Source organism: Uloborus diversus, chromosome 6 (assembly GCF_026930045.1).
Source record: "Uloborus diversus isolate 005 chromosome 6, Udiv.v.3.1, whole genome shotgun sequence".
NCBI classification, from domain to species: domain Eukaryota; kingdom Metazoa; phylum Arthropoda; class Arachnida; order Araneae; family Uloboridae; genus Uloborus; species Uloborus diversus.
This window is the reverse complement of record NC_072736.1, coordinates 88,392,618-88,450,162: the sequence shown is the minus strand read 5'-3', so window position 1 is coordinate 88,450,162 and position 57,545 is coordinate 88,392,618. Positions and strand designations below refer to the sequence as shown.

The window sequence follows — 57,545 nt, the reverse complement described above, 5'->3', positions numbered from 1 at the left end:
GTCTACATATTTTTTAAAAAAATTATTGATTCCATCAAATAAGAATTAATGGACGAATCGCGATATTACGTTCCCTTGAATTCGAAACCAGTGAGTAAAAATGCTTTTATTTAAAATATGCTGCCCCCACCCACTCTCTCATAATCCGCTACTGATCTGTGAGTATAAGAATCATTTTGATTTGCAGATTTTTTTCCTGCTAAGTTTTCGGAAGAAACACGTTAAATTGTTTGAAGCTTTTGTCAATAAATAGTTTAAACTAAATTTTATTTCATACCCATCTATTAAAAAAAAAAGATAATGAATGCTGTTTAATGGATAGTTGATTTACGTTTTTTTCCGGTAAAGGTAAGCGGTAACCACTTTGATAGTTTGGACTTTTAATAGGGTGATTTCATCTTAAGGTGGATTTAAATCAAAATTCATAACTCTTGTGTGTGTGCTTTAAGTAGCTATCATATTATCAATAGAAAATGAAGCATTTCGCGTATGACAAGAAAATATATGCAACGTTAATTCCCCCAGCAAGACTCACAAACCTTTTTTTTAGGTTTTTATTTTTTCAAGAAAAATTTGTTTTACAGCTGTTTGAAAATAAAACGGAAAATTGTTCAAATCAAAACATATTATCAAAAGCTCTTTCTCACAAAGTTTCATTGAAGCTAAGTCGCCTCTAAGTTCAAAATTAATATTTGCCTTGAAGTTTTTTTTTTGTACTGTTCAAAATTGAACGAAAAATTGTTCAAAAATAAAATGTGAAAATGAGGTGTCCTCTTCCAATCAAAAAAAAAATGTTCAAATTGGACCGTTTACTCAAAAGTAATGGGAGTGGGTGGACAGACCGACAGACATTTTCACCTATCTCAATATCCTTCTTTGAAATTTTTAATTTTTGATATTAATTTATCTATTTTATTTATTTTTGACTTTTTTTTTATTTTTCGCAATGTATATTTTAAGTTGCAGAAAGTCTTTCATCATATTTTCTTCTTTCTCTGACTTTTACTGGGAAAGTAAGCTAAAAATGAAAATATGCAAATGTGCGCAGATTTAAATTGGATATTCAATTCAAATTTTTTTTAATTTGATTTTAGTTTTAATTTTTTAATACTTTTTCTATGAAAATTATAAGTTTTTTGAACCTTAAACTGAAGATCATATTGCTTTTAAGAAATGAAATCAATCCCTTTAAATTCTGCTTCAAATAATTCTTAATATTAAAAAAAATTTTAAATTGATATTATTACAAATATGTTTTTATTGTTTTATTATTAATTATTTTTTATTAGTTTAAAATCATAAATTAATTTCAATAACTAAACTATTAATTTATCCCAAAAATTAATGTAAGAAAATAATTAAAATAAATTAGAAAATCACTTGCAAAATGCGTGATAAAAATATATCAAAATATATATAAATCAAAATGCGTGGTAATACCAATTTTATTTAAAAAATTCAACTTTTTTGGTATTTATTCGTTTATGAAAAGAATGTTATACCTATGTCATTAAAAAAAAGTATATCCGTTATGCCATTAAAAATTATTTAGTCAAAACGTTATGTCGTAACAGGTTACAGAATATTGTTTTTCATAGTCTATTTTCAGCAAAAAAAGAAAAACGAAACTTAATTTCGCTCTTCGCGATGCGGAAAACGAAGAAACAAAACTTGGCGACAAAAAAAAATCCTCAAGATTGAGCTACGTTTTGTAAAGTATTTAAAAGAATTCGTTGGTCACAGAAAAAAATCAATCCTGATAGCTCAGAAAATGAAGAATTTTTAATCACTTATTTCGTTTGTAACTTTCGAAAAGATTAAAATAAACGGACTCCATGGTCAAGAGTGTCTGCTCGGGTGGGGTAGGGGCGTTTTCTCTAGGGGGGGGGGGGGGTTGCAGGCCTTCATTGCCTCCACGAGCGGCGGCGGGGTGTAGTCCTTCCAGCTATATACAGTTCAGTGGGCGGGACGCAAGTGGTTGGGGGGATGGGGTAGAGGGCAAACGGGTCCAACACGGTTGAACGGAAATATATTTTTAAAGCAGAAATAAGGGGTTATTAGTCTTTTAATTCACCTTTTTGGAAAATTTTCAAGGATTGGATGTCCTTTATTCGTTGTCAATTTCTCTTATATTAATTGTTCTTTAAATAATACTTAATTTAAGAATTTCTCGCATCAAAGATATTCAAGTAAATTAATTTAGATTTTAGAATACGGTTTTCATTTTTACTGCATAGATATTATATTTTACTGAATGCATCACGGTATAACCAGGGCCGACGCCGGGGGGGGGGTGCTACACCCTCCCAGTTTTTCAGACGTGGGGCCGCCAGTTTCATTTTAGCGATGCAAAAAACAAAGAAAAAGGGAAACTCTTCATTGTTTAAAAAACATAATACTAATTATAACTGAACAATTAAAATAATAGTGACAAAAAACATTTTTTTCTGAAAATTTGAATAGAAAATGTCATCTAAAAACACAATTTAGGAACATCCATGAAACTCTCTTTTATTAAGATTATGTAAGGGCCGCGGAAATGTACGCTTCGAACATTTTTTAACGCAAAAAACAAGTATTCAGTGCACTGTTCACTATGCCGCAGCCGCAGAGTGGGTATGTCTGGCTATAACCAGAAGCTATTGGCCCGACTCAAATTAAAGTATATTGCATAGAGTAAAATTAGCATAATGAGAGGGAGGACCGGCAACAAAACTAACGTGGTTCACGCTTTGTCTCTCGGGGCCCTGGTTATACAAAACCAAGGTTTTTCAATTCTCATTGAAAAAAAGATAAATAAATAGGATAGCTTCATTGGGCCGCCGAAACATTCCCATATGTAATTTTTTTGATGAAAATATGTCCTGAAAATCGTTGTTAATTGGAGAAAAATGCATGGGTCACCGAAATACATTCAAATAGAAAAAAAAAAACAGTTAATGCAGAGAGAGATTAAAAGTATTGCAATGAATACTCACACTAGAAGTTCTAAATGCTCTAATGTAAAAATCGTAAGCAAATCAAAGCATGATCAAAAGATACTGGATGCATATTTAAAATAAAATGAAGTGGAATAAAGACCTAAGGTATCACAGAAAATTACCACATCCGTTCAAAATGTTAAAAATTCTTTTTTTGGAGCCGCAGACTCATGTATTTCAGGGAAACAAAAGTATTAGGCTGGAAGCTGGAAATTTTACTATGGATAATTCAAGCAAAAAATCGTTTTCGGCAAAGGAAAATTGAAAGAAAGTCTTGATACAATATTTTTATCAATAATTAAAATTTAAAATGAAGATAGGGATATAGCCAAACTGAGGAAAGAGTGGGGAACTCCAAACCCTTCTTTTTACGTTTCCAAAGCCAAAAAAAAAGCCCCAAAGCTCAAAGGATGTGAGTTTTTAAAACTTAGGTTTTTACAAAATTCCGGGAAAGCGTTCTCAAACCCCATTCCTTGCTCTAACGGCATTAAAGATCGCCTACACATGAGTATTTAGGACTGCAATATCGAAAAACCTTGAGAGTGCTCCCAACGTAACCCCCCATAAAAGCCCTCTCAATTACTCATTCATCATTATTCAAGATGGAATAAATTTCGTCTTTTGGACTTTAAATTTAAAAAAACTTCCAGAGGTCTTCCGAACCTGTTCTCCTCCTAATATTTTCCTCAAAAATTTCATTGTTAAGGCTTTAATTCAGAAAATTTTTCGGGGGAGATCTCTTAAATCCCCTATTTCTCTAACAGTATTGAAAATTGCCCATGATTGCGTTAACTGAATTTCTATTTTGAAAATTTGCCAGGGTAGGACACCGAATCTCTCCACCCATTAACATTACCAAAAATCTTCTAAAACTGCGTTTTCTACAGATCGAAAATTTTTCGAGAGAATGCTTCCTCCCCCCTCTCTCTCTCTCTAGCCAACACCATCGATAAACGTCTTAAATCCCGCTTTTAGTGCTTCAATTATTTCTGTGCGCGAGCCCCTTCAAAACTCCCCCCCCCCCCCCGCTTTCAACGAAGGTTGGCTTAAATTACGTTTTCGGAGCTTTAATTTCAAGAAACTGGCGGTGCACATTTAAACAAAAAAAGCCTACAACAGCGTTCTTATGGCTTCAATTTCAAAAAATTTCGGGGGGATGACCGCCGAATCTCTCTTTCCCTTCATACAGTTCGTCTAAAACTGCATTTTTCAAATTATAATTTTCAAATTTTTCCCGGGGGAGAGCCCCCGGACCTCCCCCCCCTTTACTTGTTACAATCAGAAGTAATTCACAATTGTGAGTTTGGAATTTAAAATTTTGGAAAAATATCGGGGGATAACCCCGAGTCTCTCCATAGATCGTTTAAAACTGCGTTTTTCAAATAACAATCTTGAAAAATTCTCGGTGGAGAACCCCCGAACCCCTTCTCTCTCCTGAACATAATCAATCATTACATACAGTTCTGTATTGGGAACTTAAATTTGGAAAAATTACCGGGAGAGGCTTTCCTGGATCTCCTCTCTCCTTCCTCCCCAACTTAAAATACAGTCTAAAACTGCGTTTTTATATCTTCAATTTTGAAAAAATTTCAGGAGGTAGCCTTCCGACACCCACTATTTCTGATTCAATATTATCCTTTAATATGACTATCCCTGCTAAACCAGAAACGGAATCTTCTCTCTCTCTCTGCATATTGGAACATGCGTTTAAAACAATTAAGGGGCCGTCAAATGCATACACACCCTCAGATTTTTGACCTAGCGACGGACGTCCCTGGGTATAACTTTCTAAGTACAACGATTTATCGGCGTTCTTTTTGCCTGGTTTTGTTATGAATAAAAAAATCAGAAGATATTTTAACTCGCTGAAATGATTTTTTTCAATCTTGACCAAAGAGATAAATTCATTTTTACTTTCTTCTATATCTAATATATAGAAGAAAGTATTGGATTCGTGCAAATTTTCGAATTTCGAATTTTGACGGATTCGAACGTTTTGAGGTGTGCTGAGTCCATTTCGACTATTTTTGGAAAATGTCTGTGTGTGTGTGTGTGTGTGTGTGTGTGTGTGTGTGTGTGTGTGTGTGTGTGTGTGTGTGTGTATGTGTGTGTGTATGTGTGTCACGTCTGTGTGTGACCAGTTTTTTGTGACCGCTCTACAGCAAAATCTACCGCACGGAATCGAACGAAATTTGGTACATATGTGCCCCTATGTGAACTTGTGCCCATTGGTTTTTGGCGCGAATTCCTCCAAGGGGGGTGGAGGAATTGGACGTTTTTTGAGTTACGCGTGATTGCTATTCCTCAGGAAGTAACTGGCGGAATCAAACAAAATTTGGTCCATATGTTGCCATTAACAGGAACAGGTGCTGATTCAATTTCGGTGTCAATAACTCAAACGGGGGTTGAGCTATAGAACGTTTTTGGTCGTCAATTGTGACTGCTGTATCTCAAGAAATAATGAACGGAATGAAAGAAAAATTTATCGGCAAGTAGCCCTTAGTGGGTATAAAAGCTGATTTTATTTTGGTGTCAACAGCTAAAAAGGGGGTAGCGCAATCGCCCGTTCTTTTTTTACATTGTGAGTGCCCTATCTCAAGAAGTAGTGCTACGTTCTGGTTGAAATTTGGAATATATGTGAATCCATATGTAAACAGGCTTTGGTTCAATTTTGGCGCCAATCGCGCCAAGAGGTGCTGATTTATTTTTATTATCATTATTTTTTAGCGAATAAAAATAGCTTTATTAATGCAACAATAAGAAAGATAAATCGTAATAGATTGTCGTCTGCGTATTTCTCGGGATTTTAATTGTATGGAAATGATAGGAAATATTATCTCAATGATTTAAAATTTTTAACTGTTGCCATCTTATGTTTTTTAATAAATAAAATATTTGTAATTAATTCAAGCAAGGCTTTTAAAATAACTTTCAATTTTCGCTCTTTGCTTTGCTTTTACAATAATTCAAACATTGGGATGGTCGTCCAGTTTTTGCATGTGTAATTTTGTTTTTGTTAGGAATATTGCTTCTTCGTCAAGCATGGGGAGGGATCAGAAAAAGGAAAAATACAGAAGAAAGTTTCGTGATGGCCACAACATACTAGTTTATATCATTTCGATTTTTAATCACTGAAAAGTCAAATTTATTTATTCATATAATTCGATTTTTACTTTCTTCTATATCTAATACTATATAGAAGAAAGTATTGGATTCGTGCAAATTTTCGAATTTCGAATTTTGACGGATTCGAACGTTTTGAGGTGTGCTGAGTCCATTTCGACTATTTTTGGAAAATGTCTGTGTGTGTGTGTGTGTGTGTGTGTGTGTGTGTGTGTATGTGTGTCACGTCTGTGGGTGACCAGTTTCTTGTGGCCACTCTACAGCAAAAACTACCAAATGAAATTGAACGAAATTTGGTACACATATGTGCCCCTATGTGAACTTGTGCCCATTGGTTTTTGGCGCGAATTCCTCCAAGGGGGTGGAGCAATGGGACGTTTTTTGAGTTACGTGTGCTTGCTATTCCTCAGGAAGTAACTGGCGGAATCAAACAAAATTTGGTCCATATGTTGCCCCTAACAGGAGCAGGTGCTGATTCAATTTTGGTGTCAATAGCTCAAACGGGGGTTGAGTTATAGAACGTTTTTTGTCGTCAATTGTGACTGCTGTATCTCAAGAAATAACGAACGGAATCAAACAAAATTTTTTTGACAAGTAGCCCTTAGTGGGTATAAGAGCTGACTTTATTTTGGTGTCAACAGCTAAAAAGGGCGTAGCGCAATCTCCCGTTCTTTTTTTCCATTGTGAGTGCCCTATCTCAAGAAGTAATGCTACGTTCTGGTTGAAATTTGGAATATATGTGAATCCATACGTAAACAGGCTTTGGTTCAATTTTTACTCCAATCGCTCCAAGAGGTGTTGATTTTTTTTTTTTTTTTTTTTTTTTTTTTTTGCGAATAAAAATAGTTTTATTAATGCAACAATAAGAAAGATAAATCGTAATAGATTGTCGTCTGCGTATTTCTCGTGATTTTAATTGTATGAAAATGATCGGAAATATTATCTCAATGATTTAAAATTTTTAACTGTTGCCATCTTATGTTTGTTAATAAATAAAATATTTGTAATTAATTCAAGTAAGGCTTTTAAAGTAACTTTCAATATTCGCTCTTTGTTTTGTTTTTACAATAATTCAGACATTGGGATGGTCGTCAAGTTTTTGCATGTGTAATTTTGTTTTTGTTAGGAATATTGCTTCCTCGTCAAGCATGGGGAGGGATCAGAAAAAGGAAAAATATAGAAGAAAGTTTCGTGATGGTCACAACATACTAGTTTTAAAATAGCTTCACGTCGGCGACGTGGCGTGATGACAAGGCGTTTGTCTTATACGCCTTGAACCCTGGCAGCCAGCTGATGGATTTGCGTGTTGCAGAAAATCGTCAGCGTCCGTGTTGTATGATTGTGCGCCGTGTAAAAGATCACTTGAATATTCGTTTGGCTTTGAATGCAAAATAACAGGTCTACCATTGGGTTATAGTCCTAAAAATAGTCGTTATGATAGCCTCTTAAATGAAAAATAGTCGCCAAACAAGGAAAATAGTCTCCCATTCTTTCAAGTAGAAATTGCCTACTTTTTTACGGGTTTCAAAAAAGGGGGTTTCATCTTGCGGTTTTTTATGTATGTTTTCGTATTACTGTACTTATCTGTATATATCACACTATTCCTTTTCATGAAAGGGTAATTAAATAAAAGTTGAATTTGGTACATATTACTAACATTGCAAGCAATATTTTTACACACATCCAGGGGGGGGGTTACCCCCCCCCCACTCTCATGGATTTTGAAATATATACATTGTACAAATGCAACAGTTTTCATTGCAGGTATTTAATTGTTTTTAACAGACTTCAAAAAAGGAGGTTATGATTTCGTCTTGCGCTTTTTTATATGTATATCTTCGTATTACTCCAAGAATACTGGACCGATTTGAAAAATTCTTATTTTGTTTGGAAGTGTATACTTTCCAGACGGTCACATGTTTATTTTGTCTGGATCTGATGAAGGGTCCCGTAAAAATCTAAGAAACTTTAAATTTCTTACGTTGTGGCTTTACGACGTAGACCAGCTTTTGTCAGCTGCGCAATGCGTCACTCTCAGGTCAATTGGTTTTGGCGTGAACGGCGCAATTTTTCGAAGGAGGAATCTTGTCTTGAACAATATTTAATTCTCTCGCATTGGAATGCTTGATTTTCGCGGAGCCGCCTATTAATTTTAATTATAGTCTTACTAATGTATTTATTACTCATGTAGCAAATCAGTAAATTAAAAATGTATTTTGCTACGAAAACAGTTGAATTAATTTAATCAAAAAAATTTTTTGCTAATATATAACTTCATTTAGTCATTCAAGTTTTTTTTTTCTTTTAAATATTTCAGTTTTGAAATATATTTAGTGTTCAAGTCAAGGGAATTGAAGGCAAAAAAACTCCGATGATTTAATTTATACTCCTTATACCATTTCCCGTCGTTTGGTCGCACGTGGTCTGTAATCACGGCGTCCGCTAAGAAGACTGCCATTGACCCCACAACATAGACAGCAACGTTTAGTATGGTGCCGGACTAGAGCGACGTGGATGACAATGTGGCGAAATGTGTTCTCAGATGAATCCCGCTTCTGCTTATCAATTGATAGTCGCCGTACACGTGTGCGGCGTCGACGTGGAGGCAGATCGAATCGGGCAGTAAATGTGGAACGTCCCACCGCACGACAACGTGGCATAATGGTATGGGGCGCAATTGCGTACAATTCCATATCACCTCTAGTTCATATTCAGGGCACTATGACGACCCAACGATACTTGGATAATATGTTGCGACCGGTGGCAATCCTTTACCTTCAAGGGCTACCTAATGCAATTTTTCAGCAGGATAACGCCCCCGACTACACAGTGCTCGCAGCTGCCAACATGCTCTCCAAGGCACACAGATACTTCTCTGGCCACCATACTCTCCTGACCTGTCACCAATCGAACATGTGCGGGATGTGATTGGACGCCGTTTTCAGACTCTGTCCCTGACTCGTTCTGAATACGAACTGTGGCAAATGGTTGAAAGGGAATGGAGAGCCATCCCTCTGGACATCATTCGCACCCTTATTGACTCTATGCCTATAGACGTGTTTCTTCGTGTATCGCTGCCCGCGGTGGTCCTAGATCCTACTGAGCCAACGCCATTCTCGCTCTGCATTCTGCCTATCATTTTGAAATTAAGATCATTTATTATTCCTTGCTGTCTCTGTCTTTTTTCCAAATTTCATCACTTTCTGACCACTCCTTCTTGGTGTTGCATTTTCAATGTCGAGCAGTGTAAAAACGCTCAAGGTTTAGCGTCTGGCACTCAACGGATTCGAAATCAGCAAGTCAAATTCTTATAGAAAAAAACGAAATTTTACACACACACACACACACTATATATATATATATATATATATATATATATATATATATATATATATATATATATATATATATATATATATATATGTAATATGAAAAATCCTTTGCTAGGCCTTTTCCATATTAAGTTCTGTTCACTTATATGTCAGCGCGTATGAGTCACAGACATTATTTATTACACACTTAAATGCTTCTCATACCATATATGGCTATGTTGCAGGCTCAGATGCGTTTTCCCTTAAAGTACCTGCCAGACACTATTTTTCCCTCCAGACTTAAGCCAGCCTCTGTCTGCGGTGCAAAGCCCAATAATATTTCGTTATTGCAATCTGCTCCTCCTATATAGATCACGTGAGATCACATGATCGAGGGATAATTATCTGTAATCTCTTAATGATATTCCCTATATAAAAATCGTGGCACAACTAAACAAGTTGGTTAGTTCAGAGAAGTTCCCGCTGTTATAGTCTATGTAAAAATAAAGATGTGATTTGTGAATGTAGCTCTGTCCTCTTCCTACGTGGTGGATTATCACGGCACAACACTGCAACAAGATTCGTAATAAGAACCGAGCCGCGGTTCTTGCAAGCCGGTAGGATGATAAATGAGGGCAGAGCTGTAGCATTTTAAAATTTTTACAGCATTGAGTGATTTGCGTAAGATAATACCATGCTTCATCCGCAAGAGGATTTTTTGCTTCAAGACATCGAAACAGTATCTTTCGGAGTTAACCGCTAACAACAGTGAAACCACTTCAGAATATCCTAAGAAAGAAAAAGAAAGTTTTAAGTGCCAGATGGAGACCAGAGATCATTTCAGTGGAACTCCAGCGAAGATTTTTCCGAGTGTTGGTGCTCAGCGCATATGTTGAATGTGAGAGTGTGACCCATCCAGTGTGCGAAAACATCATTAGGATCCACTTGCTGGTGATAAATTGTGCCACCATATGGTTTACTGTGATGATCAGATGAAAGGGGCCTCGCTCGTTGAAAGTTCGATTTGCAAGGATCTCTTGTGTGTTTTTTTTTTTCCCTTTCGTTCAACTGAAATCTTGAGATCAGGCTGGTGATTGAGTTACATTTGTTTTTAGATTTCGGAATATGATACTTTTACTTTCTTGAAATACGTATTTTCGTTCATATTGTGATTTCTAGGGAAAGGTTTTCATGATCTCTTTGCATTAATTATGGTTAATATGTATAATATTTATCGGCCAAGCTCTTTAAAAGGCTCATGCCGTTATGGTAGTATTTTGTTTGGTTGCCAAAAATGTTTCATGTAATGAAAATGTGTTTTCTGTTCTGATTTAAAGTAAGACAGTCTCTTTTGTGGTACTATTTTTATATGTCTTTAATTTGTAGCATTTGTTAAAATTTTACTAAATAATTTGAATATGAATGTGGAAAGTAGAAGAAATGCTTTAAAGTTTGATGAAATTAGAGATAATAATATTGCGTAGTGGCAAAACTAGTCAAAACCTTGAAATAGAAAATGACCCAGGAATAGTCCCTTCTAATAAAATTATTCAAAAATGGAAAACAAAGAATCAAATCGAAAAGATGCTGAAACTCAAGCTGAGGTACCGCCTGAATTAAACGTAAATAACACAGATGCGGAATGCCAAACTGTTACTGAGAGAATACAAGAACTAAATTTAGCCGGGATTTCTGCTTCTGAAAATGAAGCAAAACAAACGAATACGGGTAGCAATCCAGAAACCTTATTGTTTGAGCCAGAGTTGGGAATAAATTTTTCAGCTTGGTTAGCTCATTTTAACCAACAAACGAACCTAAATAAATTAAACGATAGCTGGAAGTTAAAAAAATTTCAGAAATTTATTCGCGGATCCGCCTTAAAAATCTATGTTAATCAATGTTTGTGTTGCACTTCTTTTCGCGAGATAATAGTCATTTTTGAGGAACATTATTTCACCCCGATGAGTAGTTTCACAGATTTCCAGAACTTAAGATTCTCGGGAAACGCCAAAGAATTATTCTCTTATTTCACTGAAAAAGTAGAACTGGGGAGGAAAATAAATCTCAGTAACAAACATATTCTAGAAGGACTCTCAGTTGGGTTGCCGCAACAAATTAAATCTTTTCTGCTAATTAAAGACCCGCAAACTCCCACAGAATGGCTTCAAGTGGTCACTAAGATAATTAACGAGGTACCACATGAAATGTCAAAAAATGAATTTAAGATCAAGACACAACAACCAAGTTCTTATAGGGGACCTACCCAATTTTATCAAAACTGGATATTGCGAAACCAAATGCAAAACAATTTTCGGCAAAACCCTAATTACGCTTACCAAAGTAGAAATAATTTTCCACGAAATAATTTTAGTCAACCACAGGACAAACGTCGTGTTTTAAACCAAAACGAGGAAAAGAACGCCCGTAAAAAACAAACAACACATTATACACTGGAGCTACCGCCTAATCCTTGTAAATTCTGCGCACAACAAGGAATTATTAATGCATATCATTGGGGACAAACCTGCATAAATAAACCAAATACCTCGACGGTTGAACCATTACTAGAGTCCCCGAATAAGGATAAACAATTTAGGGAAGGAGAGGAAAATTCAAATGAAGCATGACAATTACTAGTTCCCGGGTATATAGAAGGCGAAATAATCTACAAAAGTGAAAAGAAATTATATAATGAAAATAAATTATATAATGAAGTGTACACTAAAAATAAAAGAAACTCGAATTTATTACAAAAGATTTGTTTAAATTTAGATACAGGATCAACCTTAAACATTATTCCTAGTGTGATTGCAAAAACATTAAATGTCTTGATTGAAGAAAAAACAATCGTGAATGTTAAGCAAACCCAGGGAGTTCTGACACTTAACCGAACATGTACGCTCCACCTTAAAGTTGGTAATATCGCTAGACCGGTGGAATTTTTTATTCTAGACACCGATTTACCATATGCCATATTAGGTTTAAAGAGTTGCATTCGATTTCATTTAGTCATTGACTGTATGAGACGGGTCGTTATGCAGGATCGGAAAAAACTGATCACTTTTTCTGAGTCCGCGCTAAATGATTTGTCTTTGCACATTTTGCCTGAAATCAAGGTTAAGGACGGTGAAAATAATGATCCTGGAAATGAAAATACTAAATTAAAGAAAAGTAAGCGTAGGAAAAAAGTTAACAAAACTAAAAAGAAAAAATGTTTTAAGGAAAATCGAACTGAAAACGGCATAAAAAAGGCAATTAATAGCACCAGTAATCAAGAAGGAGAAAAAAAGAAAATTTGGAGAAGCGAAATAAATGATCCTCTTCATTTTTCTAAGGTTTCCGTGTTGGATTGCGGGGGTGGAGGCCTACGCTCACGTCAGTCAATCAACGGGGAATCGGAAAACGGAGAATATGCGGATCTGAAGGAAATGCTTCAAAATTATGACGATATATTTTCAATAAATAAGTATGATGTTGGAACTATTAGAATTGAACCACAACGGGTAAGGTTAACATCCGACTTACCGGTGACATTAAGGGCATATAAAACGTTCCCTAAACAACAGGAAGAAATTGACAATCAAATTCGAGAACTGTTAAAAGCAAAAATAATAAAAGAGAGCTCAAGTCCTTATAGTGCGCCTGTTACCCTAGTTTTTAAAAAAGACGAAAATAAAAAAAGTCGATTATGCATAGACTACAGGAAATTGAACCAAAATACAAAATCAGATGCAGAACCATTGCCGTTAATAGAAACACTCATAGATAAATTAGGAAAAAACACAAACAGTTCATATATCTAAACTGAGGAAATATAATGTACCGAGCAACTTCAAGCTATCTCACGAGTGAAATAATATTATTGTTCATCTTTGAGCTAAAATAAGAAAGAATGTTGAGTACATATGTTGAATTATGTAGAGAACTTACAAAAAGTATTGAGTGTTACATAATTTTACCTCAAACTACAATGTCATTTTAATTGTACTGTGTTTTTATAACTGTAGTGTTATTGTATATGTAATGTGTATAATGTTATAACATTTCAGAAGATTGAAAAAAAAAAAAAAAAGGAAAGAGGTTGCAGATAATTTCCCGTCTTCATTTTTTTTTTCTTCTGCAATCCTGTCGTATTCTTTGGGGGAGGGGGGATGTAATATGAAAAATCCTTTGCTAGGCCTTTTCCATATTAAGTTCTGTTCACTTATATGTCAGCGCGTATGAGTCACAGACATTATTTATTACACACTTAAATGCTTCTCATACCATATATGGCTATGTTTCAGGCTCAGATGCGTTTTCCCTTAAAGTACCTGCCAGACACTATTTTTCCCTCCAGACTTAAGCCAGCCTCTGTCTGCGGTGCAAAGCCCAATAATATTTCGTTATTGCAATCTGCTCCTCCTATATAGATCACGTGAGATCACATGATCGAGGGATAATTATCTGTAATCTCTTAATGATATTCCCTATATAAAAATCGTGGCACAACTAAACAAGTTGGTTAGTTCAGAGAAGTTCCCGCTGTTATAGTCTATGTAAAAATAAAGATGTGATTTGTGAATGTAGCTCTGTCCTCTTCCTACGTGGTGGATTATCACGGCACAACACTGCAACAAGATTCGTAATAAGAACCGAGCGGCGGTTCTTACATATATACAAAAAAGAGGTAACGTGAAATTTCAATGGACACTAGCCTGGAATAAGTGGTTTGTGGATCATCAGTTTTTATGGATAGCATGCTGTATGTAACATTTCCTGGCGCAAAGTGACCAACTACACTAAAAGTACTTATTCCAAATGATAATCTCGATTGGGATAAAATTGTGAATCGCAACATAGAATAGAAGGAAGTATTAGGTTCAGAGCCGATTTCACCAAAGCAAACAAAAATGCAACAGATAGTTTAAAGCAAAATATTGATTTAATTGCATTCAGAATCTTCTTTGTTTGGTACTTCAGTGTTATAAGAAGGTCGCTGCGCATTTTCAATAGTAGCAATTTTTTAAATATTTTCAGGCAACCAGCACCGAGTTTCTCTAGGTCAGGGCTTCGCAACCGGTGTGCCGCGGTATTTTCGTAGTAATATAAAAAGAAAGAGCCTTGACGTATTTCATTTTAAAGTTACGACCGAATAGCGTTTGTATCGTTCCGTAACTTCTCAATTCACCCCTTCGATCATGTGCAATAAAACATACCCGACAAGGGGAGAGGCGGGATTTACTGCCCCACCTCTTTTAAACTTCTTGTGATCCTATTACTTTCAGTTTTTGAAAACGGATTTAAATTTCCACGAAATCAACTAATTATACAGAATTTTTCTAAATCTTTCGCAAACGGGAGTATCGTTGTACCCTCCCCCTGAAATTTTAGCCTCAGCTTTAGCTTTCGTTTTCCTCTTTTCGAGTTCCGATACTAATTTCTTTTTATCGTAGTTTCTCAAAGCTCGGTTCTGAGTCTTGGTAAAATAGAAATTAAAACCATACACTGTTTCCTCCATCGTGAAGCTCTCATGGCAGAATTTACCAGACAAGCTGAAGTCGTGAAAATCGTAAATTTCATAAAATCGAGGCTGCGTAATTCTCGCCTTTTCTCCATACTTTGTGAAGAAATGGGGCAGATCAACTTCTTCATGTAAAGATCCGCTGGCTTTCAAGTAGTGAGGTACTATCAAGAATTTTTGAATTGAGGGAAGAGGTACGACAGTTTTTGATTTTAAAAAACGAAATGCAGTACGCCAGTTTGGTGCAAGACAAACAGAGGCGTAGGAACTTTGTAGAAGTAGGGGGAGCTGGGACACATTATGAGAAGTGTCTGGTATGTAAGGGCCCCTTAAAATAATTGGTGGGGGGGAGGGACTTAATTTTTTTTTCTACATATGAAATTAGCTCCGAAGCTTCCATCTCTTTTTTATCTTGTATCAATTGTTTGTGGAGAGAATGAGGTGATAAAACTTCTGGTTTTGAAAGAAGCTCAATCAGTACTCGATGATGAGCACGTAGAAATAGAGGAGTTTCGGGGATCCTCCCCCAGAAAGTTTTCAGAATTCTTGTTCTAAAAACGAATTTTTAGGCGATCTTAGGTAATGTTAAGGGGAGAAAAGTTTTGAATACCTTCCCTGAAAATTTTTCGAAATTAATGTCTTAAAAACGCGATTGTATACCATATTTGTTGACTTTAGTGAAAATATGACTCGAAGGATTGTCCTCGATCGATTTTTCGAATCGATTTACGTCTCCCGCCGAATATTTCGATTTCGAAGTCTTAAACGTAATTGTAGACAACCTTCAATGATGTCAGAGGAAAAGACTGTACTAGGGCTCTACTTTGGAAATTTTTAAACTTGAAGTCCTACTAGAGAGCGTTTTTCAATGGTGTTATCAGAAAAGGTTCAGAGGTTCCTTCTCGTTAATTTTTTCGAAATTGTAATTGCTAAAACACGCGACTGTGGATCATATTTGTTGGCGTTAGGGGCCCAGCAATTTTTTTTAAATTGAAGTCCCAAAAACGGAACATTACATGATTTCCCATGTTGTTGGATGGCAAGATATCCAGGGACTCTCTTCCGGTAATTTTCAGGGAATCGGAGCCTTGAAAACAAAATTTGAGGTGCTCTGTAATAATTTTGGAGGAAAGGGGAGGCTTCGACAGCGTAGCATTTAGAAGAATTTCTTATTTTCTGAGAACTAGAAAAAGGCGAATAGATGAAACAGGAGGGCGGAGAAACAGAACGTTGGAAATGTGTTAAAATGAAGTATTCGTTATATATTATATTGTTCAGATAAGTTTTTGTAAAAGTCTTTGATAGAAACTATAAAATATTAATATAATAATGTTGTTGGGTTTTTTTTTATGCAATAGTGGATGAAAAGTAACAATTTTGTCATGAAAATATATCTGTAACTGACGAAAAAACCGTAATTTAGAAAGCAAAAAAACAAGAATAATTGTAACTTCGTAAAGTATAATCTGAGGGGTCAGATAACTTAAAAATGAGATAAGTTTTTGGAAAGTTGAAATTATTTGAACAAGTACAAACAACCTTAGCAATCTTTTTTAGTTATGTCTGGAGCACCCATGCTATTCATATTTAAATGCCAAACTGACTCATCATCCCCAGCTTGCTAGACACTTAATCTTTTGTTCCAGAATTATGAAGAAATTAGCCCAAAAATCAAAAATAGGATGTTTTTTCTAATTTGTGTGTTTTTTCTAATTTGTGTGGTCTTAAAAATGTATTCTAGATGATCTTTGTTAATGCTAGGGTGGAAAAGTGGCCTGGGAGCGTTTTCCTCGGCATTTTTCAAAATTGAAACTTGAAAAATTTTATATTTTTTCTCTAATTACGTTATGAAGGTTGATATTTTAGGGTTCTTCCTGGAAATTTTTCAAAATTGTTGTTCTGAAAACGCAGTTTTACACATTATTCGGAGATGTTAATTAGAGGAGAAATCCGGGGCCCCCCCTCCCAGAATTTTTTCTTTAAATAAACAATCTAAGAAACGCAGCTGCGTGCCATCTTTGATATCGTTATGAAGACTGAAATTTTTTCCAAATTGGAGCACCAAAAACAATTTTACTTGACTTTTAATGATGTTAGGGGTGAATTTTCGGTGCTTTACCCCAGTAATTATTTGAAAGGTAAGACCTTAAACGAAATTTAAGATTATTTTAAATTATATTGGTAGAGGTGGAGGGGCTGAAGCTCATCAATAAAATTTTCGAAGTAGTTGTCAAAACAGTTTTAGATGATAGTTGGCTATGTTACTGGGAGGAGAGGTTCGGGATCCGTCTTCAGAAATTTTCCGATAGTGAAATTCCAGAAACGCAATTTTAGATGACTAGTTGACCCACGCGAAGCATTCGAGTTCAAAGGAAGAATTTTCTGATTTCAGTGCAACCTCGAGATGCTATAGACCAAAGCAATGCGTAGTAAAGCAGCAAAATAAATTGAAATTTATCCTTCTGCAAAGTCAAACTTTGATTTACCCTCTTAAAATCAATGTTTTGTTTCCTGATTTTAACAACAACAGATATACAGCTTAGAATTTTGCATATTAGCGGAAACTTGGATTAAAATTCTGCTGAAAAGCAAAAACCCATTAAAACGATATTTTTCGGCCCAGATTTGAGCTCCCACCCTTTCCCTCATTAGCACGCTGCTTTATCCAACCAAGCCAATGTGTCTTCGCTCTCAGGTGCTATTCATTTCCAAAATTATTTGAGTGGTTTGGTTTTTCCATAATAAAATTTTCAATTTCTAGTCTGATATTTTTATTTGTTTGAAGTACAAGCGTTTGCGGCCCCCGTCAATAAAAAAAAAAAAAAAACATTTTGAATTTTTTGGTAGTTCAGACTTATCTTAGTTTTTACTTTCTTTTGTTTTAGATGTCATGTCTCCAGAACATCGCGATAAAATTTTCGTTTAATTTCGCCTTTTGTATTTAAACACTTAGAACTAGCACACTAGCAGTGGTGTGACTAGTCATGACATTTTTAAATCTCGCCATACTCTGTTTCAACTTTTTCTCTAATTAAAATGTATTTTGGTGGCACATATATTTTTCTCTACTTAATCACTATTTTCATGATGATATTTTTACAAAAAGAAAAAAAAAAATTTAAAAATGCCGGCAGCCCCTATGAAGTTATGTTTATTTACGTATTCATTGTTTTACTAGACTGACGCTTGTCATAGATTTGTACTAAACACTGAATACATTCTTTTCGTTAAAAAATGTTCGAAACGTTCGTTTCAGCGCTCCTCAGAGGTAAATCATAATGCATAACCTTGCTTGGATGTTCCTAAATAATATTCAGAGATTGCATTTGCTTTCAAATTTTGCAGAAAAAACTCTTTTCGACACTTTTATTCTATTTGTTCACTTATCATTTCTGTTACATGTTCTTAAAATCGTAAAGGTTTCCTTTCTGCTTTTTTTTTTCATTACTGATATGAAATTGGTGACGCCATTTCTGAAAAACTGGGCCGGGGGGGGGGTAGCAAAACCCTTCTTGGTGATGGCTCTGGTGCCCCCCCCCCCCCAAAAAAAAAATGTTTGGTTGTTCTACGCCTCTGACTGGTACTGATTTTCGCAGGCCGCGGAGTAGAGTCCATTTTCCCGCATTTCGGCAATCAAGGGTGTTTAAACAGTGAAACAAAAGGTGAAGGTGAATGCAAGTGCACTGACCACTTCGTCTTCTCACTGCTTTTGTTGCTCATTGGGTAGAAATTCCGAAATTCCCAAAAAAGACAGATCACATTTTTGAAATCAGGTTTGAGGTAAACAATGTACGGCAAAAAGCAGCAGTGCAAGAATTTTCCGGCGGAGCTAAGCCGGTCTGAAATATTCCAGGGGGAGCTCAAGCTCCCTCAGCTCCCCCCGTTCCGACGCCTATGAAGACAAATATTGGCTGGCAAAACAAGGGCACATGGCTGACATTTTTGAAAACCTTAACAAATTGAATCCGAAAATGCAAGGACAAGGAGAGAATTCGGTGACAGTATGGACAAGCTAAACGGGTTCAAATAAAAAATTTAGCTGTGGAGAGAAGTAGATCGTGACTCATTGGACATGTTCAAACGGATCGTCAACATGGTATGTGAAGGAAATGGCATGGAAGAAAAGCTGCTGAATGTGGTGGCAGAACATTTGGTCATACTTCAGGACAAGTTTAAGCACTATTTCAAGAATAGTAACACAGAACAGTATGACTGAATTCGCGATCCATTATCTTCATCTGCGGATGCATCAGTTAAAGGCCTTTCTTTGAAGGCGCGAGAATACTCATAAACTTAAGTTGAGCGAAGTGCCTCTGGACGAATTTTGGTTGTTGGTTAAAAATGAGTATCCCACTATCTCTTGTCTTGCTATTGATGTGCTGCTACCATTTTCAACTACATATATTTACGAACTCAGCCTCTCAGCCTTCGCACTTATATTTAAAAAAAAAAAAAAAACAGTAAAAGATTATCTCTAAAGAGCCTGGATCAAGAACTTTGTGAAGCTCTTTCCAGCATTGAGCCGAACATCAAACGTCAAAAATTAGTGTCAAACGGAAGTTAGGTGCTTGGTTTTAATTTCTTCTTTGCTTCTTTCTTAAAACATGATTTGATAAATCGTTTAACTGCAGTGTGCCCTTTAATGACATGTTTGACAGAAATGCTTTGAAACATATGAAGCATAATTTTCTGTAAATAGCTATAGTTTTGTTGTTCATTATCAACCTCAATACATTCGAAATATTTCTGCTTTCTAAATAAATTTAAATGCACTACGTTTGTTATAATTATTTCATTCATACAAAAAAAGTCCACTTCCCCTCCTTCCCCTTCTTTTTACCAATGAATGATGAAAACATTTCTATATTACCATTGCGAAATTAAGTTCAGTGTGCCCCGTTGATCTAGAAATTTCTCAAGTGTGCCGCAAAGTAAAAAAGGTTGAGAAGCACTGCTGTAGGTGAATGTTTGTGGGGGAGGGGAGGTCTATATTCAGTTGTAGGATTCTTATAGCTGAGATGATTCTGATGAGATGATTACATGTATCTCTCTCGCTTCTCGGAAGCATATCCAACGACTGGCGATGACAATAATATTTCGTTAACATGATGCTTTTCAAGTATATTTGAAAAAAGTATGAAACCTTAGAAAAATACGAGTTGACAAAAAAAAAAAAAAGAAAAAAAAAATTTAAAGCCGAGCGAGGCTCGACTGTCCAGGTACTACAAGTTAATAGTCATACAAAACGGGGGGGGGGGGGGAGAAATACACATCGTTAATAAATCAAAACGAAGCAATAATTTATTGATATATTGTTTTTTTTTCTTTCTAAATCTGTCTAGAATAGGCTTGATTGCTAGTGTTCGTGTATGCAAACTCTTGTTGTTCAGGCGAGCTTAAAAACTCCTCATATTTCTTTCCAGCCAAAAAGAGCATAACTGTCCATTTCAACGTCATGAGTGCAAAAATTCCAGCTGGCATATAACCATCATTTTCAAGTTGATAACCTATGAATAGAAACATAATAAACGTAAGCAACCACAAGAAAGATTGGTAGTTAGTAAAGCAAAAAAGAGAGAGAAATTATGTGGAAATAAACTCAAGAACTGTGGGGGAAGGAGCACTGAAAATTTTGATGGAAAGAAGTCCTTTTAGCAATACGTCTAAGAAATAAGCAGTAAGATTTTGAGCAGATACGCATACGACTTATTGTTTAAGATTCATCTACACTGTTAAAAATTCAGAAAACTTTTGTGGTAAATAGAACTGTAAAATAGAGTGTTTACAGTACAAACATTTTTTTACAGTGAATTGTACGAAATAAAATAAACTATTGCAGCGCCAATGGATACACCACGTGACTTACACTGCGGAGGAGGTGACACCGTATTTCCCCTTATTCGATGTATCCCAACTGGTAAAGTGGTCAGCAAAGCCAGCCGCCTGCCAATACGAAGGTCCCGAGATCGAACCTGCTACTCGCATAATGTGTTTTTTAACTCTCGTTTAGTCTATCGTAAAATTTGACACTAAAATAGGATTTTACGGTAAAAGTTACTCGCAATATAGATTCCAGTAACTTTTACCGTAAAATTTCAGGATTTTTTTTAACAGTGTACAGTCGCGCCCGCTTATGGCGGATACGTGTTTCCAAAATCCAAGGAGGGCAACTGACCCTCTACCCTTCATTGCCCAAATGATGGGTCTGCCCCTCCCCCTTTGAGCTGGATATTTCCTGATTAACATCATGGTCTTTGCACCAAACTTGAAAATTTTTCTCGCGAGGGGGGAAAAAATCTAATGGTATGAATACGTTTTGCAGAGAACAACCAATAAGTTTCTGCATTCGACTGCGGAAGATTAACAACCCATAGGCATTGCGGATTATCCTTCAGAGAAATCGGGCAACGTGTTGCGGATCTGTAATCGCTGGATGCAGGAAGAACCGACTGAAGGACGCGGACGGACTGACGGGGTCGATCGCACACACCTCATTGCAGAGTGATGGATCGCACAGCCTCATCACGGACCCATAGGGCAACAGATTCCGTCTGTTGCACTGAGAAGAGATAAAATGGAGACTTTCTTTCTTGAGCCGAAGATCCCAATTCACGTGATAGATTTTAAAGCAAAGCATTAAAACAAATCAGGTTTCTTTCGCAAGTTTCACGCAAAACGTGTCAGCCATGCGTCGCTGTTGAGACACGTGACTTAGCGTCCTAGCCTCAGCTTCTGCTAAGCCAATGATTGAACTTGCTCCCTCCATTCAGTAATTCCTGCTCCATGGTCTGTTGCGCATCATTCAATGTCCGCTCGTACCATTCGACGCTGTTTGCAGCAGAGTGAAATGTCCTCAAGGAGCCCACTGCTTCGTTTACTTTTGACTGGAAACCACAGGGCGTTTATATGAATGAATGGCGGACATAGACAATGGAATGGTGCAACATTATGCTTATTGAGGAAATCCCCTTCTGCCTGCAACATCACGAAAGTCGGATTCGATTTTGGAGAGACTATGGTGAGAAGCTACTAAACTGTTGGACCCGGTCCTTTGAGATAGTATAATTTTCATGGTGGGACCTGGCGACAAAAGGGGCCCTTGAGTCTTGGAGGTTTTGGCCACACTCGTCCTGTACTCAGGGGCGTGCACGGGGGGGGGGGGGGGAGAAGGGACCTCTGCTAGCCCGAGCTGAGCCTGAGGGGGCCCAATATTTTTAAAGCTAGGCGTGAAATATAGGTGTAAACAACATGGAATTAGACCCGGGAAATTCATTTGTGACGGGCCCAAAAGTTTCTGTGCTCGCCCCTGCCTGTACCCGGTATTCTAGTTTGAAGTGGTATTGAATTTCCCCTCTAGTACGCACTGCTTTTACACTGAACAGATAGCGCTACATCTCACAGGTGTTGGAGCCTGTGATTCTCCCATACATTCAGAGCTTACCATCCGCCACATTCCAACAGGATAATGCGCGACCACACGTGGCAAACATTATTCAAGAGTTCTTCTTCTTTACCATCAGATGGAGTTGCTTCCTTGGTCTGCTTGTTCTCCCGATTTATTGCTATTCGAAAACGTGTGGTTCATGCTAGCACAACGACTGGCCCGTGATACACCAGATCAACTTTGGCAATATTTAGAAGCCGCGTGGACTACAACACTCCAAAGACACAAAAAGCCTATTCTCTTTGATTGTATGCCGAGACGTGCGGTAGTGGTTTTTGCCAACAATGGCGGCTACACCAAATACTGATTCTGTCATCAACCACACGTCCGAAGAGGCAATAATTTTAAGCGTTTGATCTTTGCACATGTTATTTGCCAAATAAATTTTGCTGTGATACATGTCTGGATATTCTTGATATTGCATTTTGTGTGGTCAGCAGTGTAGTGTATATATAGATATGGCAATGTATTGATTTCTCAAAGCCAGGGGGAGTTCAATCGACCCCCCCAATCCTTTTAAGTCTTTTAAATGGGGGGGGGGGCACTGATTAAGTCAAAACCATATATATATATATACACTCTTAATTCAAAAGAGCGAAAAAATAACTCTTAAAAAGAGTGAAATCTATTGCGGGTGCATTCATTCTTTCTGAGTGCTAGCTTTATCGAAAAAAGACGCTTTACGAAAAAACCAAGACTAAAACTTTTCTTTATTCGCGTGAAATTCGGAAACACTCCGTTTAATGAGCGAAATATGAAAACATTCTTTAAAAGAAGGACTCAAAAACATTTTCATTGGTTCGATTCTGTCACGTGATTTTGTTTAGGGAGAATCTTCTATACCTCCACGTTAGGCTTACCTAACGTTGGTCGTGAGTACCAAGTGGATGTCGCTATCTAAATGTCTTCATTTAATGAATTTAAACAATATTTGTTGCCGAATGAGGTTTCTGAAGGAAGTGCACAAAAACTACATGGTAAGTGCGAAGAATTTTCTTTTTTACTAAAACTTGTAACTGTTAATATTTCTTGAACTGCTCGTATATCATTACAAATCACCCACGTGCAATGTTACGGTGAACTTTTTGTAACTTTTTCTTCCAAATGAATGAAACTTTCATCAACAATTTTGTTTCGGTCATCGAATCAAAAATAGGACATTTGAAACAGTCGTTACCATCTTTGGTGTGTGTACTGTATATATATTTTAGGTAGGTGTTACAGACCCGACCATGCGCAAATCTATAGGTCGGATACCGAATCCGCTCCCGATGGACGGAGCTCCAACCACTGCGTATATTTTAAATTAATCAAATATTGTTTGTGTGTATAATAAACTTTAAAGAGTATCATAAACTTTGTACAATACACTCATTCATATGTGTAACATCTAATTCATTAATTAAGTGTCCTGAGGGAGTGGAAAATTCTCTACATACCCTTGCTTGGAGGGGAGGGGGGTTAGATCCATTCTTACTAATATTTTCCAAGCCGATAGTTTATATTAAAAATCCGCGGTCAAGTGGTTTGGCAAATATTATATTTCATTTGCTTCAGGAAGGTAAAAGTATGTATTATAGGATGAGCTGTTTTGTGTTTCAAAGAATGAAACGTGTAAAATATAATAAAAGAATCGCTCTGTGTTTTGCATGCCTTATTTTTAATTAGTATCGCATCATATACAAAAATTATTTCTCGAAAAAACATTCGGTCTAGATTCCTTACAGTAAACATTTCTTTACTCAAAAAGGTTTTAAAAAAATAATAATAATAGTTAATTTAAGAACGATCCCAGTGATGTAATATTTGTTATTTTATTATTGTGTAGAAAAAAAAGAATCTTACGTAAGATGGGGGGGGGGGAAATCTTACATACCCTTACATAGGGGGAAGGGAAGGTCAAAAATATTGCCAAAATTGTCCTTACGTAATTAATGAATGACCCCGAAGAAACAAAATTGAATTCAAACGTATCTTGTCATAATTTATGAGTGACTTTTTAAATTAATTTGAACTGAGGTAACTTTTAAAACATTATTAATGTTAAAAGGCACACCAAGAATATCAATATAGAGTTTCAAAATTTTAAATATATTTATTTGGAACTGTGTGGGTTTGTTTAATTTTATTTCAATCTTTAAATTCGGAAATGTACGTAATATTGCACGTGAGTGATTTGTAACGATATACGAGTAGTTCAAGAAATATTACCAGTTAAAGTTTTAATAAATTAGAAAAGTCTTCGTACTTACCATACAGTTTTTGTGCAACCTCTTCAGAAACACTAAAAACAGTTTTTTTTTCACACTTTTTTAACCTAATTTTTTTTTTCAAATGAAATAACAATTTTAAAAACAGTTTTAAATTCAAATACACAGCATAAGCACATGAAAACACATTTAAAAAACAATTTCACCAAATGAGAGTGAAATGATTTTATCTATTTTATTCTAAAAAAGAGTGAAATAGCCGCTTTCCAAAACGGAAAGCAGTCACTCATTTAGGATATTAATTTAGTCTTAAAAAAGAGTGGAAAACACTTATCAAAAGGGAGTGAAATTAGCTTATCCAAATGTAGTGAAAATAACCGCTCCGCAAAAGGAATGAAATTCACTCCTATAAGGAAAGTGCGTTTTCGAAACTGTAAAGGAGTGAAAATTTACTCAGTCTGAGTTAAAATCGCTGAAATTTTTTAAGAGAGTATATATATATATATATACACGCAAACCAGGTTTTAGTTTAAAAATCCCCTTAAAATGACTATCTAGTTCAGCGATTCTCAACCAGTGGTGTCCGACGATACGTTCTAATTACCTAGGAACAAATCTTATCTGAAGCAGAAAAATCAGTGGTTTCTATAGATATTAAATTCTAACTTATGCGAGCTTTTTTTTTTTTTTTTTTTTTTTGTCTCATATTAGAGGATTTGTGCAAGATTGTTCATTAATTTTGGAATAAACTAATAAGAAAAAAATTAGTTGATTTGATTATAGAATATTGCATTGTCATCGGGTCTGAGGTCGCATACCAAATTTCAAAAGAATCCGATCACAGAAAATGGGTGAAAATTGAGTTGCAAGATTCCGTTACATATATACGTACAAGTAGATGAGAAAGGCCGGTTCTGCTGCGGACGGCGGTGACGGTAGTATGCATCTGCAATCCGCTTCCCAATCCCCCTCTGACCTTGGGTTGACCCCCCTCTGATCTCATGGCTGCGCCTCCGTGTAATCTTTGTAGAAGATTACGGGGGTATTTTCGCGCATTTTGTCGTTTTTCGCGCGTTTTCGAACTTTGTCATTTTTTCTTTGTAACCATTTACGAGGGTATTTTCGCGCATTTTGTCGTTTTTTCGCGCGTTTTCGAACTTTGTCATTTTTTTTTGTAACCTTTTAAGAGGATATTTTCGCGCATTTATATTCCCCCCCCCCCCCCGCGTTTTTGGACTTCGTCACCTTTTTCTCATAATCTTTTACGATGATATTTTCGCGCGTTTTTAGATATTTTGCCGCGAATTTTATTTATTTTCGGTCATACTGGACTTAGTTGTTTTTTCTCACAAACTTTTACGAGGATATTCTCACGCGTTTTGATTTATTTTCAAGCATTTTAGAGTTCGAGGATTATTTTACCGTTTTAGTCTTAGACTATTCTAAAGTCTTTTAATCTTTGATTATTTTCTCAAATGTGCTTACTTGAAGGTTTGCGCTTACTTGATAAGCATCTTACTTTAATATTCTAAAGAAGCTTGTTAGTTTAGTGGAAAAATTGTACATGCTGAATTTTGGTAGCGGAACAGTAAACGATATTGTGTGCTGTATTTTTAAATGAACTTTTATAAAATTTCAACTTTCGGATTCTCGTCTTATTAAAAGAATTGAATATGATGTAAACAGGAGTTTTGTTTTCACGTTTTATGTATTTATTTACATTTCATTTGAGTTTAAATTTAGATGATGAAATGATGTTGAGAAAGTATATAGCACGAAACTTCATATGTGCTAGTGTTTTAAATGCTATTTTCAATGATAGAATTGACTTAAATAAAAAAAGTTTCTGATAATTTTTGATTTATTTTTCCTTTATATCTTTTACAGGTATGTGCTTCATGTGGGAAGCAATTTAGTTCAAATTCAAATTTGAATCAACATCTTAAGACTCATTCAGGAATGAAACCATTTTGTTGTATGAAATGTAATGCTTCCTTTGGGCGTGAGTCTACTTTGAGAAGTCATCAAAAGATACATTCTAGAAAGAAGTCTTATAGATGTGAAAAGTGCGACATGCTATTCGATGAAAGAAAGCATTTGAATCTACATATTAAGGAGCATGGTCCCTCATTCATATGTCAAGAATGTGGAAAGTCATTCAAGTGGAAATCTGCTTTGAATCGTCATTTGAAGATTCATAATTCTACTACCACCTTTGCATGTTCGAAATGTGACAGAAAGTTTAAACGAGAGGATAGTTTGAAAAGGCATATACTGATACATGGACGAAGCTATACATGTGATCAGTGCGGAAAAGTGCTTGCTAGTAAATCTACCCTTTTGCATCACGTTCGTGTTATGCATAGTGCAGTGAAGCAAGTTACAGTGAAAACTTATGTCTCAAATAGATTAAAACCTACTCGACAAACTACATTCGGTGTTTTTGCTACGGAGTTTGTAACACCTGCTCCTAAAAATTCTCAAGACATAAAAATGTGTTTTGATGAGTTAAGACTCCAAATTATTCAAATATTGGAGGATGAAATAGATGAAAAACGAAGCATTAAATGGTGCATAGTAATGAAGGCAGTGCTGAGTCGTCATGTTGGTGATGATGATGATAATTTGATTACTTCTTATTTTAGAAGTGTAATGCGAATAGAACTTGTTAAGGACACTATCTTAGAACATTTGAATGATGCTATTGGTCAGGTTGAAAACGCCTTAGAGGTGTTTATACAACTTGGATCTGGGTGGATGTTGGATCATATTGTCAATGTGGAAGTTCAGACTGCGAAATACGCACCTTTAGCTAAGTAGTAAATTAATAAGTTTTATAAATGAATTACCTCTATCCTTCAAAATGTATCTGTTATCCTTTAAGGCAGTTAAACTTGTTTTGTTGCTTTGCGTTGTATATAGTTGATGATTTGTGCTTTGAAATTAATCTTTCATAAATTTCTACATGCGTTTTCTTGTAAGCAAGCTTTAGAATGGCTGTATTTTGTTTGTTTCACAGTATGGTATTGTAATAAAGTTTCAGTGAGAATATGATTTTTGTGATATTTCAATAGATTGACACACATAAAATATTTCAACATATGCTAAGAAAAAGTTGAAAATTATGATAGTGAACCTTAAACAAGTTAATGGGTTGAAAAATAATATACAGTCACATTCACATGTTGAAATTCATACGTATTAATACTGAATTCAATATTGGAGAAATACCTTAAAGACTTATAAATTCTAATATGAAATGTGAGCGCTCTTTCTCAACTATGTTGTTCTCTCAATTGATAAAAGACACTCACCTGATCGTAAACCATTTCGACCTATGTGTTACTAAGTGTATAATAGTTTTTAATTTTCTTAAATTCAAAGTTAATTGTATGATTATATTAATTGCTAAAAATGTGATTCGCTTATAATTTCGATTGATGAGTAAAGTTTCATTACAAGTTCCCTCACATGATTGAACAATAACATGATAATTGGATATTTGAAAGCTTGAGTGAATGATTTATAAGTATCTTAAACATTACTATTATTTGAAATGCATGTGTGCTAATTAATACTGAGAGTGCAAAGAGTAAATGGATTAACAATAGTTGTTATTAATACAAAAAGTAAAGTGATTGCTAGTTTTAAAATTAATTAAATCATTCTGTTTGAAGATTCAGTTGATTAAATTTATTTTTGTAAGTTTGAAAAAAAATGAAAAAAAAAAAATAGTTTTGTGAAAAAAGATTGAAAAGAAAAAAAATAATATGTTATAAAAATATTATTTTTTGTTTTGAAAAAAATATTTTTGCGGAAAAAATTATTTTTGTAAGATTAAAAATTTATTTTTATATGATTGAAAAAAAAAATTGATTTTTTTTAATTAGTGGAAATACATTACAAGTTTGAGAAATTAATTCTTAAAAACATTTTATATAATTGAAGAAAAAAAAATATTTGATTTCATTTTCTAAGTAGAAAAATATTACAAGTTTGAAAAAATATTGTTTTGAAACAAAAAAAAAAAAAAATATTCTTACAACTTGAAATTTTTTTTATATGTTAAGACCTGCAATTATTCATTCAAGGTTGATTGCTACACCATGTACATATGTATAACTTGAATAATGCATTCGTTTTAATATGACAAAATACATTCGAAAATTTCTAAGGAAATTGAATTCGCTGTTGTAAAAATAAAATCACTAGAAATATTTTTTGGAAATGTGAAAATCGCTATGTTTTTGGAAGAATAAATAATTGTAATGCTTAATTGATGAAAATTATTAAAAGAATAAGAACGCATTGAAAATAATCTCCACAGTGAAATAATCATTGGAAAACAACTCAGTTTAAAAAAGTAATAACTATGGTCTTTTTGAAAATGTGAAATGTTATGGTGGAATGATTGCGAATAGAAAAAATTAAGTCTTTAAGTGTGTGTGTGTGTGTGTGTGTGTGTGTGTGTGTGTGTGTGTGTGTGTGTGTGTGTGTGCATGAGAAACGAATAGAATAGAATAACTTTGTAGACAGTTCAAGTTCGGGAAAAAATAAAAAATAAATAAATCGTCGACAGTGGTTTTGAAATTAATTAGGAAATTAGTTTCAAATAAAGATTTAAATCGATGTATCTTCTTTAATTAAGTTTTTGGGCGATAAAAGAGGTCACATGTGTTTACAGCCGTTAGTATTGAGTTGAAATCTTACCACGTGAATTCCATGACTCACTATGATAAGATAAAATCTGAGATAAGCCTATGTTTCATCTTTCATTATCCATTGTGCTTTCGATGTGGATGGACGCTTAGCGAAGAGAGTGTTGGTTGCAGTCAGAACATTCTAGGAAGGCATGGAAATGAAGTTTGGATAATATTACATTTTATGCCGTTGTTAAATTTAAAATCGACGCATATTTTGTAATATTATTCATTATCTTCAATAATGCATCAATGCATAAGTATTGGAGGAGTCTTTTCCTACAAAGGTTGGATTTTTGACTTTAAAATATTTTTTTCTTCGTATGATAAATTTACTATTGATTCCGGTTTTTTTTTTTTTTTTTTTTTTTTCACGAAGATTGTATGTGTCTGTTCCTATCTGTTTATGTTGATCATGAACTAGTATTAAATTAATTCGAAGTTTAATGAAAATTCTTAAAAAGGAGCAAATATAGTACTTGTGATAGGTCTAAAATTGTGTTAAGCAAACTTTTTATTTTATTCTGTTGGGGATTTTATATGAGTGTGTATATTCTTGAAATGATATGAAATTTTGTAAAAATATCTTTTGTAAGTCTTGGTTGTGATGTGGGAGTATTTTGTTGGAAGCTTCTTCAGTTATACAAAATTGAAGCCGACTTGAATGAAATATGCGACTTTGAATTTATTTGCATGCGAATGAAAAATTAATAAATAAAACTGAAATTTATAAATTGTATTGAAAACTCTGTTAATGAAATTAGTTGGCTGTAAAGTAATAATTTAGAAAAAACTTGTTAACTTTCGTCTTGGAAAATAACTATATTGAAAGAGTTGTATTTTGAATATAATAGCGGGAACATTTTTCATCACTTTGGTAAATGAATGATAAATAGTAAAACGCGTGAGAATATGTTAAAGTAAAATAAAATATTATTGGGAAAATGAAATAGTCAAAGTGATTCAAATTCATGAAAGTTGAAAATTTTGTTTTATTCTAACAAGAGTGCTTGTATGAAAAAATAAATAAAGTAATACGATAAAATGACTAAGTTAAATATTAATCAAAAAATAATTATTAGAGTTGATTAAATAAAATGTGATAAATTAAATGAAACTCTTGAAAAGCATATGTAGTGATGAAATGTAACTTGAGTGCGAAATTTGCTTACTGGAAAAAATTAATTAAGTTGATTTTTAAAATTCGTGAAAATTTGTTAATGATAAGTGTTAATTACTACTAAGAGTAAATTGATTGCAAGTTTTGAAATTCGTGCAAAGAATCAAAGTTGTAAAAATGATAAAGTTTGAAATGCATGAAAAAGAAAATCAAAATTCGAAAAATATTTTAAGTGTAAATATGTATGAAAATACAATTGAACTCCTAAATGATGAAAAAAATAGTTGAAGTTGGAAAAATGATAAAGTCGAGTACACTTGTAAATGAATAAAAGATGCAAAAGTAATTAGAAATCAAAAGGTATAAAAATAAACTAAGTCTACAAATTGCTAAAAATAGACAAAAGAGCTTTAAAATAGTCAAAGACCTAACTAGAAAAAAATAATCGAAATCCTAAATGTATGGATGTGAAAAAATTTCTAGTCCAAAAATGCATGAAAGAAAAATCTAACTTGTGAAAAATATTCAAAGTCTGAAATGATTAAAAATAGTGAAAGACTAAGAGAGTGAGAAAATAATCAAAGATTAAAAGACTTTAGAATAGTCTAAGACTAAAACGGTAAAATAATCCTCGAACTCTAAAATGCTTGAAAATAAATCAAAACGCGTGAGAATATCCTCGTAAAAGTTTGTGAGAAAAAACAACTAAGTCCAGTATGTCCGAAAATAAATAAAATTCGCGGCAAAATATCTAAAAACGCGCGAAAATATCATCGTAAAAGATTATGAGAAAAAGGTGACGAAGTCCAAAAACGCGGGGGGGGGGGGGGGGGAATATAAATGCGCGAAAATATCCTCTTAAAAGGTTACAAAAAAAATGACAAAGTTCGAAAACGCGCGAAAAAAACGACAAAATGCGCGAAAATACCCTCGTAAATGGTTACAAAGAAAAAATGACAAAGTTCGAAAACGCGCGAAAAACGACAAAATGCGCGAAAATACCCCCGTAATCTTCTACAAAGATTACACGGAGGCGCAGCCATGAGATCAGAGGGGGGTCAACCCAAGGTCAGAGGGGGATTGGGAAGCGGATTGCAGATGCATACTACCGTCACCGCCGTCCGCAGCAGAACCGGCCTTTCTCATCTACTCGTACATACATACAGGTGAAGCTAAAAAAAAAAGGGTGTCTATTAAAAGAAAGAAGCAATTGATTAAAAGAAGAGGAATATTACCATGGTTGATTGTATAAGCCAAAACGAAGTACGTTATAGCAGCAATGAAGGATATCAGGCTTGTAAAAATACCACACTGTTTCGCTATCCTCATCGTTTCAGCATTGTACCTGAGGTGCAAAGTATTCCTTCTGCGAAAGATATGTAGTCGCAGAACCATGATGGCGAAAATTGCTGAAAAACATTTACAAATTATACAGTAAAATATCAAATGTGGAAACATAGCTTTCTTGTATGTTCAATGTACAGTAAACTCCCGATTATCCGGCAGTTGGGTTAATCGCGGGTATTTTCACCATTTTTTTAAACTGTCACTAAGTGTTTTTTAAACTTATGATTGTCTTATTGTTCGTTTTTACTAGAAATGTACCGAGCACTCGGTAACTACTCGGTACTCGGCCAATTTGCCGAGTACTCGGTACTCGGCCAAATTTTCATCAGGTACTCGGCCAATATCGAGTAGTTGTAAAAAAATGAATATTGTTCAAAGCAGATTTTACAATTAATAAAAAAGTGCAAGCATATAATATGCTGCAATCAAATCCAATTCAAATTTAAAAGTCAAATTCAAATTTTGAGAATAATGAAGTTTGTTATGCTTTTTTTATATGTATTATTAAATGGATTTTTGAAGCATAAAAATAAATTTTCTTAAAAAATAAAATAACATTAAAAGCACAAATGTGCAGGAACACTGTAGACACGTGTTTTGGCATTACAAGGAATGTGCTTTTAACGTTTTGCTTTTAAAAATTATTTACGTTTAGCGGACTAGAAGTATAGATTGATATAATTTGTATTAATTCCAACTTGATTAATCCTACCTTTTATGTATTTGTTTATTTTTAGTTTAAAAAATAACTTATTTGTAAAATTATTGACACACACAAACAAAATTTTTTCAATAGTGCGTAATTAAATTTCAGCTGGAATTTTGCTTTAAAAACTATTATTTGGACATGGAGTTCTGTACTATTATTCCAATGAGTTCAAAATTCGTCACGTGTGTCGTGGTTCTTATTAAAACATAATTGGTACTCGGTACTCGGACCAGTAGTGAAAGGCCGAGTACTCGGTACTCGGCTACTCGGTACGTCTCTAGTTTTTACCTCTTGCATCTATTTTTTGTATTCAGTCTTAGTAGATGTAATATTGCAATGTTTTTAGCAATTTTAAATGTGTGTGTGAGTGTTATTCATTTTTTTAGTTATTGCATACAGTAGTATCATTTTTTACCTATTATTCGGATTATCCGTGGTTTTCGCTTATCCGCAATTACCAATACCATGCAACCCTATTCCGCGGATAATCGGAAGTTTAGTGTAGTATTTGCAATGTTATCTCGATATGTTAAAAAAAAAGTAATGTCGAAGAAATTGTGATAGTATGTCTGTGGCGGGCCTACGTTCAGCAGATCCCATAGCGCTTCGCCCAGAAATTTGATGCAAAATTACTTTGAGCCCGATGGTTTGCACTGGGAGCGGTTTTTTTTCCTCCTCCCACTTTGAATTATTATTATTATTTTGTGATTAAATAAGCTAAAATTTCACGTAAATTGCCTTTAAAGGAATGAAAAATTTCTCACACTCCTTAACATTCTATGTTATTCGAAATATTTTTTTTTTCGGCATCGGATTCAACTTGATTTAATTTTCTCCTTTAATTACAACAGCAGATATATTGGTTTCTAATATAGCGAAAGTCCTAGGCTGAACTCAATTCAAGTCCGGAGCTAAAAGCAAAATGTTACTGGAGAGAATTTGAAAGGGAATTTTCAACCGTACGACTGTTTTGCTACGTTCAACAGCCCCGTAACACCAGCAGCTGTGAAATTTGGTACAAGTTAGTTGGCACCCTGGTGGACAGGTGCTCTTTGAAACTTTGTTTTAAAAATAATTTTACTTTACATGTTTTTGTCAAGTTCTTTTTGTTTTCAGGTTGGAGTAGAATTTTAGTATTTTTCTAATCAAAAGCTCTTCACTAAAAATTCCATTTCTACAAGAAATGAAGCGAGATTTTTATTTTGTTCTAATCGTAACGTGTTTTTTACTCTTGATTCTTCGTAACCTGCGCTTTAAACCTTCGCCAACCAATTAAAATAGCAGAGCAATCTTCGTGGGTTGGTGAGCAGGGAGCGGAGAGCCCACTAGTAAGGGAGCGGAGAGCCCACTAGTAAGGGAGCTGATAGCCCAATAGTAGGGGAGCGGAGAGCCCACTAGTTTTAAAAATGAGTCCGGTTTCAGCAATAACAAAATAACGATATTCGATGTAATAAAGGACAACAGAACCGATATATAGGGCTGTTTATAAAGTCTTAATTATGTAGATTTTAGACCTAATTATTTTTTTACTTTGCACACTTGACTTCTGTAAACAAGACAATCGAGGTACCGTGCCATGGAGGACATTTAAAGAAAAGGAAATTGGGAGCAATTTATAATCCGAAATTTTGATATCTTTTTGTTTATTTATGCAAAACAGCGATATTCATTAGCGATTGATCCTTTTTTTAAATCGCTTTTTTCTTTTTAATGTGCAAAATTGTTTCAACTACATTTTTGGATTTTTGTAAACTTTTTAGTCTTGTGTTTTAAATTTACTTAAACGGGGAAAAAAAATTAAACATCACGGAAAAAAATTTTCTTGGAAATAAGATGTTATATTTTCAAAAGACGTGCAAAATTTGTCAAGCAGTCTCAATCTTGAAAAAAAGATGTTAATTTCTGAAGAACATGAGATTTTTTTTAAACCGACTTCAAAAAAGGAGGTTATGATTTCGTCTTGCAGCTTTTTATGTATGTTTTCGTATTATTCCAAGACTACTGGACTGATTTGAAAAATTCTGGTTTCTTTTTTGGAAGGGTATACTTCCCAGATGGTCCCATGGTAATTTGGTCTGGATCTGATTAGGGGTCCCGGAGAAATCCAAGAAACTTTAAATTTCCCACGTTGTGGCTACGTAGAGCTTTCGCCACGGGCGGAATACGTCAAAGGTCAGGTGGTTTCGCCGTGGCCGGTGTATATTTTCAAGCTTAGGTTTTGCCTTCGTTTTGAACGATATTTAATTCTCACGGCATATGAATGATTAATTTTCGCGACGTCGCCTGTCAATTTTTAATTATAGGTGTTACTAATGTATTACTACGTAGCAAAGAAGTGAATTAAATATATGTTGCTACTTTAATACATATGTTGTATCTGGTGTCTGATTTCTGAAGTTTGACCAATATTCTTGATTTACACTTTCACAATGCCGCCATTTAATTTGAAATTAGGGTTATACTAATTAGCAGGCTTCAAAAAAAGGAGGAAGTTCTGATCTCGTCGGATTTGTTTTTTCTTTGCACGATGTTCCGTAAGTACTCGAAAACACCTGTACCCAGGGGCGTGCACAGGGGGGACAACTGTTGGCCCGAGCCTGAAGGGGGGCCAATATTTTTAAAACTAGGGGTGAAATATAGGGGTAAACAATATGGAGAGGGGCCCGGAAAAGTTATTTATGACGGGCCTCAAAATTTCTGGGCGCGCCCCTGCCTGCCGATGAGGAAAATTCTTTTTTTGTTTGAAAAGGTAGACTTCTCCGTCGGTGTAATGGTAATTAAATTCGGGTTTGATGAAATTGAGGGAACTCTTCAAATATCATATTCATATTTAAATTGATTTGTACTTGATTAATTTTGTATATCGTCTCACTTAGTGAACCGGTTTCTATGATTTCTTTGTTTAGTGGTGATTTTGTTTAGGGGTGGTCGAACTTAGATTCCAAATATTTGTTTTACCCAATTTGTTCTTTAGAGAAAAGTTACGGGTAAAAAACAATTCATGTCATGTAATTTCCCTCACAAACGATTAAATATAAAACCCATTGTCAAAAAAAGGCCATAAAACAATGGTATGTACTTTCTTTACCCATAATTAAAGAAAATACTAAAAACATTATTATTAAGAGCAATCAAAATGAAAATTTTGAATCTAGGATTCTCTGAAGCAAACATAAAAATCATTCTAGAAGAATTTTTTATCTTCATCTATAGTAGGACTGTGTGAAGAAACATGCGACTTTTATCACGGGTTACATAACACATATTGTCGTGAAGCATAAATTACAATTTACAATGTTACAATTTACAATTTTACAACTTACAATTTATTTGTAGTTTGGGAAACTGTAAACATTTAAATGGTTCTAACGGAATACTGTGAATCCAATCTACTTTTCATCAGAAATGAGATGAGTCAATTGTTATATTTCTGCTAATGCCCGTTCATCGTGAGGTTTAATTAACCCGAGAGTGCTCGCGCGACCAAAACGAACGGGAGTGCTCGCGCAGGGTATCTCATACCCGAGGAGGTTTTTTAGTATTTTCGAGTTCAATTTTCTTTCAAAATAGTTGAAAATGGAAATAAGAGAAAAGAGTATACTTATAAAATACTTTCTTAAAAGACTTGCATTCAATTTCTACATTTTTTTGCAAATGCATGCCATATGGACCATGCAAAGGTTTTTGTCACATTTTTCACACACAAATTTGATTTTTGTCTTTGGGGTTTTCAGTTCAGCTTTTGTATGTTGACTTCGCTTTTCTAGCAGGGGATGCAATGTCTTCACTAGATCCTAGTTTTAATTTTAAGTCTCATCGAAGCATTACGTATGCTTTAGTTCAGAACTGTAGCAGAAGTACTCGCGCAGGGTATGATACACCCGTAGAAGTCAATTCCAAAGAAACTAATTTCAGAATGTCCCCACCGTTTCTACCCCTTCAAGATTATGATCTATGGGTAAGCTACTCAAGGAATCGCCCACTTCCAAAAAAAAGGTGGTTAGAAATTTGATTGAAAGCGAAGAGGTGGGTATGTCATACCCTGCGCGAGCAATCTCGGGTTAAAAGTTTAAAGGGTTCTAAATCAGATCGAGCTATTCCTTCAAATCTTGACTCTGCTAAGAGCTACGTGTACTCGTCCTTTCGCTAAGTTCTTTTTTCCTAAATCTATGACAGCTTTATCAAGGGTTATGCGTGATTTGCTGTGAAATATAAACTACAATTTACAATGTTACAATTTTACAAATTTAAACTTAAAGTGATTTCTGTTTTTTTAGTGACTCGTGCATTTGCTTTCAGAAAGCAAACTTTGATAAAGTTGAACCAATGATGAAGACAAATTTTTCGTACCTACAAAGGCTCTCAAAAGTGCTCGTACACCTACGACTTTCAATGAAATAGGGCCCTATCCATTGGTTAGAATTAATGTTTCGGAATAGGTATTTAATTATAAGATCTATGATCCATTTTCAACAAAACTGCATGAAAATTTTTAAAAACATATTAAAACTTTTTTTTTTTTAATCAAAAACCAAAAAGTGCCGGAAATTTTATCTCACAAGTCTTCGTACCCTTTAAAAAACGGTATATATTATTGAATAATCTAACTTTTTACTAAGTTATTATTTAGTAGAATATCATGCATTATCAACGACACCTTTTAAACGTCAATGAACAGATTACATTCTTTTTTCTTTTTGCGTAATTTCTGAGTAAGTGTTCAATTACACTTCGAGTCTCACTGTTTCTTGCTCTATTTTCGTTTCAAAGTCGTATTTTCCCAATCTAGCCTCCAGATATCTCTAAATATGTTACATTAAGTTCAAATCTGGAGATTAAAGGGATATTTTCTAAACTTTAGGACAATTTTTGAGGCACTAGACGCAAACGTTGAAAACCGTGTGCTTCTTATCGTTATCTTATTAACGAGCTGATGTGTGCATCACATGACTTCCTTTTACTCTAATTTAATGTCATTTCTTCATTATTGGCAATATTAATTATATTCAGTTGTTTACTCTCTAAATGTCACCAACAGTGGCCATATTGAAACCAAATTTAAAAAAAAAAAAAAAAAAAAACCCACCGCAAAATTTGTCGCCAAGTCGGCGACAAAACTTGGCGACCAAAAGACTGACGATGTATCGCCAAGTGTCCGACAAATTATAACACCACTTGAGTTTACATCGAAATTAATAATGATTTCCACCCGAAAAGGGGCAAAAGACCCCCTTAGGAACATCCGAATGCAACTAAAATTGAAGGTGCACAACTAGATCCCTCTAGGAGTCTACGTACCAAATTTCAACTTTCTAGGGCATACCATTTTTGTGTTATGCGAGATACATACACACATACGCACATACATACGTACATACAGACGTCACGAGAAAATTCGTTGTAATTAACTCGAGGGTCGCCAAAATAGATATTTCGGGTGTCTGTAGGTTCCTAGGCAATTATCCACGTGTGGTCGGGTCGAAAAAAAAAAAAAACTCAACATTCGTTCGGGGGTGAGAAAAATGGAAATTAAAGCCGATTTTTGAGAGAAAATTTTTTCGCGAATACAACATTTCCTTTTTTGTAAAAGGAAGTAAAAAACAAAGTTGTTTCCGATAACCAAATTTTTGGCTAAGAGTTTAAAATTAGTTTTTAAAATATTTAAATGAACAGCGTGATTCATCATTTCATCAAAAAATTCCAAGCTACCAAGTCCTGATGCTGACATGCACCCTCACACAAGAACACTTTCACCGTCCTGATTATCTGGTCCAACTAAGCTCTTAAGATTAAATTCCTAATTTTTTCTTCTATTTACAATTATACAACAATTTAACCAAAAATGTTGAATTCATTTTCATCTGTAAGTAAGACGTCATTCCAAAACGTTTTGGGCTTATTTATCATTGATTTTGCGACGAAAAGCGCATGATTTCAGTTTTTCGCACGGCCAAGAAAATTTCTACGGGAAAAGGTCCCATTTAATCCAGCTAATAAGAGAAGTTGGTGAACAATTTTAGGTGAAAATTAAATGAAAAAAAATTTTCATTTAACTCTGCAGAAACTTTTACAGCACTCAAATGTGTATTTTTCATAAATATTTTAACTGTAAATCTCCGATCACGCTTTGTCAACTTTGCCGGTTGACCTTTTGTTACCTGGTTTTCGGTCCGATTTTTTTCTTTAAAGCATTTTATCAAGCACTTTACTATAGAATTAAATAAATTAACTAATTTAGAGACATTTCAAACCAATTTACAGCTACTGATGTGAGGAAAAAATCACAATAATAAGCACAATAATCAGGAATAAATAAACAAAAAATGAAAACCAAATGACTTTTAAGAGTCAACACAATGCAAAAATAATAATAAAAAAAAAAGACATATAATAATTTTAATCATGAATTTATTCGAAAATATTTGAGTGTACGATGACTTCAGTGGCGTATTATTTCTCTGTCTCTTCGTTTTTTGACCCATTTCAAAAAGAAGATCCGTCAATATTTTGAAAAAACTACAGGGTTTTATTTAGAATGACATAGGAGTGATATGAAACAAGCTGATGTGTGCATCACATGACTTCCTTTTACTCCAATTCAATGTCATTTTCTCATTATTGGCAGTTTTAATGTGATTCAATAGTTTATTTTCTAAATATCACCAACAGTGGCCAAATTGAAACCCGATTAAAAAAAAAAATTAAATCGCCAAATTTGTCGCCAAGCTGGCGACAAAAAAACTACTGATATTTTGCCAAGTGTTCGCCAAATTGTAACACCACTTGAGTTCACATCGAAATTAACAATGATTTCCCCAAAAAAGGGCAAAAGATCCCCTTTGGAGCATCCGAATGCAACCAAAAAAGGAGGTGCACAACTAAACCTCACTAGGAGTCAACTAGTATGTAACTGTAAATCAGTTATTTTTTGCTTTTTAGTTCCTATATCTTTTTTGAAGGCGCTTTTTTTTATTTATTTAAAAGTAATTTATTAGCAATGAAGATTGCTTGATACGATTTTCCTTTACCGTGGCTTTTTATTCGTTTTGTGATTGGTAGATAGAGAGTCACTTGGTTCATTGACATTGCTTGAAAAGTTATTTAAAGTCGCCTCTGTGATGTTATCGTCTGCTTTTTTTTGCGATACAGTGTTTTTTTTTTCCCTTCCCTTTTTTTTCCTGGAGATTTTATCCGATTGGAGATTCTTTGTACTTTTTATTTTATTGCTCTATATTTTGGGAATCTATTTTTCTCTAAACACTTAGATACGGGTATTGTAAACGACTGTTGTTTAAATCACATCTAGCTTACGAATTTCTTACCCAAAAGTAATTACAATAGAATATTTTATTTAGTTGAAGTTTGTCTGCTTTAAAATAAATAGTTTTTTAACAGTATCTTTTATTTTATTTATTTATGCGGAAGCTAAACAACTTCACATACATAGAGGACTGCATACAAAGCACCTTCCCTAAGACAGGAGAGATTTCACAAGAAAAGGAAATAACACCCACAATTTTTTTTTTTTTTTTTAATTTGAATTTGAATTTTTGACATCTTGAATTCAAGTTATGCTTTTCGCAACAACGAGTGTGTGTATATATGTAGGTAGGTGTGTGAATGTGTAGACATGTGCGTGTGTATGTATTAGGGCGCGCGCGTGTGTGTGTGTATAGGCGTGTGTGTGTATGTGTGTGTAGTGGCGTGTGTGTGTACATTAAGACGTTGAGTGTGTGAGTAAAATATGGACGGAACCTGGATACGATGCTCGCTCATGGAGCAACATCGGGTGGAAAGGGGACGGCCCCCAAGTCAAGTGAGAACAAAAAGCAATTCCTGATTGCTCAAAATAAATAAATAAATAAAACATTGTTTCAAAGCCTGGTTGCAAAGCTTTAGTTTGTCGAAAATAAATTCATGCATGCAAATAGAAGAAAAAAGGCACATGTATAATGGGGTGGTATCCTTCAGTCAAAAGTACTACTTTTAGTCCTTGAAATGGATAGAATGAGCAAAAAAAAATTACATGGATCCAGAAAAAACTTTCAATTTCCCAACAGTTTTTTTTAATTAATTTGTTTTAAATGTCCGACTTTTCAAACAAGGCGTGGTCTTTATGACGTCACAAATGACGCAATTTGGCGCATCTTTCTACTTCGTTTCCACGTTATGATTATCAAGCAGCGAATTAAAATTGCGCTCTACGCTTGCTATTAACCATATCGTTGCCAATACACGTGAGTAAAGATGCAAATTAAATATTTTGTTCTGTGAATAGCAACATTGAATGGCATTTCATTATTTGTGATGTCACACGGCACAAGTGTAAACAATGAAAGCGCACCGATTTAAGTGATTTTTTAAAAATATTAAACTTAAATACATTATTTAAAAAATGGTCAGATCATATGTTTTTAAGCATGCTCTTTCAGAAAAAAATACTTTTGAAATTTTGGAAACTACCCCATTGCTAGTAAACTGAAACATAAGATTTTTATGGTAACAATCAGCATCAATATTTACTTTAGCGAGTAAGTTATTTTATTCTTTTACTTAAGAAATCCTCCTATATTTTTATCAAAATAAAAAGCTAATTTTGATAACAAAAAGTTGAAATTCTAATAGTTATGCGTTTAGAATTTTCCCTTTAAATTAAATGTCTAGGATTTTATTTTTATTTGTTCCTTTGTATAAATAAATCTTTTTCTATCCGTCTAAAAGTTTAATTAATATCATGTTTGTGGAATGTTCTTCACATCAATAAAAAGTAGTATCCGTTGAGCCATTGTCTCTTCTGCAATTTATAAAGCACTTCATGGAACATCATTCTTAGTTGGGACAGAAATGAAACGATTCTCAACAGTTTTCCAGGAAATTAAAATGTATCCAGAAACAAAACAAAAACAATGATTTTACGTACTCCTTCTTGACATGCCGAAAGAAATAAAATAAAAATACGGAATCACAGATTACACTATTGCAAAAGTAAACAAAGAAAAACCGCTGTTCTATTGCTCGCGCTGAAAAAGGGCACTTTGTAGCGCTATCCGCAGATTAATCGCCTGTAATTACGTCACCGTCGCTTGAACAAATTATACCTTAAACTTCCCATTTAAATTTTACATTTTAAACTGTAATGTATTTTAGAAAGGTCTAGTTGCGATTAATAGAATTCGAAGTGCATTTTTCTTAACCCGAGATTGCTCGCGCAGAGCATACGCACCTCTTCGCTTTCAACCAAATTTCCAACCACCTTTTTTTTTTTTTTTGGAAGTGGACGATTCCTTGAGTAGCTGACCCATAGGTCATAACCTTGAAGGGGTAGAAACGGTGGGGATATTCTAAGATTAGTTTCTTTGGAATTGACTTCTACGGGTGTATCATATCCTGCGCGAGTATTTCTGCTACAGTTCTGAACTAAAGCATACGCAATGCTTCGAAGAGACTTAAAATTAAAACTAGGATCTAGTGAAGACATTGCATTCCCTGGCTAGAAAAGCAAAGTCAACATACAAAAGCTGTACTGAAAACCCCAAAGACAAAAACCAAATTTGTGTGTGAAAAATGTGACAAAAACATTTGCATGGTCCATATGGCATGCATTTGCGAAAAAATGTAGAAATTGAATGCAAGTCTTTTAAGAAAGTATTTTATAAGTATACTCTTTTCTCTTATTTGCATTTTCAACCATTTTGAAAGAAAATTGAACTCGAAAATACTAAAAAACCTCCTCGGGTATGAGATACCCTGCGCGAGCACTCCCGTTCGTTTTGGTCGCGCGAGCAATCTCGGGTTAAGATTGTAACTTGAGAAAAACAATTATACCTATACAGGGTAGGTGGGGTGTAAAGCCCCGCGTGGGGTAAAAATCCGCACCGACATTTTAACTTGATCAATTTGGAGTAAGAAATTTACCTCTAGGTGCTGGGTTTGTCCTATGGAAACCTATTGATCAATGAAATTTTGTCCTGACTAGGCACTCCAGAGACGAGAAAGGGGGATAAGTCAGTTTTTTACTACTTTGATCTAACTTTACTAATACATTATTTGAACATTGTAAAATGTTGAATTTGAAAAGAAAAATCAATTAATTACACGTTAATACTGGTACATTGAAGCTTCACTTTCGCGTGAAAACAGTTATTCTAATGGCTGCTTAAAAGCAACATGGCGCGTTTTTCAGAAAGTGACAAAATGGGGAAAATTCCCGCAGTTGTTTTGGGGTAAAACCCCGCATCTCCAAAAGGGGAAGGATTCTCTCCGCTCAGCTGAAAATTCTCTTTTTTGAAATATTATTAATATTTTTGTTTAGCATGTGTTTTGTACAACTTATTCAACTTAAAAAATTAATTGTTGGTGGACATTTACTCATAAAGTTTTTACTTGGATAAGTTTGTTAGGAAAAATCTTACATTCATTTGAATTAAAATGTGCTTTCATTATGTATATTTCTTTTTTTTTTTTTTTTTTTTTGAACATTTACGTACGTTTAATTTTTTGTTCTAATACCTTCAGAAGAAAAACAATTCAGAACCATGATAAATATCGAGCTTAATGAAGCACGTAATTTAATTGCAGGCATCTCTTCGTTCTGCATGGTAGACATTAAAGTTAAGTTCAAAAATATCGATTGAAGACATCTCTGAAAAATGGAACAAAGGCTTAGGACTTCAAAGAAGAAACAAATTTCCCTATAATTTCGAGTTAAACTGAAGAGAAGAACTCGAAGTTTATCCCTGCAAAACGTGGCCCAGATAACTTCAATATGACAAGAAGGAGGAGGGTATGTAGAGGGGTTTTTTTTTTTTTACATAAAACACCTAGAAGCCTGCAAACGTACTGAGACACAGGAAGAGTCATTGGAAATGAAGACATTATTAATTAATTGTCGTAACCTCAGCAGGACACGGTCCCATCCAAGACGCAATAACATTTTTAGAAAACTCAACTTAGTGTACTGTTTACTTAAAGCACTGGGTACTACATATTCGATTAAATTATAGCCTCAGTTAATTAAACTAATTTTTATAATGCGGCTGTCATTTTTTCCCGGGTGATTAATCCTCCTTTTGTGGAGAAGAAGATATTATTTTTGTGACAGAGTTAAAAAAAAAAGATTAAACTTTTAAAGTGTGAGATATTTAAGTTCGGTACTGCTAAATAACAGTAAACCGATGGTTCAAGGAGGTTTTACCAAGCAGTCACCCTTTTTAATCACATTCATCTTGAGTGGGGTAAAGATCCGCATTGCGGGGTTTTACCCCATTTTGTGGGGCAAAACCCCGTAATTTTGTTTTCCCGCTAAATTGTAATTTTCTCAATTATTACTAATCAGATGTAGCTATAATTTGGAAGGATTATAGGTGACAAACCACGCAATGACTCTAATTTGAAAAAATGGGAAAACATGCCCTTTTTTGACCATGGTGGTATAAAAACTGAAAATCGCGGGGCTTTACCCTCACCTACCCTATCTTTTAAAATATCAGAGAAATTTCCAATGGAATTCTAAGTTATTATTTAGGCTTTTCACTATTGTAAATTTTCTGCAGAACACAGAAATTCTAAAATTATTCTTTTGTAGCAAATTTTGATTGAATAAAAAAAAAGGGGGGGGGGGGGTAAAAAAACCTGTTTAAAAAATGAGAAGTTCTATGATTTGTTTTTAATTTCAAAGCATTTTCGTTTGCCTACAAAACACATAACTACGAAATATCTGGAGACTGTTACACTTTAGAAGATAATATAGTTGAATATAAAGTTTTTTTTCCGCATTATAGAAGTACTTTACTGATCCGTATTTTCAAATGTTCTTCATGTTATTTCAAAACCAAATCCAGTAAAACAATTATATTACAATAATATTTTTGAACCACTAGAATACCAGTGATTGCGTGTATGATTTGAAGTGTGTGTATATATATGTAACTTTTTGTAAACAAGACGATTTTGATAAAATTGCTTCTTACGCAAGTTCATTGTAACTAATATAACCGAACTAGTCATATTTACTGAAAGAATGTGCGAAGAATGAATTTATAATCGCTACTTGAAATTCTTTTAAGTAATATTCTAGTGCATGCTAAGGAATGGTTTTATGACATTAAATTTGTTGTATATCGTACATACTGATAATTAAACATACTAGTAAATTTTTATATAAACTTGGAGAAAATAATTCTGCGATATAACACGATTATCACGAACTGAGGTCAGAGTGTCAAACGCTCGTATGCGCAATTTCTGTCTTGATTTTGAGAACATTGAATACTTATTGCAACTGTTAAGAGCCAATGTCTGTAAGAATCAGGCAGTTTACGGCATTTGTGATTGTTGACATTTTTAATTGTCTTTATTTTCACATATGTTGTTCCTTATCATGAATATAATGTTTGTGCAAAATATGAGCTTTGTCTGCTTTACCGTTTTTGGGAAATAAAATTTTTTAATTTAGGGGGCGTGGCACATTTTTGCGTGTTTTTCAAATTTGCAGATTTTAAAGTTCTTGTTGCTTTAAGCGCCCCTATAATGACATGGATTTTTAAATTCTATACTATTATATGGTCTTTTTAGATACTATTACAGCTGTCAAATCGGTGTCACTACGAGGGTAACGGCCACAAACTCCGATTAAAAATGACCGAAAATGAATTTTTTTACTACATTCAATGCCAATTTTCTCAAAGCGCCTTCATGATGACGCCAACGTTTTTACATATATTCGTAGCTACACTTGCATTCATCAAAAATATGTAATAAAATTGGTGTCACTATAAGGGGGCCAGAAGATATTGGAACTTTTATGTGATAAATTTCACAAAAATGCAAATGTTTAAAATCTAACTACTACTCTCGCCCTCATAGCAGAGATCTGAAACTAATTAAGTTTAATAACCAACATGTTCGTCTAACATATGAAATAAAAAAATCGGTGTCACTCCTATTACTTTCAAAAATATAATCATTCGAAATTAGTATGTTATGGAGTTATTTAAAAAAAAAAGACTTTTCTAATTCGAATGGCTTTTTGCACGGTTTGTTTTAAACTTTAATCTAAAATTACAGTAGTGACACCTAAAATAATATGTTTCTAATGCTTTTTATAAAAAAAGATCTATAAAAAGCATTAGAAACACAGTCAATCGATATAGGTACAGATGGACATATTGTGTAATGTGCATTATGGCTAAAATAGTCGTACTAATATTCATATTTTTCCAACCATACTAATTTTTTATCAGTTAATTATATTAAAAATACAACTATTTATAACACAATGTCTTAAATAGTGAACATAATGTATTTTATAGCGAGCATTCAGAATCTGAAACATAATTTGAGGATGACGTAGACTAAAACAAAGAAAACATAAAAAATCAAATCACCCAGTTTCAGAAAGATGGTCATCTCTTATTGATATCTGGTAATTTTGTAGCACTAAAGCTTGGGAAAACATGGTATCCCGGAGAAATAGTAGAAATTGACCATTTGCTAATCAGAATACAACTAGCCCCCTCATAGCAGAGATCTGAAACTAATTAAGTTTGATAACCAACACGTTTGTCTAACATTTGAACTAATAAAATTAGTGTCACTCCTACTACTTTTGGAAATATAATCATTCGAAGTTAGTATGTTGTGGTGCATTTTTTTCATTTATTATTTTTTTTTTTTAATTTATTTTATTTGTTTAAAGGAGTATTTTAAGTAGTTTTTGTAGTTGTTTAAAGTAGTATTTGTTTTAAGTAGTATTTTGTTAATTTAAACTTATCCCACCCAGATAGTGTTTTGACCATATTTATTTTTAATTTATTACAAAGAAGCAACGTTTAACATAAACAGCTTTGGGCAGTAAGAGCGTCTTTATGTTCAATAGAAAATGCTCGTTTTGATATAGGTACAGGTGGATCTATTGTGCACAATATGTTTAGATTATCATAGCAATATTCGCCTTTTTTCCGGTCAAATAAATTTATTTATTCCAATACTTTCCATGCATTTGACCTTTACTTGCAAATGGTCAACTTCTACTATTTCTCCCGGATACCATGTTTTCCCAAGCTTTAGTGCTACAAAATTACCAGATATCAATAAGAAATGACCGTCTTTCTGAAACTGGGTGAATTGATTTTTTATGTTTTCTTTGTTTTAGTTTACGCCATCCTCAAATTATGTTTCAGATTCTGAATGCTCCCTATATAATACATTATGTTCGTCACTATTTAAGACATTGTGTTATAAATAGTTGTATTTTTAATATAATTAACTGATAAAAAATTAGTATGGTTGGAAAAATATGAATATTAGTACGACTATTTTATCCATAATGCACATTACACAATACGTCCATCTGTACCTTTATCGATTTACTGTGTTTTTAATGCTTTTTATAAAGCTTTTTTTATATAAAAAGCATTAGAAACATATTATTTTAGGTGTTACTACTGTAATTTTATATTAAAGTTTAAAACAAACCGTGCAAAAAGCCATTCGAATTAGAAAAGTCTTTTTTTAAATAACTCCATAACATAATAATTTCGAATGATTATATTTCCAAAAGTAATAGGAGTGACACCGATTTTTTTATTTCATATGTTAGACGAACATGTTGGTTATCAAACTTAATTAGTTTCAGATCTCTGCTATGAGGGCGAGAGTAGTAGTTAGATTTTAAGCATTTGCTTTTTTGTGAAACTTATCACATAAAAGTTCCAATATCTTCTGGCGCCCTTATAGTGACACCAATTTTATTACATGTTTTTGATGTATGCAAGTATAGCTAGGAATTTATGTAAAAACGTTGGTGTCATCATGAAGGCGCTTTGAGAAAATTGGCATTGAATGTAGTAAAAAAATTCATTTTCGGTCAATTTTAAACGGAGTTTGTGGCCGTCGCCCTCGTAGTGACACCGGTTTGACAGCTGTAATAGTATCTAAGAAGACCATATAATATTATAGAATTTAAAAATTGATGTCATTATAGAGGCACTTTAAGCAACAAGAATTTTAAAATCTGCAAATTTGAAAAACACGCAAAAATGTGTCACGCCTCCTAAATTTAAAAATATAATTTCCCAAAAACGGTAAGGCAGACAAAGCTCATATTTTGCACTAACATTACATTAAAGAACAACATATGTGAAAATAAAGAAAATTAAAAATGTCAACAATCACAACCTGCCTGATCCTTACAGACAATGGCTCTTAATTGCTGTGAGCATTTATTTCTTTTCCATATGTTTACTCCTAACATGAGGTGATGCTTGATACATTGAAAATGCCACACAAACTTGTTATATGTGAATGTGCGCCAAATCTCTTTTTTTTTTTTTTTGAAAAGAAAGTTCATAATTGAGTCAAAAACATAAATTTTTATTAAGAAGGGTTTTTTCCTATTTTTATTTATTATTATTTTTTTTTTGTTTTGTTTAAGTAACAAAAATTTTCTTTTTAGGAATCAATATTTTTATTGTTCATATCTTCCTCACAACAAACGTTTTGCAAATTAGAGATGTGGTACTGAAATCTCTATCACTATCGCTTTTGGGGATAATACTGTTCTATCTACAACAAACGATTAGATCATTTAGATAACCAGTTAGATATATTAGATAAGACCAGCTTTATGTTCTTGAATCCTTTCCTAAAAATACTCGACCAGACTGGAATATATCGACACAGAGAAAGGATGGGGGTGGGAGCGCAATAAATGTTGGGAATGTATTTTGAGTTTTATCTTATATAATCATCCCACTCGGAAGAGGATTCTGTGAACGAAGGCCCTTAAAAGTAGCACTACCAAGTGATGCAAACACTTAAATTACATTCTCTTGCAATATCACCATAAAACTTTCACCAGGATGTCTTCATCAGCTTGCAATCTGTTCTGCTAGCATGTAAGAGAATATTGCTATATGGATGATGAATGCGATAAGAATATGCTCCAAAGGTTTGTTTAATACAGTTGCAGAAGAAATTAAGCTACTGCTCATATGATTGTAAATTGTGCTAAAAAGTGAAAGTTAAAAACTTCACCCAATCAGTTTTTAATTTTAAACATAGTTTTTACCAGAGCTGTGGAGTCGGACTGATTTTGGGGTATTGCATTGCACCCCGAAACCCTCCGCGCCTACCGCGTTGCAGTTTACCAGTTTTAGATGCTCGAGATGACTCGGGCAAATTGGGCTTCAGGGACAGTTCGACCCCGACCAGACACCATATGAAAAGACGCGCTTTTGCTGAGAGTCCGAAATCGAAAACATACCAGTGGTGGATCCGCAGGGGAGCGATCGCCCCCCCCCCTCAAAAGGTTTGTATAAATTCGAAATATTACCGGGGGAGGCCCCCCAAACTCTCCTCCCCCCTCCAACACATCGCAAAAAATTGCCTACAACTAGTTTCATGACTTTAATTCCAAAAACTTTCAAGGGGAGAGTCCCTGAACCCCTCTTTCCAACGTCATCGACGATCGTCGAAAACTTTGAATTTTTCGAGCTTTAAATTCGAAAACATCGCCGAAATCGACATTTTTTTTTTTTTTCGAAAATGTCGTTAAAGAGGGCCTTTCATTTTGTTTTTAGAACTTCAATTCCGAAAAAATTCCGGGGGAGAGCCCCTGATCCCGAGCCCTTTCCCTAACATCAATGAAGATCCACTAACATTGCGTTTTTGAAACTTCAATATCGAAAAGTTGAAGAATAGCTCCTGGACCCATCACTTCCCTTAACGCTACCAAAGATGGCTCCAATCAAGGCTCCAATTTCGAACAATTTCCGATATGAAAAGTTCCGATCTTCGTTCCTTCTCCCTACGCCATAAAAGATGGTTTATAACTGCGTTTTCAGGAATTAAATTTCGAAAAATTTCAGCCCTCATGTCCTTTTTACCTCATCTTTTAACATCATTCAAAGATCGTCTAAAACTACGTTTTTGGAACTTCTGCATCGAAACATTTCTGATGAAAAATTCTAAACCCCGTGTCTTCTGCTACGTTATCAAAGGTGGTCTACAATTGCGTTTTTAGGACTTCAACTCCGAAATTTTTTCCGGGGGAAAGCCTTCGAACCCTCCATATTAACTATCTTCGAATTTTATTTACAAATGCAATTTTTGCATTTTTTTTTATGTACGAAAACTGGTAAAAATAGATGCCCTCTTGATGCTGCAGCCTTTCTTTTATAAGGAAGAAAGTACAATTGAGGACCAATATGGCTACTGAAAAATATTTCACGAGTCCTCAAACGAATAAAAAATTGAGGGGTTTAATTTGAATAATAGATCTAAAATATTAGTAGAAATTCTTCCTTTTTCTTTTTTCAGTTTTTTATTTTTGATTCTCAAACACTTGTAACTTTCATTCAAACTCTTTGAATGACAAATATTATTCGGAAAAAAAAAAAAAAAAAAAAAAAAAACGAAAAGACATCATGTTTTAGTTATTAATTTTTTTTATCATTTTATTTTCATTTGTCACCCCCTCCCCCCTAAAATATATTACTTATTCGCCCTTCACAACAGGATCGTCTGGATCCGCCACTGGAACATACCTGACGGTATGATATTAATGTGTAATGGGGCCTAGTTGTTGCTCGATTACTAATAAAAACGGACTAATAAGAAAATAACTGCCATTGGCAACCAGCTGGATCGATTATTCATCGAACTTTCTGAAATAGCAGTCTGTATACTGTCATTAAACAGTTCTGTTGCCTAATATTTCTCAAGTAGAAGTAGTTTTTGAATCTGACCTGACATAATCACTTTCTAATAAAAATAATAATATTCAATCAATAATAATACTTTAAACTTCGATCTCAGTTATAAAATAGTAAAATAAATACAGTGCCCAAGTTTCGTTGAAACTTGATCGATGAAAAAAAAAAAAAAAAGATTAATTGGGTAAAAATTTCAGAATTAAAAAGTAACCAGAAATTAACCTTTCTAAATAAATGTAGTCCGGTGCTGACCGTCCCCTCGCAAGAAAGCTTTTTCGACTTTGCAAGAAGCGTTTTTCTCTAAAGTTAGTTTTTAAAAATTGAAAGTACACGATTTGGTCAACATCTATTTGTTAAACATTAGAAAGGAAGCAGAATAATTCTTTTCATTATAAAAAAAAATATACTTTTTGAGTAATCTCACTTAAAAAATCGCAACTGTTGGAAAATTTGATTTTCAAATTGATTTTCTAACGTTGTATGAATTTTAGGATTACAAGAAAATAAGACGCAAAAATTCATGAGGAGGAATTCATATTTCAATCTCTGTTTAAGGTTTTTCCTTTTTCCCATGAGAGGAGAAAAAATAAAAACAAATGAAAGAAAGCCGGAGTTGTTCGTTTTCCCTCCGACTCCGCAGCCCTGGTTTTTACAGTATGAGATCAACACTATGAAGGAAATATAGCACTCGCTATACACAGATATTTTATTCTTACATATATAATAGCCGATAATCGAGTAACGCGCGTGTTTCAACAATGAAACGCGCGCCACGGCATAATAATTTGATAGTATGTTTTGGTAATGTTTAACATGCAGAAAAAGGCTTTATAGTGACAAGGCTGAACTCAATCCGGTCACTTAACTGTTTTACTGGTAAGACTGTCTCATTTCAGGGGAATGAAGAAACGAAACAAATGGTCGCTACTATAAAATGAACGCTACCTACTGGAGTTTAGGGTTAATCCACCGGAGTTAGGGTTACCATTTCAACCATCAAAATATCATCAAACAGGCAATCTTTTCGTTCAAATGTAGAAACAATTTTCACCCGTCATCCCTTGACGGGCGATTTTTTAATCAGAAATACAATAGTAGTAAATTTCTTGTTCAACCGAAAAAAGAATCGCTGAGAACTGTAGGTCCGTTTGGTATCCATATTTGTACTTGTAATTAATTTACGATTACACATGGTTTTGTACATCTTTTGCGCTGGCTTCAAAAGTTATATTAAACTGTAAATTTGATGCTGTCAAATGAATTTTGTTATTCTTTAATTAACAATAGCAATTTACAGTTATCTGCCATCTGTATGCAAACAAATTTTAAAGTGAAATCAAAATCAATTTAAAATGCATTTCACATTATTAGTTTCACTATCAAAATTAAATATAAAGCTCCCGAGCAATAACCTAAATTTTTGTTCAGCCCACATATCATTAAACAAATATTTTCACAATTGCAATTACCAGGGCCGGATTTAGGGGAGGGCAGGCGGGGCTACTGCCCCGGGGCCTCCACAACAAAGGGGCCCCCATAATAAATTTTTTACAAAATATCCTAACTTTCACGGGTCAGCAAATTTTACGTTTTTTCTCCCCTATAAATTATAATTATAATAATATAAAAAAAATAAATAGCAGTAACTTCAGGATGTATTTACTATTAAAGTGCTGATCGAAAATATCGGATATATACGTATATATCAAAATATTCGGATATATATCAAAGTATCGGATGTTTTCGAAAATATGATGATCTTTTCGAACCCTGATTAGGGGCCTCCACACTTACAAATCCGGCCCTGGCAATTACTATAACAAGATCGAAAGAACATGTTCAGTAATAAGTTTTCTTCTACGATATCAATGTTAATGAGATTTTTCAGAAGTTTCTTCATATTTTATTTAAAAGTAAAACTATTGTGAATTAGGAGTTATATACTTTGAAATCAAAACATTTGCTATCTCAATTGAATGGGAGAGAATGGGAGATGAGGGTATTTAAACCAATCTGTAGTGTCGATATCAAGTTTATCGAAGAACATTTTCTTTTATTGGTGGGGGGGGGGGGGGGGGGCTGACCTTCCTCCTGTTTGAAAATGACTGAGTTACATCTGTGGTGGGGCCTTGTTTTTTGTTGATTTTCTGTATATGAGCAGTGGCGCACACGGGAATTTTTCAAGGGGAGGGTCACGAGTCAAAAGTCCTACTCTCGTATCAACACTAGTACGTCGCCAAACATTCTTTTGATTGTAACGATTTTCGGGAACAAAAAATAGTAAAAAATGAATTATTTCAAGATAATTAGCCTTAACTAATGAAATGAGTTATTAATAAAACGTACTTAATTAAATTACCAAAGCACATGAATTTATGTGTTTACTTTTCTCGTATTCAAAATGAAAACAGCAAGCAAATTCATCATACTGAAGCACGAAATCAGGGATGACGAAAAATCTCATTTAAATCTGTTATTAAAAAACTGAAAACATTAATAGTCTTTTCATTTAGTCACTAGTCTGCTTCTATAGACTTTGAACACTCCCCCCCCCCCTCCCTCCCGGGTGACAACCATCTAGTGGGTGACACCTCAACAAAATTTCAGAGTTTATAAAAATTGAAATACTTTAATACTTTAATTCTGAAAAAAATCCCCAATAATAAATCTTAAATTTCATCTCGAAAATGTTAACAAAAATATTGCATTAGATTGCGGAGAGAGGTCGGGTACATGTACGTCTGGATCAAATATTACACAAAATGCGGCGGTGTACAGCTTTGTACGAATAGCTTTAACTATACCTACATTTCTTGGCTCCATTTTTAATTTTAATTTTTTTATTTGCAGCTTCAGAATTAACTTTAATATGAAGATTTTTGGATTAACTACAATTATTGAGTGTTGTAAACAATAAATCATGTACCATTTTTTTTTTCAGTGGTAACCAATTTTTCTTAGATAAAGTTTTTAGAATTAAAAAAAAAAAGTTATAATTTACCGGATCTTTTGGATTTGCACTTTCGTGCCAACTTTTTTTTGAATTTACCAAGCACTCTGAGAAGTTTCCCGACTTGCTCAAGCGATGCATACATTCCTTTTACTAACAGAGATCCCCGAGGTAAAAAATAAATTATTATTTTTATTTGGAAGTGATTATTTATAAAATGTTAGGCAACAAAACTGTTTGCTGACAGTTGCTATCAGTTAAATAAAGTTAGAAAATAAGCAAACTAGGAAACGGCGCAGGTAGCTGTTGCAGAAAGTTCGATAAACAATCAAGCCAGCTGGTTGTCACAATGAGTTATTTTCTTATTAGTAGGTTTTTATACATGTAATCAAATTATTTGGTAGTCAATTTTTTAAAAAATGCAAGGAGAGTCAGTGAAAATTAAAGAAAAAAAAACAGAAACCCGGAGTGCGTCACTGATCGTTGGGGCGTCGCGTCGTGGTGTTGATGTCAGGAAATTTCTCGAAGAATATATTCTTTTATTTTATGGCGGCGGGAGGGGAGGGAGCGAAACGAGGTTTTGCCCCTGTTCGAAAATGATCTAGTTACGTAACTGATTGTTGTCTGTTTTCATACTGTAACTTTTAATGAAATGAAACAGCCTGATAAGAAATGCTTATTGAGTTTAGACTTGGTCTATGCATGCAAAGTAGAGGTGCGACATCGATGGCAAAACATCGATGGTATTGATGCATCGACTAAAAAACATCGATGTTTTTATCAATGTATAACATACATTTTTGAATATACTACACTAATTTCAGCAATACAAAAGAATACGACCCGACGAATATATTGAACCTCAAAGCATGAATCTTATATCTTTAAACGAGCAATTCTTGTGGGTATATATATATTTCTTATCTCGGAAACGGCTATAACGATTTGGATGAGTTTATGGATTTAATTGTAGTTTTGCATTCTAAGTTCATCTACATCAGTGTTTTTTTCTGTAAAAACGCGATTTTTTACGAAAAACAGTTTTTTAATGTAAAGTCAAATTGAGCTAAGCCTTGAAGTAAACTGTGAGTTGACGCATCAGACAGACGATTTGCAACCATAACAATGAAAAATTGTCTCTTCTCGCCGCATATCGACCGATCCCAAGCGGTATTCTGTAATCCACGCTATGGCTTGGTTTCTTCCATGCTCGATAGATGGCGCCACTACTTTTTCATGATTTTTTTTTGCTTTCTTTTTAAAAATGTCTTGTGTCTTTTGAAGTTTTAACCATGGATAGCTTACCATCCGGCTTTACTTATTCAAATATTAATATTACAAACGATCAAAACGAAAATTTAACTTACAGAGTAAAAGAAATCACTGATGAAAATGCTGCAAATGTAAGTTTTAAATTTTTTTTTCTTAATTTTATTGCAGATAATCCCTAAAAAAAAAAGATGTTATTAAAGGGACAGAACAGCCGATTCAAATTATTGGAATTTAAGAAAAAATGTGAAAATTCATGTGCCTAAAGGTTTAACGTTGTAATTAATAATTTAATCAACGGTCTAATTGATACAACTATATCAATTAGATAACATTATATGCAGTATTCGGGGGGGGGGGAGTACATATATATAGTGTGAAATGTAAGTCAGAACAGCTCTTTTACAAAAGTACTCCAATAGGCTTTCTAGTTTATTTATTTATTTATTTTTTGCAAAACACACACATATATATATATATATATATATATATATATATATATATATATATATATATATATATATATATGCCAATGATTTTTTTTGGTGGTGGGGGTGTGATCGCTTCCTTTTGGGGGGGGGGGGGACACATTCACCCTTAGTTTTATTTACCCATGTTTTGTAGCATTTTTTAAAATTAATTTTCTGTTTAGTTTGTTCTTTAACTTTTGTTGTTTTTTCCACCAGTACTTACATGTTCTTTACTAAATTGCTATGTTGGACCTTTTTTGGTTAAAGATTTTTTAGATTGTATTTGTGTTTCTATAAAAATTGAACTAATTTCTCTTTTGAATGGCTTATACAGATTTAACTTAAATATGCTTGTTAATTTTATACACAGAACTGGTTACATCAACCGATTCCGGTCTGCCAATATCAACTAATTCCGATCCGCCGGTCGAAATGCGATCCGAAAACTGCTGGAAACGACAGTCCGATTTGGAAAATTATAGGCAATTTTTTACTTTAACTTTTTGATCGCCAGAAAAAAAGTCTTTACCGTTCGACCGATTTTCATGAAATTTGGCACAAAGTTAGTTTGTAGCATGGGGGTGTGCACCTCGAAGCGAGTTTTCGGAAATTCGATTTTTTTCTTTTTCTATTTCAGTTTTAAGAACATTTCCCGGAGCAAGATTATCATAGATGGACGAATAAATTACGATCCAAATGACCTTTTAATTTTTTTACTACGGGCAAAGCCGTGTGGGTACCACTAGTAAGAAATAAAAATACATAACGTTATACATTGAAAACAATCTTTACGATAAGTGTACTGGCGGATATCGGCCGTAAAATCGTTATGACCATTTCTTTTTTTATGGATACGGCTCGTATTACCTAATCTAGAAAAGCACTATTCATAATATGACGGGTGCGAAGTTCTTCTCCATTTCTATTCCAGTCCATTTATAGAAACAAGAAACTCAACGAGTGCAAGCTTGTCGCAATTCGCGATTGCGAAGCACATATTTTGACTTCAAGACAAAAAAAATTTAAATGATTAAAAAACAATTTTTCATTGAGCAATCACGATTGCTTATTGCTTTCATTTGACTGTTTTGATGTACTATCATCTTATTTTCCCACCGCCACCCTCCGCACCATCACCGTCGACCGGCCGCCTCACGATGCTGCTCCTATAGCGAAAGCAGTCTTTAGGTTGCATCCATATCCTACACACACACGCATAAACACACAACTACACACACACAAACACATACACACGCATACACATACAATTGCATACGGACACCTACACATGCACACACACACAAACACATAGACACGCTCATACAAACAACTACCCGCACATTCATGCCTGCACACAGACATAAACACACATGCCTACGCACACATACACCCCCCCCCCCACATACACACACATTCATACACACAACTACTCACACACTTATGCCTGCACACAGACACACATGCCCTACACACACATACCCCTACACACAACACAACACACATACCCCTACACACAACACACATACCCCCCACACACAACACACATACCACCCACACAACACACACAAGCCTACATACACACACTCTTGATTGCGAAAACATAATTTGAATTCAAGATGTCAAAATTCAAATTAATTTTTTTTTTATTTTATTTTATTTTTTATTTATTTATTTTTTTTTAGCATTTATGGGAAAGTAAATTAAAGAGAAAGAGAATGAAGAAGTGCTATTTTGCGTGAATAAAAACGTGGTCTTTCACGTGTTTAAGCTGTTTTTTTTTTTTTTTTAAAGAAATAGTCAAAACATTTTTTCTTACCTGACAACAGTCCCCAGGCAGCAGCATGCCAATTATTGTAATAAGAAAACGAAACGAATATGGAGATCCCCGAAACGGCTCCGAGCACTCCGAAAACAATTTTCGTGGTCAGTAGGCACCTTCCTCGCTTCGTAAGTTCCATTATTCCACTGTTGTGTTTATGCTTCGAAGTACTGAGCTTTTCAGCATTTACAAAAAATATTTTTCGATTTCTGCCTATCCGATAACGATAGGGCGTTTCCAAAGATAACTATTGTCAACCCAGACTGCTTGATTTGTCTTATCAAAAGAAATTACCTTAATAACTGATAGAGTAAAGACAACAAATCGAGAAACCAGTTTTTGTCGGCGGTGTTGTTTGAAGGACGTGGCGCGGGTAAGAGCTAACTCTTTCCTTGATCAAAGAAAATCGTTCACGCGTTAAATTTGAATTAGATTTGAACATTTGGCAGGCTAATTTTATCGCCAAGCTATGAGATAGAGTTTATCAGCATTGATTAAATTCATACTATAATTAAAAACATATTCGCAAACAAAGGCCCGGATCTACCAGTTTTGGGGCTCACTGCAAAAAAAAAAAAAAAACATCCCCCCCTACACACACCCACCAAAAATGAATTTGGGATTGTTTGTTTTTAACTACTTCTATTTTTCTACTTCTATTCAAGAGTCACAACTGACTACAACTGTATTTATGTCGAGGACTGCATACTAAGTGCCTTGCCTCCATTATTTTATATACCGATAGATGGCAGCACCATCACCGGATCGAACAGTTAATGAGAATTTAGAACTAGTCCAAGAGCTAATAGCTACCTGGTACTAGCACCCCCAGAGGTATCGTTTCACTTGGAGGACATTGAGACCACGAGCATATT

The 57,545-nt window shown here is 34.3% G+C and overlaps 1 protein-coding gene across 1 annotated transcript; it reads right to left on the bottom strand.

The window, feature by feature from the left end:
• Window positions 1-20,203: 20,203 nt before the first annotated feature.
• Window positions 20,204-57,044, bottom strand: LOC129224569 (uncharacterized). The gene is made up of 3 exons (XM_054859046.1): window positions 56,668-57,044; window positions 31,628-31,801; window positions 20,204-20,425 (listed from the first exon to the last, which is right to left on the bottom strand). The coding sequence occupies exons 1-3, from the start codon at window positions 56,807-56,809 to the stop codon at window positions 20,247-20,249; spliced, it is 495 nt and encodes a 164-aa protein (XP_054715021.1). The 5' UTR covers window positions 56,810-57,044; the 3' UTR covers window positions 20,204-20,246.
• Window positions 57,045-57,545: the final 501 nt, after the last annotated feature.

Bases quoted from the DNA above. Each gene is read 5' to 3' on its own strand.
- LOC129224569 (XM_054859046.1), bottom strand. From the start codon at position 56,809: ATGGAACTTACGAAGCGAGGAAGGTGCCTACTGACCACGAAAATTGTT. The intron at 31,802-56,667 runs GTAAGAAAAAAT...AATGTTTTTCAG, and splicing joins TGCCTGGGGACTGTTGTCAG to CAATTTTCGCCATCATGGTT. The intron at 20,426-31,627 runs GTAATATTCCTC...TTCTATTCATAG, and splicing joins GGCTTATACAATCAACCATG to GTTATCAACTTGAAAATGAT.